The sequence below is a fragment of the Odocoileus virginianus genome, chromosome 29 (genome assembly GCF_023699985.2).
Source record: "Odocoileus virginianus isolate 20LAN1187 ecotype Illinois chromosome 29, Ovbor_1.2, whole genome shotgun sequence".
Classification (NCBI taxonomy): domain Eukaryota; kingdom Metazoa; phylum Chordata; class Mammalia; order Artiodactyla; family Cervidae; genus Odocoileus; species Odocoileus virginianus.
The window spans coordinates 7,616,536-7,688,624 of NC_069702.1; positions in this window are offsets into that span (position 1 = coordinate 7,616,536).

The following is a 72,089-nucleotide window of genomic DNA, read 5'->3' on the forward strand; positions in this document are numbered from 1 at the left end:
GTGGTGAGATGACTGCAATTGTGTGATAGTTTGAACGTTCTTTGGCATTGCCTTTCTTTGGGATTGAAATGAATGGAATGAAAACTGACCTTTTCTGGTCCTGTGGCCAATGCTGAGTTCTCCAAATGTGCTGGCATATTGAGTGCAGCACTTTCACAACATCATCTTTTAGAATTTGAAATAGCTCAACTGGAATTCCATCACCTCCACTAGCTTTGTTTGTAGTGATGCTTCCTAAGGCCCTCTTGACTTCACATTTCAGGATGTCTGGCTCTAGGTGAGTGATCACACCATCGTGATTATCTGAGTCTTGAAGATCTTTTTTGTGTAGTTCTTCTGTATATCTTGCATCTCTTCTTAATATCTTCTGCTTCTCTTAGGTCCATACCATTTCTGTTCTTTATTGTGCTGATCTTTTCATGAAAACTTCCTTTGATGTCTCTAATCTTCTTTAAGAGATCTCTAGTCTTTCCCATTCTATTGTTTTCCTCTATTTTTTGCATTAATCACTGAAGAAGGCTTTCTTATCTCTCCTTGCTATTCTCTGAAACTCTGCATTCAAATGGGTATATCTTTCCTTTTCTCCTTTGCCTTTCACTTCTCTTCTTTTTATAGCTGTTTGTAAGACCTCCTCAGACAACCATTTTGCCTTTTTACATTTCTTTTTCTTGGAGATGGTCTTGATCACTACTTCATGTACAGTGTCACGAATCTCTGTCCACAATTCTTCAGGCACTCTATCCATCAGATCTAATCCCTTGAATCTATTTATCACTTCCACTGTATAGTTGTAAGGGATTAATTTAGGTATACCTGAATGGTCTAGTGGTTTTCCCTACTTTCTTCAATTTAAGTCTGAATTTGGCAATAAGAAGTTCATGATCACAAGCTCCCAGGCTTGTTTTTGCTGACTGTATAGAGCTTCTCCATCTTTGACTGCAAAGAATATAATCAATCTGATTTCAGTGTTGACCATCTAGTGATGTCCATGTGTAGTCTTCTCTTGTGCTGTTGGAAAAGGGCATTTGCTATGACCAGTGCTCACTGAATAAACCTGAAGAAATCTAGTTGGCTCTTGATATCTTGGTTTCTTCATATGTAAATGTTGAGATAGAACAATGAAGATCTCTGAATAGAATGTTGTCAGCTACTTGATCATTGTTTGAAGAAGTGAAATATATCCTTATAGAATCTCTTTGTTTCTCCAGCCTGTGCATTTTCAGGGAGCTAAATCCCCCATCTGAAGTCCCCAAGTTGTGAGAATCACAGGAAAGAATAGTTGTCAATCACATGTCAATAATTGGATAAAAGCTTTGATTCTAGTGTCTAGCTCACCTGGGTTGGATCACACTGTGAGAAATCAATATCATGGTCTGTCCAAGCCTCAGCCCCCTCATCCTCATAAAAGAGTATAATAGTAAATAAAGGGATTTTTAGTATTAAATGAGAAACTGCATTTCAAGCACTTAGCACATGTACTCAGTGTATGTTAGCTATTATTAGCATGCATAATTTTAGGCCAAGTAAACAAAGAACTCCAGGAAACCATATAGCTATATTTATGCAAAGGTCAATAGCTGTAAGGATTAAGTATCAGTGATTTAGTTTCCTAATAAAGATAAGTGAAAATAAATAATATTGAACTTAGTAAATACCAAAGATGGAAAGACATTAACTACAAATGATAATTAGGGAAGTAGTATAATTATCACTTAAGGGAAAATGAAGGCTGAGGGAGCTATTGCAATGGCTTGCTAACAGTTTACCCATGTCCAATAATATGCCCTCCAGCCCAGGTTCCACAGTACACATAAAACAGTCTTCCTAGAATTCAAATTGACCATATCACTCTCCTACTTGAATCCTTCAGATAATTCCCTTGCCCGATAAAGTCCAAATTCTCTGGCATGCCTAATAAGATACCTTTGATCTGCTTACTTCCGTAGACTTTCTCCTCTTCCCCTCCTATTTTACATCCTCGTTATACTTACCCCATTTCAGGACATTAGACAGAAAACACTCCCTCTTGTTTATGGTCTTTGCACCTGTTCTTTCTGCTACCTAGGAGACTTCTTCTTTACTGCCCCCAAGCTAAGCCCCCTCCCTCTTTCGCATATCTAACCTCAATTATCACTCAAGTCTTAGTTCAAATAGTTTGATTCCCCTCTTCAACATTGCGTGCTTCCACATCTAAATGGCTAGTAAGCATTTTGTTATAAAAAGTATTCCCCATTATTTGAATTTAATTTGTTCCTGAAATTTTGTTGGATGATACATTTTGGGACAGCTTTGTTTTCTTTAAATTAAGAGAAAAATCATGTTTTCCCAACTTATGGGAAACACTGTTGGCATCCAGACCATCACTTACTGATAGCTTTCAGTGACCCATGTCAGATTCATGACCTCTGAAGAAGATTTAACTTAGGACCAGGGACCAGGCTTGATCACTCAAGAGCTTTTGTATAGCAGAGTTTTATTAAAGTGAAAAGGGACAGGGAAAGTTTCTGACACAGACATCAGAAGGGGGATGGAGAATGCCCCCTTTTGCTAGTTTTAGCAAGCTACCTTATGTCTGTTAGAAGGCTATTAATCCGATTAGAGAGACCTCAAGGCTGAGGCTGTCCCACAATATACATTTTTGAGATAGGATAGCATGAGGTGTGTCATCCCCTAGCCATAGAACAACTGGTATGAATACTGGTTTGCTGAGCTACTATCAGCCCAAGGTTTGAGAAAAGAAAAAAAGTTAGTCTTAGGTGGAACCATTTTGAAGAAAGGCAAATTCCAAAGCAAATACATAGTTTCATTAACATAGCTTAAGAAAAACATTTCCATAGAGGTTTATTTCTTCCTGCCACTTACGGGAGAGATAAAAAAAATATCTGACATTTGAAGCTTATTTCCTCTCTTTGGAGACCCCTGGCCTTCCTGCCTGTTACCCGGTCATTACTATCACTGCTGTGGTGTATATTAATACTTAGTGAATCAGGTACATATTACCTTTTCCTCCTCCATTGCAACCAATGCATACTATAATAAAAACAAACAATAAGGTATGGTTTTTCCAGTAGTCATGTATGGATGTGAGAGTTGAACTACAAAGAAAGCTGAGCACAGAAGAATCGATGCTTTTGAACTGTGGTGTTGGAGAAGACTCTTGAGAGTCCCTTGGACTAAAAGGAGATCCAATAAGTCCATCCTAAAGGAGATCAGTCTTGGGTGTTCATTGGAAGGACTGATGCTGAAGCTGAAACTCCAATACTTTGGCCACCTGATGAGAAGAAGTGACTCATTTGAAAAGATCCTGATGCTGGCAAAGACTGAAGGCAGGAGGAGAAGGGGACAACAAAGGATGAGGTGGTTGGATGGCATCACCGACTCAATGGATATGAGTTTGGGCAAACTCCGGGAGTTGGTGATGGACAGGGAGGCCTGGCATGCTGAGGTTCATGGGGTCGCAAAGAGTACGACACGACTGAGTGACTGAACTAAACTGAACGGAAACTAGGTTAAAATGTATGATGGTAATTTTCTAGTGGTCCAGTGGTTAAAAATGCACCTTGCAATGCAGAGGACACAAGCTCAATCCCGGTCAGAGAACTAAGACCTCACGTGCCACAGAGCAACTAAGCGTATGCCTCAACTAGAGAGTCCCCATGCCTCAGTGAAAGATCTCTCATGATGAAATAATGACCCCAAATGCTGCAACTAAGACTCGATGTGGCCAAGTAAATACACGTTGTTTTAAAAGGATAAAATGTATAATGAATGAAAGTGGAGCTTAGAAAAGTAAAACCAATAAAAACACAGTTAAAACGTTGTTATCCATCCATTCAAGAGTTGCCTGAGTGAGGTTTGGTGATGAGAAATGGTAGATAGACCCTGTAGTCACTGTGGTTGTAAGATTATGGTAAAAAAACACAAAAGAGAGGGAAGGGAGTTAGTAAAATATTGAGAAAAATGGTAGATGCCTCTGATTGTCTCATATCCAAATTTGAGGAGCTGACATCATTTTTTCTTGGAGTTTGTGATTCAATAAATAGCTGTCTATGAATTAACATCCGAAGTCATAGATCAAGCAATAAATAATGAAGAAAGCTAAATATAAGCTTCTATTTTTTTTCCTTTCCTTATAGTTATATAGCTAGCAGCAAGATATTGAACTTACAATTGCATTCTTAATATGGTACCTCTGCCTACGTCAGAGTCATGTTAATTTACAACAATCATTTTGTCCGGATGATCCATAATCTCTTTTAAAGCTGTGGCATTGGGTATTTCTTTGTGCTTTTTCCTCTTCCACCATCTTATAAAATATTTTCACTAAGTATTAGAAAGATGGTAGCAATAATTCATATCATGCTTAAATAACTTGGGAACTAAATTATATTCTTAGAACACTTGAGGTATTACGGCAATGTGATCCACATTCTGTTGCCAGGATTTCCATATAACTTAAATGCTTTCACCAGAACAAACATGCAGGTTTTGCTTGCTGTTTTATATCAAACAGTGAAATTCACATAAAAAGTCTGCAAGCTGTCATGGCAGATATCTGGATAGTGAGAATATGAGAATTTAGTTAGGCATAGCTCTACATTTCATGATCTGCTTAATTCCCTGGATCGTTCATTAGGTTCTATGTTATTCTCAATGAAACCAATGACTTTGTCTCCATTATGGTGCCATAGTGGTGCTACTAACAACTCCGAACCACTACTGGACGTCTCTACACTCTCCTGCACCATCAGGGCTAGAAGACTGGAAGCTCCCCTTCCCAGGCTGTTTTGCCATCATGGTTCTGTTTTGGCACTGCTAATGGTAAGGCAAGGACATTTTATAAGATGGAAGGGAGGCACACGTTTTCTCTTTGGGGAAGACCAATGGCTACAGGCTTGCACATGGCGGTTTCTACAGCAATAGGCCTGGTTGTTTGGGGGTAGCCCCAGAATGCCATCAGCATCGACAGTGAGTATGAAGCTGTGTGGCCTCTTGCAGTGCTGTAGCCACGCGTTCCCAGAAACAAACTCACTCAGAAGGACCGTGCAGATAGTGGGGTGCAGTTTATTACACTGGTGGGCCCAAGGCCGAGTCTCCTCTCAGCCAAGGACCCTGCCAGTTTTTGTGAAAACTATATATACCATGAGTGCACATGCTCAAACACGCCTCCCCAAATTCCCTGAAACTAGTCTGAACAAAGGAAAAGAACAATACAATCAAAGTTAATCTAACTCTAACTCTTGGTATTAAATATTTCTTGCTTGAAATACCTACAGTCATTTTTATTTTCCTGGACAAAGGTCAACTTATACAATCATTCAGTGCAAAGTCCCTGAGATCTTGAACATAAAACCATGTTCAATTAGTACTTTAAAATCCATATGGGAAAGAAGAAATATTCCATAGCTAGTAAGCCATCTAGTTAAGACCTAAACTCAGGTCTTAAAGAAGTCCATGCTTCCATGCTGATTTTCAAGATGAATGAAAGTTTGCAGGAGCACTGTAAGGGAAGTGTCAGACTGAGAAATGCAGTTGACTCTACAAAGATTTACGTTTACGTGTTGAGTTGAATTTCGGTCTTGTTCATGCCAATATCTATTTTATTGAAGCCTGTTTTCTGTAATTCCACTAATCACATAGCTATTTAATTGCAGAGAATTGTGAATACACACACACACACACACACACACATATATATATGTAAAATTTAATTTTACAAATCTTGAAAATAGAAGTCCTCTTTCAGTTTTGATTGGCATATTTTGATTAAGTGGCAGTGATGTAATCACTCCAAATGAGGTCAGAAAGCAGACTATAAAACAGAGATGAAGATTTAGGGGAAAGAAAATGTATTTAACTTAATCAATTTGAATTGTGGTGCAGGAATAGGATGTAAACACATGCGTATTTATTATACATAAATGAAATTGTATGCAGCTCTATTTCATTCTATACTATTCAAATCAACACACATTTATTGGGAAATCCATATTGATGGTAATATACCAGGACTAGACTGAGAGGAGGAATGCTTCTTATGCTGTGAGGAGAGAGTGTTCAGAAGGGAAGACAGACAGGAGCAGTGTGCCCATGAGAGTATTTTGAGGCATCAGCTAGAATATAGGCTGCAAGGGTAATTGGAGGAGCCCTTTCAGCATCCTGAATTTTCAGTTGAATGAGGCCCAGCAGATGCACACACCATGAGCCCAGCGACTGATTCAGGCAAGACCTGGGTGCCCCAGAGACGTCTGGTTTAATCACGCCAACTCACTCCTTGTAGTCTCTGCATGCTCTTATTTGGATTCATTTAATCCCCAGCTTTTGTTTCAAATCTTTCTTGTATTTACATGCCTCTTTTTAAGCCTTTGGTCTTGGGATTTGCCCTCTCTTCAGCTCCTGATTTGGCTCCCACTCAGAGTTGGCTTGGATTATCTTGGGTTTAAGGACCATGCAAGCAGGCACTGTAGTCTCTAATGCTGAGCCAATTTCTGTCCAGCCAGCCTCATCTCTCAATATTGAGGAAGAAATCGAGAGGGAGTTTAGACAAGTGGAAGGAAAGATAGAGTGGAATATATTAAAATTATGCAGAACTTTATGGCTAAGGAACATAGTATAAAATGTAAGAAATTGTTCATTCTTTTTGTTTTGGCTCTGAATATTGATAAAAGGCTTTACCAAGAATATGAAGAATGCTACATCCTCTGTAAGGAAGGGACAATTGGTGCCCTGCTTTTTACTTGCTGGCCACACTTCACCAGTCTCCACCAACCCAAAGCTGAACTCTGACTGTCATAGAAGATTAATAATATTCTTCCCAGAGGCTGGCAATTTCTAGCATGCACAATTATCTTCAATGGAAAAAAGAAAGACCTGAAGGTTTACATGGAAAGGCTTAAATTCTTAGCTCTCCCATTATAAGGGGCCACAATTCTACTTCACAGTGTATGTGAGCAGAGATAATGCAGGAGACTACCCTACAAAATATTCAGCTTAATTACTTGACAAAAAGAACACTCTTGTTTTTCTATTCAGCTACAGAACAATTTAAGAAATGCAAAGTCTTACTAAATCATCTCTTAATTTAAATTTAAGTTAACCATGTAGGCTCTTAACTTATGCTCAGTTGAAAAAACAACAACAACAACAACAACCAAACAACACCAAAAAAATGGTACCCAAGCCGGGGGGCAGGGATGGGGGGGAATGAGGGGAGTGGTATAAGAGAGAAGGAAGTTTATGAAATGAAAGGAAAAATTCCTAGTAAAATAAAAATGTCTCTATGTTTCCTGAATAACACAAAATTTTTAGTGGGTGAACCCATGCATGAGATGACTGATTTAACCCAGAATAGCTAACTAGGAGAATAAAACCCATTAGAGAATATATACATTTAGGCATTAATCATTAAACATGTATTGAGGACCTAATGCATAGCATGAACTCTGTTCATGAGAGCCCATTACCCACGGTGTAGACAAAATAACCTTTTAAAAATATTTAAATGAGATCATGCTATCTCCTTTCCATGGATTGAAATAAGGTCTAAATCCCTTTCCTGGCCCGCCAGACCCTATAGAACTTCAAAGTCATCCATGCGTTCAGCTCCATACCCTGCCTCTTGTCTTTTCTTTCGCTGTGCTCCCCCCAGGCTGATTTTCTGTCACAGTTCCAGTCCTTGGAAAAGAGTCAGGTCAAACCTCATGCAGTGATATTTCATCAGAGTGTGCCTTCTCGGGGAGGCACGAGTGAAGTGGGACATGAAGCGGAGAAAGAAGGACATCAACTCAAGGTGGTCTGTGGCCAAGTTGGCCATGGAGCCACAAGAAATGCTGCTTCTTGCCCAGGCTCTTGGACAGCTTATGGAGACCATAGGGGAAACACAGCCTGTTTTAGAGTTTGTCAGGGAAGGAAGGATAAAAGATTTATCAGCTTCTCCCCTCCTATCCCTTGTCTCAAATTGGCCAGTCTTCCCTGAAGTTAACTTCTGTTAGCTTCTGAACAATGGAATCCAGATGGCTTGGACACCTAATGAAGAAACCCAAGTCTCTGTGGGCCCAACTTGCTGCTGGAGCTGATACAATTGTGTCTCAGCTGGCTCAGAGGAGACCTCACCTGGGGAGACCCCACAACTGGTGGGGTAAAGAAAGTAGGTGTGTTGGCAGTGGTGAACAACCACAGGGCTTTGAGGCTTTGAGGACCACAGGAGGCATTGTGGAGCCTGGGAAGCAAGCTGCAGCTGAAGCCTTGTATGAATTGGAATTCTCTGAAGCCAGGTGGTGCTAGTAGTAAAGAACCTGCCTACTAATGCAGAAGACATAAGAGACACAGGTTTGATTCCTGGGCCAGGAAGATGCCCTGGAAGAGGGAAGGTACTTTAGTACCCACTCCAGTATTCTTGCCTAGAGAATCCCACCGACAGAGAAGCCTGGCGGGCTACCATCCATGGGGTTGCAAAGAGTCGGACATGACTGAAGTGACTTAGCACGCACAGAGAAATGGAACCAATAGGAAGAGTTTTCATATACAGGATTGGCTCACACTATTATGAAGCCTGAGAAGTTTTACAATCTGCCAGCAGCAAGCTGGAGACCCAGAAGCCTGAGGGTACATTCAAAGGCCTGAAAGCCAGAGACATGATGGTGAAGAACTCAACCTGGGTCTATAGCCCAGAGAACCAGGAGCATCAAGGGCAGGAAAAGATTGAGGTTCCAGAGCAAATTCAGTCTTCCTCGCCTTTTTGTTCTGTTCAGGTCTAAGATGGATTGGGTGGTGTCCATCCACACTGGGGAAGGTCATCTGCTGTGCTCACTCCACCTAGTTAAGTGCTAATCTCTTCTGGAAAGTTCTTCACACACATACTTGGATATAACATTTAATCAGATGTTTTAGTATCCTGTGTCCCAGTAAAGTTGATGTACACAATTAACCATTGTACCTGGGGACAAGTGACATCAGGTTCAGAGCATCTCATAACCTGGGTAGAAGATACCTCTGTTCTGCTCTTGGCACATGCCTAACTCCATTTCAGCTTTGGGCTTCTATACTGGCTTCCCTTTTGGCTTAGACAGTAAAGAATCTGCCCCTGTGATGAAAGAGACCCATGTTTGATCCCTGGGTTGGGGGGATCCCCTGGTGGAGGGAAGGGCAACCCACTCCAGTATTCTTGCCTGAAGAATCCCATGGACAGAGAAGCCTGGTGGGCTACTGTCCATGGGGTTGCAGAGTTGGGCATGACTGAAAGCTAACAGTTTGCTTCGCTACTTCACTGTGTCTTACACCTGGGACACCAATTGTATCCTCTTGTGAGATAAATTTCCCCCCCAAATCATCCTTGCATCTTGACTCAAAGGTCACATCCTCAGAGAAACCATCTCTTACCACCCTGTCTATGGTAGTACCCACTCCCGAGAGTCTCCTGTCTCCATTTTCCTGTATTTTTCATTTCATAAATATTACTACTACTGAAAATTATTTTATTTGCTAAATGATTTTCAAGACTAGTGCCTGCCTCCCTTTGCCATGAATTATAAGCTACATAAGGTCGGGGACTTACCCATCTTGTTCATTATCATATTCCCAGTTTCTAAAATAAAGTTGAGGTAGAATGTATGCTCAATATTTTTATTGTATTCTTAGGAGGATTAGAAGGAGCCCCTGTTTGCTCAAACAGTAAAGAGTCTGCCTGCAGTGTGGGAGACCCAGGTGTGATCCCTGTGTTGGGAAGACCCCCTGGAGAAGGGAATGGCAACCCACTCCAGTAGTCTTGCCTGGAGATTCCCATGGATGGAGGAGCATAGCAGGCTTCAGTCCCTGGGGTCGGAAACAGTTGGACACAACTGAGTGACTTCAGTTTCACTTTTCAGGAGGAATAGAGGGGAAAGATAATAAAACAGGGAGTCTTCCCCAAGGAGGAATTCTAAATTTGTGAGGAGACAGGTATTCAATATTAAAATAGTGTGACAAATGTTGCTTGTAATGAATTCAGGGTGACATCATTTCAAACTGAATATAAGAGTCTCACTGAGTAAGTGATGTTTGAGCAAAATTTCGACAGCCCCACGGGAGTCAGCCAATCAGATGTGGCCAAGATCCTTGCATTCACTGGTTCAATACCAAGGTAAAGCTTAAAATTCTGAACTCTACCTGAGTTTGAATCCTTCTGGGGTAGCAATAGCTCTGTGGCCTCAGATTCAACAGGCAAATACTCTTTGCCTCTGACTCCTCATCAAAATCAGGTATGATATTAGCAGTCATCATAGGCTTGGTGTGGGTTTCCCTGATAGCTCAAGCAGCAAAGAATCTGCCTGCAATGCAGGAGATGCGGGTTCAATCTCTGGCTTGGGAAGATCCCCTGGAGGAGGAAATGGCAACCCACTCCAGTATTCTTGCCTGGAGAATCCCATGGACCAAAGAGCCTGGCAGGCTGCCCTCTATGGGGTTGCAAAAGAGTCAGACATGACTGGGCATGGACCCATAAATTGGTTGAGGAATAAATGAGAGCATCCATACACAGTGCTTTGCTTAGAGCCTGGCTCACTGAAAATGTTCAACGCATGTTAACATAGCAATAGGGCTAATACTTATTAATTTGTGAATTACCGAAGAGATACTGGGGATTGAAATACTTGGGGTGTAGGCTGGCAAGCAAAGCAGACTGAGTTCCTTTTTCATAAGCATGTAACAACCACAGAGATAATTTAAAAGTCTTTCTTTAAAATGGGAGTGCTGTGAGGCAAGCAATGAAGCAGGGAAGAAGGATACCCAGGAGGACAGTCGACTAAGGCTTGCTAGAGGGGGTGACATTTAAGCTGAGATCTGAAGGATGAGCAGGAGACAGTCACACATAGAGACAGAGCGGAGCATTCCAGGACTAGGGAGCGGTGAGAAAAAAGGCTGCAAGTTTCTGAAGGTAGAAAGAGAGTTGCGTCTGAAGCTCTGAAAGAATGATCGATGTCTGGAGGGCAGAGATAAGGGTGGGGAGGTCTGAGAAGAGGACAGAGAGAGGACCAGAGATGGGTCGTGCTGGGTCTTGAAAGCCAGCTTAAAGGATTTGGATTTCCTTTAAAGCACAGCGGAAGTTCATCACACGGCTTCAAGCAAATGAATAACAAGACCCAGTCAGATTTTTGAAAGACCCCTCGGCTGCTATGTAGAGAATGGCTTGGAAGTGGCCAAAAGTGGCCACAAGGAGGCCGGCTGGTGGGCAGTAAATAGCAGACCATGGGGCTGGCGTGGGGCATCACAAGACGTTTGTCACTCAGATGGTTTCTCTGGGATTGTTGGGGCTTGGCCTCTCCTCTCCGGTGGCTGCTTCCTGCAGCACAAGAATGGCAGGTGACGGACGACTGTCCTCCAGAACTGTGGGGGCAGCCCGGGCTCAGAGCTAAGTGAGTCTTCTTTGGGACATTCACAGACACCGGTTTTTATGAGCCTGCTGACTTTAAGTCGTGAATTGCAAAGTCTTAATGTTCTGTCGTCACGGTGGTCAACTGCTTTGGTGGTCAGAGTGATTCATCTGTTTAATTATCAAATGACACTTGTTAGATTTTATTGCAGCCCTCTATGCCATCCCGTCCCATAAAACTTCACCTGGATCCAATGACAGAGAAGACCTGGTTAAAAATCATAAACTATTCATCAACTTGTAGTACTTCTTTGGGGAGAAGCTAATTGTTCAGTGTCAAGAATGTCAAACATCAGTTGAAATAAATTGAAAACACATGATCTCCTGTGCTATTATAAATTTTATTTATGACATATGTTTTTTTTTAATCCTTGACAATTGCCAAAATATATTAACTGCTGAAACATCATTATCCAAAGATTAAGTTAAAGTAGCATCATCATTATCACCATCATCATCATTATCAACATAGCACAGCAACAAAAATAATAATTAGCATACACTAAGTTTTCTTCATATGCCCTAGATGATACTAAGTATTCTGCCTATTGATGTCTATAATTCCTCACAGTATCACTATTAAATAGATCCTATTATTGCCCATTTTACTTTATAAGTGTGAAAACCGACACTCACTGAGGTCATAAAGTTTCTGCAGTGTCCCCCAACTAGGACATGGTGCTCAGACCCACATAAGTGTGAGGACTCAAAAAGCCGTTATTAACTACTGGCCAAATGACTTCACTGCACCTTGTTTCAGGTGTAAAGTACAGTATCATAATTGAAAAAAAAAAAAGTTCCAGGAATTTGGGCTTAGGAAATATCTCCAAGTGAAATTATTGTTTTGACCCCCATTTTCCTCCATTGTATAAAAAAGAAGGTTGAATGAGATCTCAAGTGTTCCAGTGCCGTGTTGGACTGATATATCTTCCCTTTTCCTCCTTACCCCCAGAGGTCCCATCATCAACAACATTTTGGGGGATGCACTTGGCAAACCATGTCTTTACCAGTTTAGCAGAAACCACTGTGACATACACAGATATTCTTCACTGAGACACCAGAAGAGTAAGAATGTACATCTATGGAGCCATGTGTCTGTGAATGGCTGCAAGTCAGCGATTAGTCTCTGGGTGTGGTTTTCAGAGTAGCTTACCTAAAGACCTAGAAAACAAGGGAACTTTTTCCCTGCATCTTCTTAGCTCACAAGGTTCTGAGCAGCATCAAATCACTTTGTTGCTCCTAGATCTGAAACATTACACTTCCAAACTTAGTCTTCATGTTTCTTTTCTCAAAAGTAATGTTTCTTCAGAAGAATTTGAGTCAGAATCCAATAGCTATATCTGCGCCCCATATTCATTGCAGGAACATTAACAATAGCCACAACATGGAAACAACCCAAATAGCCACTGATGGATGAATAGATAAAACATGGTATTTGCACATAACAGAATATTTTTCAACCTTAAAAAAGAAGAGGGGCTTCCGAGGTGGTGCTAAACCTGGGAAGAACCTGCCTGCCAGTGCAGGAGAGGTGAGAGACGCAGTTTTGAACGCTGGGTCGGGAAGATCCCCTGGAGGAGGGCATGGCAACCCACTCCAGTATTTTTGACTACAGAATCCTATGAACAGAGGAGTCTGGCTGGCTACAGTCCATAGCATCGCAAAGAGTCGGACACAACTGAAGCGACTTAGCACTTGAAATCTTTGTCACTCGAGACAACATGGATGAACCCGGAGAACATTATGCTAAATTAATAGTCACAGAAGGACAAGTACTGCATAACTCCATTACGAAGTAACTTAAACAGTCAAAAGCATGAAAACAGAACAGAATGGCAGTTGCCAGGGCCTGGAGAAAGGAAGAAATGGTTTTTACTTCATGAGTATAATGTTCCATATATGCAAGGTGAACAAGTTCTAAAGATCTGCTATGCAATATAGTACTTATAGATAACATGGTATTGTGTATTTTAAAACATGTTAATAGAATAGATCTGATGTTAAATATTTAAACACATATATACACACACAACACAAAGAAACATAAGGACATTTTTGGAAGTGATGGAAAATTTTAGAAACTTGATTGTGGTGATGGCTTCCTGGGTATATTCACATGTCCAAGTTCACCAAGATATGTACACAAATGTGTGCAGCTAAAAATGTTAACACAATGAGTTCAGAAACAGGCTCATACCTGAGAGCATCATTATGAAGCAGAGACTTCTTACTTCATCTCCTGTCTCTTCATCTTTGCTAGTCTAAGATACTGGACTAGAGTTGGGTATAACTCTTTCAGATCTGTTGCAAAACCCTTGGTCTTATCTGCTGACAATGTTTGTGTGCACTCTGCTCTCAAGTCATTTTCAAATTGTTTATAATTCTTCTGATTCCTTATGTTCTTCATTCATCTGAACCAAACTGACTTTCTCCTGAAAGATCTTCTTACCCTCTATTTCTAGGTATGCATTCTCCTATGTATTTCTCAAAACTCAGTTTTTTCTCCTGAAAACGTACTCTTGAAGATTCCCTTTTTATTCTTATAAATCTCTTCTTCCTTTTCCGACCATTTATTCAATAGACATGTGTTACACCAAGCTTTGTTCTAGGTGTAGGGATTTAGAGAGACTACTGTATTGGGAAACACTGACATGCATTGAGGTACTGGTAAATGCTTAACTATTAGAGCTCAAAGGAGAAGGCAATGACACCCTACTCTAGTACTGTTGCCTGGAAATCCCATGGACAGAGGAGCCTGGTAGGCTGCAGTCCGTGGGGTTACTAGGAGTCAGACACAATTGAGTTACTTCACTTTCCCTTTTCACTTTCATGCATTGGAGAAGGAAATGGCAATCCACTCCAGTGTTCTTGCCTGGAGAATCCCAGGGATGGCAGAGCCTGGTAGGCTGCTGTCTATGGGGTCGCACAGAGTCAGACACGACTGAAGTGACTTGGCAGCATTAGTGCTCAAAATAAGGCCCTGAGATTTTAATGGTGAAATACTTCCACTATGACCAACTTCAAACTACCAAGCTAACTTCACCTAGCATGGACTTGGGAAGAAACATACACGCAGGGTTCCTGGCAGAGCAGTCAGGCTCCAGCCCTCTACTGTTAACATGCAAGTCATGACATTCCACTTAAAACCAAATATATTTAAAACAATATTAAGGCTGTGCAAGTATGAAAATAACAGTTCCCTTAAATTTACATGTCTCATCATCAGTTCAGTTGCTCAGTCGTATTTGACTCTGCGACCCCATGGACTGCAGTATGCCAGGCTTCCCTGTCCATCACCAAGTCCCGGAGTTTGCTCAAACTCATGTCCATTGAGTCAGTGATACCATCCAGCCATCTCATTCTCTGTTGTCTCCTTCTCCTCCTGCCTTCAGTCTTTCCAGCATCAGGGTCTTTTAATACGTTAATACTGCACATGTGTGACACATACTACCAACCTCTCCTCATCCAGGCATTGGAGACATCAGCCAAGAGTCTCAGGAGTAACTACTTTGTCTGAGACCTCTTCTTTTCTTAGACAGGTTCTAAGTCATGCAGTAATTAGAGTTCTTCCTGTCCCTTTCTACCACTTCACAGGTGTCTCTCTTTGAAGTACAGCGATTAACTTGGGGCTTCCCATGTGGCTTAGTGGTAAAGAACACGCCTGCCAATGCAGGAGAAGTAGGTTTTGATCCCTGGGTTGGGAAGATCCTCTGGAGAAAAAATTAACAACCCATTCCAGTATTCTTGCCTGGAAAATTCCATGGACAGAGGAGTCTGGAGGGCTACAGACCATGGGGTCGCAAGAGTTGGACATGACTTAACGACTAAACAACAACAACACCTTGTTAACTTTATTACACAAACATAAGCATCTGTTGTTTTATCTGTATCCCTCATGGTTACTACACAAACCGGTGCAAAAGAAAGGTTTGGGATGTAGAAATCTTCTGATCTAAATCGCTCTCAATATTCTTATCCTGGATAGTGAGTGTGACATTAACGTCCATTCTTGTTGCATGCAGACTGAAGTTGTATTCAGGCAGAATGCTGAAGAGCGGCTTCTATAATACTTTATTATTCAGGAGGCATACTATCTGTTTCCTGTATTCTTAATAAAACATCTCTGTGATCCAGTGTCTGAAGTTAAAAGGTGAGGTCACCTGTTAACTTGACGAGAATTTTCATGCCAACCATTGTCTCCATGATCCTTTAATGTGATTTTCACTTTTTCCTGTATTCAAGCTCTTCTACTTCACAAGGTTACGGTGTGTATGTAGCTGATCTTGAGAAAATGCATCTAATGACATTCCAGAATTCTCAAGGAGAACATTTTCCTCAACACACTGATGGGATGCCCTCCATCTTTAGAATAATAAGCAGTCTTGGTCAAATGTAAGGAAAAAAAAAACAAAATAACTCTTTGAACCTAGTTTGGAAATCTAAGTTCACAATGCATCATTGTTCTCTTCCATTTACAGGTTTATCAAATATACGCACCTAATTTTCAGTCTCGCAGGCCGTTATCCTAGGAAGCAGCATACTCAAGTCCCGGGACACTTAACAGTCAGAGAGTTTCTCATGCTTCCACAGTGTCAGGCTCACACACTTGTGTGTGATGCCTGCTCTACTTCATCCCCTAGCTCAGTCTACAAATGAACCCCTCACCTCTACAGCTCCCATCTAGACCTGAGATAGGGCCTCAGGATTCCTGTCTCATGCCCGATCCCCCTGACTCCCATAACATCGCCTCTGTAGTTCAGGACCCTGCCAGCTGACAAAATGATCTTTATATGGTTCACATTTGATCAGTTTCCTCCTCTGTTAAAGTTCCATTTATAAAACCTCCCAGGATAAATTCCAGATGCCATAGCTGCAATTCTGATAATATCTGCCTCCTATCATTCACCTGTACAACACACTGTGACCACGTGTGAGTCACAGTCACAGCGAGTCTGTCATGAAGAAAAGACTGGAAGAGAAGGAAACACCGAAAAAAAAAAAGGGGGGGAAAGGAATTGGAGAGACAAGCTTTCAGAAGAGAGGCAGGAAGAGCAATGTGCACAGTTCTTTATGTATTGCACCAAGGCAAAGAAAGGAAAAGGGTAGCAGGTAGCAGAGTGTTTGAGAGTAAGTTCACATGTATGAGAATATGTTAGAGTGCATTCTTTCAGGAGCAGGACTGGGCAGTGCAGAGAGAGGAAGACAGAGAGACAGAGAGATGGATACAGGGAGGGCGGGAGAGAGAGAATGCCTGAGTGTTGCGCACGTGTGTGCATGTGCATGCTCGGTGAAAAGTTGAATGAAATTACTTCAGTTGAACTGCAGGTGGAGAAGAGGGTAGAAGAATGATTTTGTGCAATTCTCTCTAGTGTTCTACAAAGAAAGTTTAGAAAATCATTGTGCTTCATTTTTTCCAAATAATCCTAAATGTAAATTTCCCTCCCTTTTATCCTTCATTTCCTTTACTTTTGGGCTTCTCTTTGCTTCTCTTTGTTCTCCCTATTTTATCTCCTAATCCTTGCTGTTGCTATTTAGTCACTAAGTCATGTCCAACTCCTTTGAACTCATGGATTCCTTTGAAAAGGAATCTGAAAGAAGGGGATCCTGCTCTGTCCACTTCAACTAACTTAAGATAATCTTCCCATGTCAAGCTCAACTTTTTACTTGTAAATCCTAAAGGAAATCAACCTTGAATGTTCATATAGCTCCAGTACTTTGTTGGCATCTGATGCAAAGAACTGACTCATTGAAAAAGACCCTGATGCTGGGAAAGATTGAGGGTAAGAGGAGGAGGGGGTGATAGAGGATGAGAAGGTTGGATGGCATCACTGATTTAATGGACAAGAGTTTGAGAAAATTCAGGGAGATAGTGAAGGACAGGGAAGCCCGGTACGCTGCAGTCCCCTGGGTCTCAAAGAGTTGAACACAACTTAGTGAATGAACAATAACAAGCCCAACTAACTATTCAGCAGCCTGAATTCCGTCTGCAATCATATTCTTTTTGCCATGTGAGGTAACAGTCACAGATTCTGGGGCTAAGGAGGTGAATATCTTTGAGGGCCATTGATCTGTCCATGACAGAGAGTTTCAGGCTGGGGGAAGTCACTAGGCCATAACAGGACACTTAAACCACCAGCAAAACCAGCAGATGCCTGGAAATAAATATAAAGATTAGAGATCTGCATCTGTGTTGCCATGAAAACTTCCTACTGGGCCCAGATAACACTCTGAAAGAAGGGAAAGAGAAGAAAAGTAGGAAAATGTCATGAATGGACAAAATTAACCTGAAAAGAGTCTATGATTTAAACTGGAAGAGACAGATAACATTAAAACTATAAGATTAAATTTTTTTGCTGACATCAGTGGAACCAGAGGGCTTATTACAAAGTTGCTTGAGTTATAGAAAATACAGAAAATTACATGCATGCATATGATAATAGTACTGTATAAATTTCAGTGCTACTACATATCCTTATTTTTAAATCTCCTTTCTATAACCACTTCTTTTACATATTTTTTCTCCTCTATTTCTTCTCAATTATTTTTCTGTTCAGCCTTTCCAAACCCATTTAATTCTTTTCTTATTCTTTCATCATCCCATTCCTGTTCTTTTGCTTATAACTGTACAACTTTTTATTTTTATAATTGTATAACTCTTTTTCTTCCTTTTATTCTTTCCTCTCTGTTTCTTGCATCTAACCTGGTTGTGAGACGAGAGAAGAAAGCTGAGACCATGTCTTGTTCATATTTTTGTCCCTAAGGCTTAACATGGGGCTTGGTTGATAGCAGATGCTCAGTAACTGTTTATTGAATAAATGAATAAATGCATTGATCCCTCTGTATACAGTAAGGAAGGGATGCTGAAAAATGTCAAAGAACATTGTTAGTGTTCTGCAAACACAGAGAATAGCTAGATTGCATTAAAAATAACTATTTCTCGCTTTAATGATCCTAGTTTCTCCAGCTGTCAAGTGAATTATCACCTTTTAAACATGCCATCATTAAAAAAAAAAAGAAACTTTAAATTATAACCAGAAGATGGCAAAGGAGACAGGGTAATTGGAATTAAATTTATACAGAGGAGTTTTCCTTTTTTACTGTTGTTTAAATAGTTTCAAATAAATTGAAAAAGCTAGAAACTTCCGAGTGGATAAAAACAACCGAATGTGATAGCTTCACCCAAAGCTAAGAGTAGGAGACAAACTGATCAGGAATGAATTATTCTCAAAAATAGCAAGTCAGAGTGCTCTTAAATTGTGGGAATAAGCAGGTTTCTCCCTCTGAAAATAGCCTGTTCTGAAAATAGTTCACCATTCCCTGAAGGGCAAGCGACTGTTCCAAATTATAGGAGTGTCCAAATTATGGGCTAAACACCTCCTGGTAATCATATTCCTGAAAATGTCACTTAAAAGAAAGGCATTTTCAATTTCATGACGTGTTTGCAGGAAAATTGCTGTCCAAATGAGTCTCCAGACCTGAGAAAGCAAAGTGGGACTAAAGAATAAAGAAAGCAACCAGCGTGAGGTGGAAAGCCAGAAGAGCAAGGAAAAGCCCTGCCTTGCAGTTCAGAACAGCACCTGGTGTTACATGGCCACAGGTGAGTACGTAGAAGCATTGAAGCAACTCAGCAAGAGGATAAAAATGAGATTTCTTTCCGTTGTTGAAGAGAGTGATATATCAGATGCATTGCTTTATATAATCCTCAGGAAACAAAAAATTGACAAATTTTTCGTAACTTGACCACATGTCATGCAAGTTAATGATGGACTTGGATTTGAACTCGAATCTGTGTTAATAAGCCTCTATATTTAATTGTTATACTTATTTGGGCTTTCCAAATGGCATTAGTGGTAAAGAACCCACCCGCCAATGCCAACACAGGAGACCTAGAGGGACACAGATTCAATCCTTGGGTTGGAAAGCTACCGTGGAGGAGGGCATGGCAACCCACTCCAGTATTCTTGCCTGGAGAACCTGTGAACAGAGGAGCCTGGCAGACTACAACCTACAGGGTTGCAAAAAGTTAAACACAATGGAAGAGACTTAGGACGCACGCATAAGAAACTCTGCCAGCCCTCTGTACAGTTTTTGCTGCTGTTGTTTATTCATTTGTTGTTACCTTTATCTATACAAATAGTATTTTGGCCCATGTAGGACCTATGTGCATTTACTGGAAACATAAGTTGAAGAATGGATCACCCCAGTCACAAAGCAGGGGTCAGAAAACCCCAGTTAGTCATCACCATGATCACCATTACAACCGCCTTCTTACATCCAGCAAGTTGATCTTGAGCATCAGATTGTGGAGTCTGGCTATTACCCCTTGCAAATTTTTCTTGCTAACTCCAGAGCAGGATGGTGAAACCACAGAGGGAGAAAAATGTCTCCAGAAAACCTAGAGCAGCACAATAAAAGGCTTCAACTTACTCCTGTCTTCCAAATGTTGAGTGTGTGCCTGTGATTGGAAAAGCATCAATTTGCATTTAGAACTAGATGTGATGGAATCTTGGAAATGCAGACTTTACTTTTCAGTCTATGGAATTTAAAAAAAAAATGACTTAATAGAAGGAGCGGAGAATGGATGCCAACTGCCAGTTTTGCATATCCAACATATGCAGGAAATTAAGAATTATGTTTTCTAGACTATGCTGAACAGGGCTCCCCAGTGGCTCATCAGTAAAGAATATGCCTGAAATGCAGGAGATACAGGAGATGTGAGTTCGATCTCTAGGTAGGGAAGATACCCTGGAGAAGGAAATGGAAACTCACTCCAGGATTCTTGCCTGGGAAATCCCATGGACAGAAGAGCTTGGTGGGTTACAATCCATGGAGTTGCAAAGACTTGAACACGACTCAGTGACTGAGCACTTTGGAGGAAGGTAAAGACTGCGGATGAGACATAGGCTGATATGCTGGTAGAATGCTAGTAGGACATGATATACATCACCCAAAGAGAATTAATATCAGGTTCTTCACAGAAGCAACCTGAGAAGTCTCACCATTTCCCACTCACCGGGTTTGAACTTAGAAGCACATGGCTCTAAACGGACCTCAAAAAGAAATAAAGCTAAGAAATAGAGAAAGCATACACATTCAGAATTACATCATTGTAATTGGACATGACTGAGTGACTAAACAGCAACAGATAACTGTCAATAGATTTGTACATGAAGCAAGGCTATGTTTTTAGTATTCCTGCCCTGGGAAGAAAGAGAAACCATGACTGAAAAGGAAGCCAGTAGGCAGTTTAATGTTCCCCCTTGGAATAGTCAGTCCAGTTAAAGTCCCAGTCCTTAAGAACTAATGAAGTAGACTTATAACAGAATAAAAAAATATTATCTTTACTAGAGGAACCTGAGACACTGCCTTAGTTCAGTCACTCAGTCATATCCAACTCTTTGTGACCCCATGGACTGCAGCACGCCAGTCTTCCCTGTCCATCACCAACTCCCAGAACTTGCTCAAACTCATGTCCATCCAGTTGGTGATGCCATCCAACCATCTCATTCTCTGTCATCCCCTTCTCCTCCTGCCTTCAATCTTTCCCAGTATCAGGGTCTTTTCAAATGAGTCAGTTCTTCACATCAGATGGCCAAAGTATTGGAGCTTCAGCTCAGCATCAGTACTTCCAACGAATATTCAGGACTGATTTCCTTTAGGATGAACTGGTTGGATGTCCTTTTATTCCAAGGGACTCTCAAGAGTCTTCTCCAACACCAACGTTCAAAAGCATCAATTCTTCAACACTCAGCTTTCTTTATGTTCCAATTCTCACACCCATACATGACTCCTGGAAAACCCATAGCTTTGACTAGATGGACTTTGTCAGTAAAGTAATGTCTCTGCTTTTGAATACACTGTCTAGGTTTGTCATAGCTTTTCTTCCAAGGAGCAAACATCTTTTAATTTCATGGCTGCAGTCACCATCTGCAGTGATTTTGGAGCCCAAGAAAATAAAGTCTCTCACTGTTTCCATTGTTTCTCCATCTGTTTGCCATGAGGTGATGGGACTGGATGCCATGATCTTAGTTTTTGGAATGTTGAGTTTGAAGCCAGCTTTTTCAGTCTCCTCTTTCACTGTCATCTTCAGTTTCTCTTTGCTTTCTGCCATTAGGGTGGTGTCATCTGCATATCTGAGGTTATTGATATTTCTCCCAGCAATCTTGATTCCCACTTGTGCTTCATTCGGTCTGGCATTTCGCATGAGGTACTCTGCATAGAAGTTAAATAAGCAGGGTGACAATATACAGACTTTACACTGCCTTAACCAAATAACATATCTATGGCTTCTTAGGAAAATAATAAGAAAATACTATTTTTTGTTGTGTTTCATAATTTTTGAAGGGTAAGCATAACTAATCAATATTCACAAAATATTTATTTTTTCCCTTCTAAGCACACAGAGGATGGTATTTCTCAGCTATTCCACAGCTGGTTAGAACATGAGAACAGCTTTAATCAATAAAATATGATCACAAATGACACGTCTCTTCTAAGCAGAGAAGCACTTGCATCATTCTTTAGTGTCTTTCACTGGTTGGAAAAGCCATGGATTCTACATGGGGCAATTAAAAGATGGTGAAACTTTTGTAATTCTTTGAATCAGAAATCATCATTAACCCATGTGAATCATGTAATATGAGCAAAAAATTAATTTCTGTAGTATTAAGGCACAGAGATTATTGGGGAGGAGCTAAATGTTTCTATTGCATTATTTAGCCTATACTGTCTAATATTGCAGTACTGTGCTTAGTCGCTCAGTCGTGTCTGACTCTGCAACCTTATTGGAATATTGCCTGCCAGGCTTCTGTGTCCACAGGATTCTCCAGGCAAGAATACTGGAATGGGTTGCCATGCCCTCCTCAAGGGAATCTTCCCAACCCAGGGATTGAATCCAGGTCTCCCACATTGCAGGTGGATTCTATACCGATTGAACCACCAGGGAAGATTGGGGTACTAGTGAAATGAAAAATCTCTTATCCTATTACCTTTTGTGCAGGAGCAGTAGTTCCAAAGCCTGGCCATTTGTGCTGACCATGGAACAAGTTCCAAGCCTGATAAGACTAAATCAGACATAGCAGGATCTTTGGAAAATCGTAAACCAACTAAGAAGTATCAGGGAGGTGAAATGAACAGTAGAGAAACATCAGAGCCAGATCAAATCTGTTTCCAAATACCAGCTTTGATGCTTATTAAGTGAGTGCTAGCCTATTAAATTTTAAGTATTTCTGAGCCTCAATTTATTTATAAGGCAGAAATAAAACTGCTATTCTTATATGAGTAGTGTGAAAATTTATTTAGAACACATGTGAAATACTATTAGCATTCAATAAATGCCTCTTTGCAGGTAAAGGACTCAGTGTTCTCAGAAGCTGGAATTAATAAAAATCAGTGATTTACTGAAGAACTCAGTTTCCTCCATTCCCAACCCCAGAATGGTTACCTTTCTCTCTAAGCCTCTTCATATAACTATAGAGTCCATATACAAAAGGATGTGAACCATTCATTCTTATTTATGTATCATTAGAATCCAATGCAGTTAATGAAAGGGTGCTGAAAAACTGACCATACGTGAATATGTAAAAAATTGTGTCTTCACCTCTAATAACCACTGATTTCGGGGTTAACATACCCCATATTCAGCTTACGGGCTTCCCTGATAGCTCAGATGGTAAAGAATCTCCCTACAAGGCAGGAGACTTGAGTTTGATACCTGGCTCAAGAAGATTACCTGGAGAAGGAAATGGCAACCCACTCCAGTATTCTTGCCTGGAGAATCCCAGGGACAGAGGAGCCTGGCGGGCTATAGTCCCTGGGGTCACAAAGAGATAGACCGAGCGACTAACCCTTTCACTTTCATATTCAGCTTAGTGTTAGATTCTTAATATAGTGGGGATGGGGAGCACTTAAAGTCTTCCTTTTACTTTTATAAAGAAGAAGTAACACATATTTAATGTGGCTGATGTGAAGTTATGAACACGCTTTAGACTTAAGTATTCTCCAAGATGAATACAGTATGTCCAAGATGAATGAAATGTCCCCAGGCTCAAAGGATGAGAAACCCTTCACCTGTAATTCATTGGTTCAAATTCTTTCTGATGAGGTCAGTAACGAGCTATTAGCATCTGATAGCTGTTCACTGACCTATGTAAAATGATTTGGAGGTCTTATTTCCATGCATAGAAGACACTGTCTTAGATTAAATGAAAAATGACATTGACCAGTGTCACAGAAAAACTTGGTTTCATAGGACAAACTGAATCCTGAATCAGAAGAAAAGCATTAATGCTGCATTTGGAGGAGAGAAGAAGACCAAACGTTTTCTGGCCATCAGAGTTGGGTCATCTGAGAGAGAAAGGAAGTTGACATTATATCTGTTTCTTTTTAGCCTAGGGAGAAATTGTTCTCCTAATTCTTTAAAATATATTTTTATTATACACATAACAATAAAACATTTAAAAATAATTATCCCCAACTTTGATAAGTTGATAAGTTGGGGATGACTAAGATATCAATTGACTATGGTACATTTCCTCTATGGTACAATCTACTATGTGATACATTTCCCGTTGTGCACACCTTGTGTAATTCCCTCCCACATTGACCCAGCACTTGGCCACATGATTTGTTTCAGCCCATGTGAAAAGCAGCCATTGTGAAACAAATTGTTGTTATTGTTCAACCACTCAGTTGTGTCTGAGGCTGTGCAACCCCATGGACTGCAGCAAGCGAGGCTTCCCTGTACTTCATGATCTCCCAGAGTTTGCTCAAACTCATGTACATTGAGTCAGTGATGCCATCCAACCATCTTGTCCTATGGCATCCCCTTCTCCTCCTGTCTTCAGTCTTTCCCAGCATCAGGGTCTTTTCCAATGAGTCAATTCTTTGCATGAGGTGGCCAAAGTACTGGAGTTTCAGCTTCAGCATCAGTCCTTCCAATGAACACCCAAGACTGATCTCCTTTAGGATGGACTGGTTGGATCTCCTTGCAGTCCAGGGGACTCTTAAGAGTCTTCTCCAACACCACAGTTCAAAAGCATCAATTCTTCGGCATTCAGCCTTCTTAATGGTTCAACTCTTACATCCATAAAAGACTACTGGAAAAATCATAGCTTTGACTATCGGACCTTTGTTGGCAAAGTAATCTCTGCTTTTGATAAATGCTTGTGAGTTGGGATTTGCCTTTTGGGAATGTAGTTGCATATAACAAAGTTCTGTTTTGTTGGGGAGGTTATGTGGATGCCCTCCAGTGATAGCCCCAGCCATGCAAGTAAGGACACCGAGCAGAAACTAATGCTCAGGAAACCTCGCATCTGATGACAGACTCACAAAGGATTCCATCAAAAAGCACATGAGCTGAAATAAACCGTCCCAGCTAGTGTGTGTGCACAGTCCTGTCCAACTCTGTGACCCTTTGGACTGTAGCCCGCCAGGCTCCTCTGTCCATGGAATTTTCCAGGCAAGAATACTGGAGTGGGTTGCCAGATCTCCTCCAGAAGATCTTCCTGACCCAGGGATCAAACCCGCAGCTCCTGTGTCTCCTGCATTGCAGGCAGATTCTTCACCTGCTGAGCCACTGGGGAAGCCATACCTAATTTGCCATCCCACAGAACTGAGAACAGATAATTGTTGCTGTTTAGTGGCTAAATTGTGTCCAACCATTTTGTGACCCCATGGAATATAGCCCACAAGGCTTCTCTGCTCATGGAATTTCCCAGGCAAGAATACTGGAGAGATCATACAAAGATCAGGTGGATTCTTTACCACTGAACCACCTGGGAAGTCTCAAATAAATAACGAGCTATCGTGTCTTGTTATATGGAAAATACTAACTCCTATAGGAATTAATATTTTGAATTCTTTAAAGAAACTTTAGTATTCCTTCACAATGATAATTCATTTGTTTATTAATTCAAACAATATTTTTTGAGCATCTTGTTGTTGTACTCACGGTGATAATTGTAATGATTCAGCAAGAAAAGTTATACAGACAAAACACAAGATGAGACACTTTTCCTCATGAGCTTCCACAGATGCCTTAATCAGTGGTCCATGGTGCAAGTCTAGCCTATGAATATGTAATTTTGGCCCCTAATGTACTTTTAAAAAATAGTGATTTAAATATTGGAAGCTTTTTCATTACAACTAGAAGATAGAGACACTTTCTCACACTCAGAAGTGGAATCATTGGGTCTGGACTTCCATAAATGCAATTGGCTGAAATAAATAGCAGCTGCCATTTCCCTCCCAGCATGGCTCATGAACTCTCCAGACTCACAATTTCCATCATTGTCTGTGTTCTTCATGAGTCTCCAGACTAGGGTTATTTATCTTTGTAGAGTCATTTCATTTTGCTTTGTTTTGTTTTTTTTGCTTGTGTGATATCTGTAGGCCTCTAAGTCTAAGACTCCACATATAGGATCTAGTAGAGTTGAAAAACATGGTCATCCAGAAAGATGAAAAATTTAAATAAAGAAATAACATTAGATGCCAAGTTTAACAGTGAATAAATTAAGGTAACCAATTCAGCTTTTTCAAAACCCAGCAACTTATTCTCAACTTAGCATTGAAGAGATTTAGGACACTCACTGTTTCCATTTTTCCCCCATCTATTTGTCATGAAGTGTTGGGACTGGATGCCATGACCTTAGTTTTCTGAATGTTGAATTCCAAACTGTGGCACTGGAGAAGACTCTTGAAAGTCCCTTGAACAGCAAGGAGATCAAACCAGTCAGCCCTAAAGGAAATCAACCCTGAATATTCATTGGAATATTCACTGATAGTAAAACTGAAGCTCCAGTATTTTGGGCACCTTATTCAACTCATTGTAAAAGACCCTGATGCTGGGAAAGATTGAGGGCAGGAGGAGATGGGGGCAGTAGAGAATGAGATGGTTGGATGGCATCATTGACTCAATGGAGAAGAATTTGAGCAAACTCCAGGAGATGGTGAAGGACAGGGAAGTCTGGCATGCTGCAATCCATGGGGTCACAAAGAATTGAACAGGACTGAGCAACTGAACTACAACAGGACATTCAACATAGCATCCTAAGAATTAGGTATGTCTGATTACAGAATCAGTTTTTAGGAAAAAAATATCTTTATATGTCCATGGATAAACTGCATCACAAATCCTTATGACCTAGGAAAGTCCCTTAGGAAATCACAGCCTGAGTTGTAGGGCGTTCAAACCTGAATCTAGAGGGTGTAGTCAGGTAACATGAAGAGGAGACCAAATATCAAAATCCTCCGGTTCATGAAACTGCAGGAGGAACTCAATTGGAAAATATCTCACACTGACCTTATGTTGCTGGTGTATTCAACCTATAACAGGCCCTTAATCTGAAAATATTTCAAGATTGGAAATTGAAGAAAACAAATGTATATCTTATTAAAATTAATTCATAGTGTATAGAGCTCCCGTTCTGTAAAAATAAACTGTGTATAGTCCCTCAAAATCTGGGTTTCCTAGTTGCTCAAAAGACATTTTCAGGTTTCCTTGGGGGCTGGCAATGCTCCTGCAATCATGTCACTTTCAGATAATACTTTGGCTTGATCTTCAAACCTTATGGAAAATAAATTAGAAACTGCAATACTGGAAGGATGGTGGATAAGAAATAATGTCATCATTATCCTATTATTTATATTGTTGCTCAGCAGAAAATATCCATTATCAGTGATGCCTTTGACTCTCTGCTTATAACTCTTTAGATTTTATGTAGAAAAAAATTTATTTTAAAGAAGTGACTTGTCATCAGTTGGCATTGGGAAAGGTTTGCAGTTTTTGCTTTCTCCTGTTAGGATTTTGTCATTTTTGTTGTGACACATAGAAAAATATGTCTCTTGCCATTTAAATGGGTGCTACTACATGCTAGACTATCTCAGGAAGTGGAAAACTTTAGTCTGAGGGCCAAAGTCAGCCATCTACAAGTTTTGTATGCAAAATGTTTTTGGAACAGAGCCACACCTATACACATGTATATTGTCTATAGCCACCTTTGAGCTACAGATGCTGAATTGAGAAGCTGTAACAGAGGCCTTGTGGCTCACCCAGTCTAACGTAGGTGCTCTCTATTTGGCCCTTTACAAAATAAGTTAACTGACCTGTGGACCAGAAGTGGCTTTTTGTTGCTGTTGTTTTGTCTTTTTTTATAAGATGGGGAAAGGGCAGATAATTTATACAAGATCAAATAAAGATATGAATAAAAATGAACAGTCTTATAATCCTCTAAGTGATTTAAACAACTATTAGAACAAGAAAAGATAATACCAGATCGTGGATAATATAAGTAGCTAGGGGGAAGCTGCCACATAGCAGAGGGAGCTCAACTTGTGGCTCTGTGATGATGCGGAGGGGTAGGGTGGGGTGGGCTGGGAGAGAGGCTGGAGAGGGAAGGGATGTAAGCATACTTACTGCTGATTCATGTTGTTGTACGGTAGGAACCAACACATTGTAAAGCAATCGGCCTCCAATTTAAATAATAATAATAATAGCAATATCCGACCATCTCATACAATTCATCAGTTATAGAAGATGAAACTGTGGCTAGAAAATTCATGCCTCTCAACAGTCACACCTTTCTGTGGCCTTCTCCCCTAGAATCAAGCTAGTCCTGTGACTATTATTTGAAAAATAAAATGCAGGTCACTGTGGCCATGTGTGACAGCCAAGGCTACATCCGAGGAAACCCTGAAAACAATTGTGACCCAAGATGATGTATTGGAGAAGAAGCGTGTAAAGTACAGTGGGATCTTGGCCAGCTTCCCAAAAAGTCAGGGAAGGTTTTGCAGTAGAGGTGAGCAAAATTAAATCTTCAAAGAAAAGTAGCAATTTGCCAGACAGACAGATGAAAGATGGTTGTGTTCAGAAAAGAGGATGGTTGTGAATCTTCTAGACAAACAGAAGAAAGTTATGAGGGAACGGCAAACTTTCTTTCATGAAGCCATCTCATTTTCTGTATCTTCTACTCGTTAGTCCTGGTTCCACTCATTAAAATGAAGCAGACAAACAAAATTTGCTACGCTCTACAACTTTTAGAGGGCAAAGACTCTCATTCAAATCTATATAAATGTGTGTGCCTGCGTGTGTGTGTATATATGCATATGTTTGAATGGAATGTGAATTTTCAAATGTAATTTGAATTTCAAATGACAGATTCTACACTTAGTGAAATACATGTGACATTGTGTTGCTGTTGTTTGATCACTAAGTCATGTTCGACTCTTCTGTGACCCCATGGACTGTAGCCTGCCAGGTTCTTCTGTCCAGGGGAATTCCCAGGCAAGACTACTGGAATGGATTGTCATTTCCTCCTTCCAGAGATCTTCCCAACCCAGGGAATGAACTTGCATCTTTTGTGTTGGCACACAGATTCTTTACCACTGAGCCACCAGGGATGCCTACATATGACATTATAAAGAAATATGTATGTGTGTATATATGTATATATATATATTATATATTTGAATTAAATATAAATGTGTTTATGTATGTGAAATGTATGTATATATGTGTATATATTTCATCACACAGTGTTTATCATATAAAGACCTTGCTGTAAAACATTTCTTGAATGCTGACTCACGTGTGTGTGTGTGTGTGTGTGTGTGTGTGTTAGTAGCTCAGTCGTGTCCGATTCTTTGCAACCCCATGGACCATAGCCCACCAGGCTCCTCTGTCCCTAGGATTTCCTAGGCAGGAACAGTGGAGTGGGTTGCCATTTCCTTCTCCAGCTGACTCACATAAATAACCCCTTTTCCAAAGGACAGCGCTTTGGCCATTTAAAGGCCATCACCATGTTCTCTCTGAATCTTCTCTTACCAAAGACAGCTTTATTAACACATGTGATTCCTCCCACATAAACAGACTTCAAGTGTTTTCATCTGCTGGTTTTTATCTATTGAGTGCCTGTTATGAGCTTGACAATGTGCTAGACTCAAGGAATGCAACACTAGACAGACAGACAGAGCCCCCGATTTCGAATCTCTTTGAAATCTTACTTGATTTTCTCTGAATGGTCTCTGGTTTGTCTGTATCCCATTTAAAGTTGTACAACCTAAGGCTAGATCCCAGACCTGGTCTAAATTATTTTGTCTGATTAATTGGGTATCTCATCATTCACAAGATAAATTAGCATCCAGTTTGGGGGATTTGGACATCAAGGTTGCTCCTTACGTTCATTTACCTACTAATAAACTCACACACATTATGTCCCGGGTCCATACAAACTGAATATGAGGAATAGCCTCACATTCCCAATGACATTAATGAGCACATTTAATTCCTACAGTTAATAAAAGAAATTGTCTGAAAGAGGTATTTTTATACCATTAATGAGGACTCATTAGCAAGGAGGTTGGATTGTGAAAGGACAATAAGAAATTGCTTTCTGTGACAACTTAACTCTTCTCTGGGAAAGAGAGGATGTAGTTATTATTTAATTGAAGGGTCCTCTATTATATCCTCCTTTTTACTTTATTCATCAAAAGAGTGGATATTAATTGCTTGTTCTTGGCAAGAATCGTGTTGAAGAAACTAGGCATATTTAGCCTAGATAAGATGTTAGAAGACATAATGGCTTTTGTTTGTTTTCAAAATCTGATGGATAGTCGTATGGTAAGGCAGCTTTTATGTCACGGTCAAAGGGAAAAAAAATGGGCCAATATATTTAAATGACAAGATGAAATGTCTCAACAAGTTTTAAGAGAAACGAAAGGTCACAGCTACAAAAGAAGCAGTCTTGTGCTTCCAAGGGTACAGATGTTTCCAAGTAAATTCAAATATTGTTTAAATATTATTGAACTAGATAAAGTTTAAGTCTATTTATATCTTAATAGTTTAAGTTCACACCCATTAGATATCTATGTATGCTTACATATGCAAGTATATTCATATATTTTTTCATTGTTTAGTAGCTAAATCCTGTTCAGCTCTGCGATCCCATGGACTGTAGCCTGTCAGGCTCCTCTGTCCAGGGGATGTTTTAGGCAGGAATACTGGAGCAGATTGCCATTTCCTTCACTAGAGATCCTCCCAACTCAGGGATTGAACCCATATCTCCCTTGTTTTCTGCAGTTCAGAAGGATTCTTCACCTCTGAGCCACCAGGGAATCTCCCATTTATTATAGAGATATATTTACTGAAATTGGAGGACATGTATGAAGAACTATAAAATGGACATGCATACATTCACACTTACAATTATGAAAATTAAGATCCTAAAATATAATTTTATAAGGAATTATTATTTCACCTTTCTTTCACTCTTTCTTGGTCATAAAATAGTAGCATCTGCTCTTCTGGAAATATTAGTAAAATGATAACTATTCTTCTTTCCACTCCCAGACAAATTATCTGGTTGGTGAAACTGGGAAAATAGGATATCCTGAGACTTGATGGATTTACCTCTGGTTCTGGACCACTTGCCAGGGTGAGAACCAGGACTTCCTTTCCCAATCTCTGGCAGAGACCATGCTTAAGTGGGATGTTCCAAATACACTGTGGGTAAGGAATTAGAAAATGTGATTCTGTCCACGACTCAATTTACATTCTCAAAGACAAATATACTAGAAATGAAGACAGCATTTTGATTATAATTTTTCTGTGGTTATTTCCCAGTGGATTCATAATTTCAATCTCATCAGCAGATAATAGTGACCCTAGAATGCAGGCCATCAGGATGTGAGAAAATGTTCAAAATTGCTTGATGTTTTTAGATTTTTCTTAATAGACATAAACCACAAAGATAAATTCGTACACCCTAGGGTGTCACTTATTTGTGAAACCTAAAAAGAAAAAATATCAGCTTATAGAAAGAGTACAGTAGTTGTTGCAGGGGCTGGGAGTGGGGAGCATAGCAAGAGGTTGGTAAAAGGGTACAAGTTTCATCTCTAAAATGAATAAGATTTGAGAATCTAATGTGAAACAGGATGATTATAGTTGATAATGTATTGAATACTTAAAATTTACCAAGAGAGTAAAACTTAAATGTTCTCACCTCCCCCCAAAATAAAATACAAATATGATGTGGTGGATGTGTTAATTAACTAGATGAGGGGGTCCTTTCACATTGCAGGTTCAGTTTTAGTCATGTCCAACTCACTGCAACCATATGGATTGTAGCCCACCAGGCTTCTCCGTCCATGGGATTCTCCAGGCATGAATACTGGTGTGGACAGCAGTGACCTCCTCCAGGGGATCCTCCCAACCTAGGGATTGAACCCTCGTCTTCTGCACTGCCGGCAGATTCTTTATTGTTGAGCCACCTGGAAAGACTCTTCACATTGTATACGTGTATCTAATTACCACAACATACACTTTAAGTGTCTTATAATTTTGTGTATCAATTATGCCTCAATAAACCTGAATTTAAAAAGAAATGTATAGAAAATATGTATTTTAAATGGTTCTATGTTTCTACAAACCTTATGTCTGTAACATTTTCTGGTACGAAAGACATAAGTCTAGGGACAAGAAAGATGTCCCTTCTCTGCACTCTTCTCAGTGGTTTAACCTCTTATTTATCTTTTAATACTGTTCGCATCATACATGAGGCTGGCCATGCCCAAGAATGTGTGTGTATTGGTAGCGCAGTCATATTTGACTCTTTGAGACCCCATGGACTGTAGCCCGCCAGGCTCCTCTGTGCATGGGATTCTCTAGGCAAGAATACTGGAGTGGGTTGCCATGTCCTTCTCCAGGGGATCTTCCCAACCCAAGAATGTGGAGCAGAGTAATGTGAGTGAGTGGAAATCACCCAACCCCCACCACAGAAATATGAGCTACCTAAGACTGTTCTCTCATTTCAGTGCCTCAACCTTCCCAATAGTCAGAATCATCCAAATGGGGGTGGGGAACAGTGTTGTGTAAAGGCAAGAACATTAAATTTCCAACCAGAAGATAAGTACTCTAAAATTACTGTGTTTTTGTTTGTTTGGGTGATTGCTTGGGTTTTGTTGATTTCCTTCTTTAAAAAAGAAGAATAAGACAGAGAGAACTTAAATTTACTGAGCACTTTTCTAGTAGACTGGGCTCCTCATTAATATTCTAACCTCTGTCCTGCTGTTCTTTCCCTTGTTAACCACAGTGACCTTCCTGCTCCTTCTGGAATCCTGTCAGCTGGTTTTCTCTGCCCTTGTCCCCTCCTCAGGAGCTGCATGGAGCCCCTCTCTACCATCCTTCAGAACCCAGCTGAAATGCTGCCTTCTCGGTGAGGTGCTGACACCTTGGCATTCTGAGGGAAATAATTACCTAGACCATGTCACGGTCTTTGGGGATTCTATTTTCCCCTCGTCGGCACACTGGGAAAAGAAGAAAAGCGCAATTGTTACAGAGATATCTGACCATACTGGAATGATGATACATCTGGGTGCCACTAATTAGCTGGCACATACTATACCCACAAAACGCAAGTATTCAATTTTGTTTGTTTACTCGTTTTCTATTTCTGCATCAGAATACGTTTCATGAAAGCAGGGACTTTTGTCACTTTTGTTTCCTGCTTTATCTCCAGTGCCCATGACAGCACTTGGCATGTAATCAGATTCTGATATAACTTTATTGAAGGAAGGAAAGAAGGTGGCAATTATATGCCAAGTTTGTCTAGCTACAAAACTGACACACTTTTACCCACCATACTATACTAATCTTCCTGTATTCTAGTCAGATAAAGAGCCATTTTCTTCACCACTTGTTTTAAAAACCTGATATGAACCCCATTAACACAGTGTTTTAGTGTGAAAGTGTTCACTATTTTGTGGGGAGTTCAGAAGTTCCCCCAAAAGGATAAAAAATAGATTTAAAGTCATACTTGTGTTCTGGACACAGAATGTGTACATTCTAATGTGCATTCTATTCAAAATTAGGTTCCAGGAAATGAGCCCAGACAAAGCAGAAACACAGACGCAGCAGTGTAGTAGAGATGAGGGAATAATGAAGGTGGAGATTATTTTGAGTTACAAAACACACTTCTAATTTTGATATCAAGGACTACTGTCAACATGGAAGAACATTATCTTTTTTCACCATTACAGGGTCAAGTAGGAAAGACAGCTTCAGAATGCCAATTTTATTGGACATGAGAAATTTTACAGACCCAGCTGGGAGGTGGAGCTTTCTCTGTGGTTTAAGGAAGTACACTTAGAAAAAAAAATAAGACCTTGAGATGGATTTTCTCATCCTTAGTAGCCAACACTGATGCCAGTTTCCTCACTCAAAATATTTTCCTAATGATCTGTTGTTGATAGGGGAAAGACCTAGGCAAAATGTTGCTTTTTGAATGAAGCAAACCAAAGATTGAAATAGATCTGTCCCATTTAGTCAAAGATGTTGATGTTGTTTTAGTTGCTAAGTCATGTAGACTCTTTGCAACCCCATGGACAGTAGCTCACCAGGCTCCTCTGTCCGTGGGATTTCTTAGGCAAGAATACAGGAGTGGGCAGCCATTCCTTTCTCCAGGGGATCTTCCCGACCCAGGGATCGAACCTGCGTCTCTTGCTTGGTAGGTGGATTCTTCACCACTGCGCCACCAGGGAAGCCCCACTAGTCAAACATAGGAGAAGTATTTAACCTCACTGACTTTACTACCCTTCTTTCTGAAATGATATACTGGTATTCAAGCAGCTTGCCTCAAGAGTACCTGATCTTAACAACTAACAGAGTGCTTGGTGCACTCTGGTCCTTTTGCTCAGAATGTATCCCACTTTCTCTCTTCTACTTATAATTTGTATCCCTCAAATGCTGCTTCTTCGGGATACCTTTCCTGACCCCTTGGCCTAAAGTCAGGGCTGTGTTATCTACTCTCATGACATCAAATGACTTTCCTTATATGTTTTGTAAGATCTTCCCTGATAGCGCAGCAGGAAAAGAATTCACTTGCAATTCAGGAGACACAGATTTGATTCCTGGGTCTGGAAGATCCCCTGGAGAGGAAAATGACAACCTACTCCAGTATTCTTGCTCGGAGAATCCCGTGGACAGCGGAGCTTGGTGGGCTACAGTCCAAAGTGTTACAAAGAGTTGGACACCACTGAGCCATAATACTGGGATTTTTTTTGGTTATTTTATAATTGTTCTACTTTCTGTAATCTAATAGGCCTAATAGACCATAGACTTTATGAAAGCAAGACTTCTATGGGTCTTTGCTGAGAATCATACACTCAGTATTCAGCATACTTCCTGGATGGGAGCAATCTCTAACCAAATGTGTGTTGAATAAATAAATGCATATACACATGTGAAAGTGTGTGAGTGACTGGATTATGAATTTAGAGGTAATTCCTCTATGGCCTCTTTTAAGTTCCCTTCATTCTCTGTTTCTGCCTGGTCCCAGGGTGGAAACTGGTTCCAACCTGTGCTTCTGAGTGCTACTCACAAGAAAACCTGTCAGGGCGCACCACGTCTGCTCTCAAAGTCAATGCATAGGCAGACAATTAGCATGGCTGGTACACGGAACCTCAGCCTTAGGCAGGTTTAAGTGCTGAGCTAACAGTCGTTGTAATTCAATTACAAGGGGACCTGAAGACTTGGAAATTACTTTCTTATTTTCATACTTTCTTCCCATTTCCCAGGTCCCTGCATTAGAGCACAAAAGCAAGATCTTGTCCTCTGGCCCTGAACTCCTTCTAGAGCAAACCTCCAAAAGATTATAAGCCTTAAACAAATCTCCTTATGGCTGCAGGAGTTAATTTATAACTTGGTTACAGCTTATGAGGCTGCATAATTCAGTTCACCACAGTGAATGTAGGGAGAGATCAATCATGACTGTTATGTTTTTACTGTTTTCTCCAAATGCAAAAAGAACTGTATTTTCTGCCTTTCTTTTGATGGAGAGTAGGCACCCTGCTATCTGAGCTGTCTGAGAGCTCAAGAAATGATATAATCCATTGTCCTAAAACTCAGAGTGTTTCAAAATAAAAGCACAAGGGAAAGTTCATCCTCTTTTTCCCCTCTTTTCTACTTTTCTCTCCAACTGCAAAACTTAAGGACTGAAACAGGTTTATTTTTTGTTTTTATTTATTTATTTGTTTTGAGACTTGGTTTAAACCCAACAGGATTACTTAGAGGCAGAATCCATACATTCATCATGGAAAGAGGATTTAGTGGCAGGACCAAGACTAGGGTTAAGGAAAACATTCATCTTGGACACAAAATGCAAAAAGATGCTAAAATTCAGTAATCAAGATAAATAATGTTTCATGAAATACTTTTAAAAAATCAAATGAAGTCCAAGCAAGGATCCATGGTGAACAAAACGTCATCGTCTTAATAAGAACAACATTAACATTGCTGATAGTTTTTCTTTTGCTTCAGGCTACAGTATTGCTAAGTGTATCAAGCCTTTGTTTAGATTTTTGATGTGTTGCTCATCATGAGACAGTTTACATAATTTTTTGACTTTAAAAAAGTACTGCATATGATATTATTTATCTTGATTACTGAGTTATTTTGGTGTTCTTTTAAACTTTGTGCCCAAGATGAATGTGCATTAACCTCATCTTAGGCTAATCCTGGCTCTGCTTAGTGGAAGGAGAATTTAGAAGATAGAAATGGACCCAGATGCACCTCGTGCAAGCAGGGACCTTAGGAAAATCCCAAACCTCTGAGTTACCTTAACTTTCCTCTCAGCAGCATTCCTAGAAGTTTGTAACCTACAGTTGCAGCCTCAGTCAGCCTCTGAGCTAGTTTTCATCAAACCTGGGGAGTCTAAGACTGATTCAGCACAAATGAGATCTAAAATACCATTCATAATGGCTGGGATTTATTTGTCAGGGAGCTTTAAATGGGCAATAACGATAACACCTGAAAAAAAATCAAGCTAATTCATTTTCACTTTTTTGGTTTCGCTTTAAACTTTTATTTTCCCCAGAGAGGAGATGACTGAGAGCACCAATGAGTGTAATCCACTGGAGCTAGTCTTCCATCTCCAAGTACTGTCTTTGTGGTGCCTTTGTTGAGCATATATTGCCCATCAGCCAGTTTCCCCTGAGATCTGGATCTCTGCCCATTTCTCCCCTAGGTCTCTGTGTTGGCTTCCCATCTGAATCTTCGCTAGACAGCTACCATCTTGAAGCAAGTTCACTCTTGCCATTCCCCTGATCTGATGGCAAATTTTGGTCAGGACTTCCAGAAATATTGGTAGGTGATGTTAAACCTCTCAGTTGGCTCTGCAACATATATGCTGAGAAGCAAATGTCCCATATTCACTCCTCATTGGACGGATACTGTTAATAAGAAGCTACTGACATTAACTGTTACAAAGGATGATGTTCAACATTTCACTGAAGCTTCGTCATGGCACAGTTCTAAAGAGCCTGCGATAAGCAACGGGGAACCCCTAGCATGGCTGGGAGTCCCCCTTGCACCTCTGGTCACTCTTCTGCCTTCAAAGAATACTCATTCCCAAATCCACAGCTTCTTCCTCTGACCTCAGCTGCTCAACAGCAAGCACCATCTTTCCTGCTAGTCCATATACTTTATCTGTTCTTCACTGGCCTAAATGATTTCTTCTTGAGTTTATTAAATGTAGTAGTTAAATGAAAAAATGTCATCTTTGTCATTGAATTAGTATACCCATATTAAATCCAAATAAACTTATTGAAACTTCAGTCTCAAAAAAAAAAAAAAAAAAGACTCTCTTAATACCTCAGTAATGGACTGCATGGAGAAGGCAATAGCACCCCACTCCAGTACTCTTGCCTGGAAAATCCCATGGATGGAGGAGCCTGGTGGGCTGCAGTCCATGGGGTTGCTAAGAGTCGGACACGACTGAGCGACTTCACTTTCACTTTTCACTTTCTTGCGTTGAAGGCAATGGCAACCCACTCCAGTGTTCTTGCCTGGAGAATCCCAGGGACGGGGGAGCCTGGTGGGCTGCCGTCTATGGGGTCACACAGAGTGAGACACAACTGAAGTGACTTAGCAGCAGCAGCAGCAGCAACGGACTGCATCCTCAATCAGAAAGAAGTCATCTAGAATCTTTGTCTCAGCAGTTACAGCTGTTCCTTAATATCTGTAAAGGGTGGGTTCCAGAAACCTCCAAATACCAAGAGTGCAAGTTCTCAGGTCTTTTGTGTGAAATGGCATAGTATATATCTCTTTAGATCTTTATTGATTTCAAAGGGATTCTTAACACCGCATTTCACATCCAACCTACTTCATGGGCTTTTTGGTGCTTGGATAATTGATGAACTATATCATAAGAGGCAAGAGTCAATAGAATGCAGCTTATAAAACACCCATCATAAAAATCCAATGGTATTATGCAATCACACTGTAGAATTTGAGAATGAACTCTGGCATACCCCGACCAAATGACAATGAGAAACTGTGAATACTGATATTTACAGAAATTGCCCAGAAATCTCCTTCCTTGGGCTCTGTCTTCCCTCCATTCAATTTCATCCCTCTATTCAACTCTTTGCAACCTCATAGGCTATAGCCCACCAGACTCCTCTGTCCATGGAATTTCCCAGGCAAGAATACTGGAGTGTGTTGCCATTTTTTACTCCAGATTCAAAATTGATGAGACTGATTTTGGATAACATTTTATTCCTAGCACACTATTCTCAAAATGTGTTTCAGAGAATGTTTGATCCATGAATTTCCCTGGGGTAAGGTGGTAAAATATCTCTGGGCATCGCTACCTACTATAACCTCTTCTTGGAGATTCAAAATGTTCATTGGCATATTAAAGGTTCTGAGAAGGCCACAGTAGAGAAGATGTTTAACTTTGTTGAACTCAGCAATTGCTGGTTGTTTTTTTTTTTGCTCATAGGATCTTTCTTTTTTCATAAAATCTATTTGTATCCTCTCATGACACGATTTCATTGGCGAGGGGTGGGGAGGACTAGCTTGATCACTTCTGCTCACACTTACACACTTGTGTGCTCTCTTGGGAGGAAATGTGCTCAGACATCTTCTTATGCAGCCCATCGGTAACCAAGGCCATGCAAGCTATTCACCTCTCCCTCCTCTTCTACCCAATAGCATCCTCATACTCCCTTCAGGAAGGACCTGGCTCTACTGTTTGCCATGACAGGTAATAACTCCTCTGTGACAAAGGAGCGCTGTTAAATCCTTTGGTGGAAACATCCTGTCCTTCACTGGAGGACATCTCAGAACCCTTTCTTCAGGGGGGCACCACAGCACTTCCTGTCTAGTTTAACTTCAACCATCTCTATGCTCCCTACTTCCAACTATAGCTCAGAAAGTCACTTCTTAAACTTTTGAGGTTTAAGAGTTATTGACATAGTTATGATTGTCAACCTTCAGATGGTCCCAGAATCCCCTGGAGGGCTTATTAATACACCAGTTTGGAGGCATACCCTGGAGTTTCTGATTCAGCAAGTCTAGGGTGGAAGGCAGAAATTTGGATTTCTAACAAATTCTCAGGTGATGCTAATTCCAAGAGCATATTTTGAGATCCACTGGTATATAGAAACAATTACATGTACAGAGTAGCTCTCCTTTCAAGATGATTGCAGTTACCCTATGTTGACAAGGCCAATATATACAATATGAAAATGTAAAAGCAGATAAGCAAAAAAATAAAAATAAAAAACTCCATACAACTGTCCAAGTAATCAGAGGTCTACTAGAATGCCAGCATCCTAATGAAGTAGTAAACTGGGGTACAGAAAGAAAAAAAAAGAATTCCTGTTATGTTTTTAATTTAAAAAGTATAAAAGTAAGCTCTGTTAATATTACTGATGTGATTGACAAGGTTTCCTGCGGTTGGGGGGAATACTGAGTTACAACACAAAGGGACCCATGGGCACCCACACTGATTCATTCACTTTTAGTATGCTGTGTTAGTTAGGGTATGGAAATGGGTTTTCTTCCTGTGACAAAGACCAAAATGTCAATGACTTTTTTAAAAAGTTCATTTCTAACAGCCCAAAGTAGGCCTGAAATTTTCAGGGCTGAATAGCAGTCCAGTGGTGTGGAAGACCCTTGACCTTAAAACGGTGTTGTTCTGTCATTCTAAGCATGAGATTCCCTAGTGTGAACAAGGATGGATGCTTTAGCTTCTGCAGAAGGTGAGACAGAAAGAAAAGGAGAGAGAATATTCCTTTTCTACTTAAGGTTCACTCTCAATTTGTTTGTGCCCTATTAGCCAGAACCTAGTCAAAGGGTTGAATTAGCTGCAACTGAGACCAGGATACATAATCTTCCTACCCAGCTAAAATGTCTACATTTTATAGAACATAGATACCAAAGGGGTCAACCAACATTCTCTACAGGGCATATTATAATGTCCTGGGGTTTAGATGCCCCTGGTTAATTATATTTATAGATTGTGTGATCTCATGTCAACTATGCTAACACTCAGAGAGTAAACAAGTGGTTTGGCAAGCTTTCTACAAAAAATGACTGGTTGAAAATAATGCCAGTGACACAAGCAAAGCACATGTGAACAAGAAAATGGCAGGACTGACTGTTCTTCTGCTCCAAGGTCTTTGTTGTTCATATTCACCTAGGATGCCCGCTGTATAATGAATTAGAATAATGCCAATCTAAACATCCTGACAAAAACAAACAGAAAAGCAAAACCAAGTAAAGCCCAGAATCACTATAAATAGATTCATATCCACTGTTATCAGCACCACCTAATATCTTGCAGGTAAATGGCAAGGTTAAAAATAGTGTGGTTCACACTTTCTCATATATATACACACACACATATATATATATAATTTCATATATGTTGTGTTATAAAATTCTATGTGCACAGATTATAGATATCTCATAAATTACATCCATATCCTATAAAATGAATATATATAGTAACTACTTATTATAATCCCACTTTAGTAATGAGAAAAAAAAATGTTATGTAAGATGTCTGAGTTTTACATGGTTCTATAATATCACAATTAGAAAGAATTTTAATATATTATGTCATCTTTATTGGTCTTCTCAGGTGGTGCTAGTAGTAAAGAACCCGCCTACCAATACAGGAATCATGAGAGATGCGGGTTCCATCCCTGGGTTGGGAAGACCCTCTGGAGAAGGGAATGGTAACCCACTCCAGTATTCTTGCCTGGAGAATCCCATAGACAGAGGAGCCCAGCGGGCTATAGTCCATAGGGTTGCAAAGAGTCCAACCTATGGAGTCCAATTGAAACAACTTAGCACACTTGCATGCACATCATGTTTATTACCTCCTTTCAATGTCCACTTTTGTATCATACAAAACACAATATTTTATAACATATGCACAAAAAAATTTCCAAATAAATAAGCATGCTTATATTGGTGATGTATATCGAAAGCATTTAACTACTCAGGATGCTTAATTCTCAATAAGCATAAGAATCCTTAATTTTCAAAAATAGTGAAGGAATTGATCAATATGCTTAACAAAACTGAAAAGAAAGGAAAGCTTGACCAAGAAGCAAAGTGGGTGCTTTTTCTTTTTTTGACATTTTGGTATCCTCATTTCATCTCAAACTTCCTCTTTTTTTAAGGATACCACAGAACATTACAGTCTGACATTCAGGGATTGACACTATAGGTCTTCTAATGTCTCATGAAACCCCAAATCGGTGAAGATTGACAGTTAATACCACTGAACCTCGCCATAGAAAATAGTGAGCAGCTCTGAGAAAGCCCCTCTTCATAGAAAGGGAGACGTATGTGAAGAGCTGGAGCCACAAGGACAGGGGTGCTTGCAAAGAGATCTGTAAAGATAGCAAAGAAGTCAAGCCTGTGAAGTCTCTTCAGTCATGTTCAACTCCCTGCAAATCTATGGAAAGTAGCCAGCCAGACTCCTCTGCCCATGGGATTCTGCAGGCAAGAACACTGGAGCAGACTGCCATTTCCTTCTCCAGGGGACCTTTCCAACCCAGGGGTCAAACCCCTGTCTCCTGCATTGGCAGGTGAGTTCTTTACCACTAACACCACCTGGGAAGCCCGAAAGAAGTCAAGCAAGTATATCCAAATGCATCATTTGTTCGAAGGAGGTGAGCCTTGAGAAAGGAGGAGTTTTGATTCATAAAGTCTTGACTTCGTAGTTAGAACTGAAGCTTAGGGTTTTATCGCTCTGCAGAGTCTTTTATCTGCCCTGGCCTCAAAGTTCCTATTTATCTTCTGAGAGGAGGAGGAGGCAATGACTCTGTCAACTACCTCACTGGGTGGAAACAGATCAAACAGCACCAGGTATACACAAACCAGGCTTCCCTTGTGGCCTAATGGTAAAGAATCCACCTGCAATGCAGGAGGAGCTGCAGGAGACAGGGTTTTGAGCCCTTGGTCTGGAAGATCCCCTGGAAGAGGGCATGGCAACCCATTCCAGTATTCTTGCTTGGAGAATCCCATGGACAGTGGAGCCTGTTGGACTACAGCCCATAGGGTCACAAAGAGTTGGACACAACTGAAGCTTCTTAGCATGCATGTATGCATACAAAAGCCACTTTGGGAACTACAGACACTTCTCTGTCTGCACTTTTATAGAAGGATGGTAAAATAGTAAGCAATTACGGGATTGCTCCACCTAAAATATTTCAGGCGAAGTTGAAGAATTTGTGTGTGAGAGCATTTGCTTGTAGGAAGAGACGCCATACTGTTCTTTTTTTTTTTTTACCACAATTCATCAGACACTTTGCATTCAGTATCTCATGTAACCCTCACCTCAACTCCACAGGTACCACTGAATTTCTATTTGACATTTTGTAGATGAAAAGACTGAGATTACTGAGATCTCCTAACCTCTCCAAGGTTACATGATTAGAATGGGGCAGAGCATAGTCAAACCATGGCCAGTCTAAGTGCCCAAATCTGGTTGGAAGCACGGCCCTGGAGAAGCTACAGGCCTCTTACTGAGTGTGTCTGTTCTAGAAAACACTTCAGAACTGGATAGAAGGAGGAAATAATAGGTCTCAAATTAGGATAAAGGACTTGCACCTGAAGTATGGGAAATCAACATTTTGTGTAGGGTCCTTAGCGGTACACATCTATCTTTATCAGGAGGATAATCTGGTGGGAGTAGTTGTGACTTCAGACTGGCAGAGAGAAGCTCTGGGCAAGTTGGTTGGAACTTGCTTTTAATGTTGATGTCTGCTTCAGTCAGCTTTGGATCATCTGGCTTTGGGCATAAGGAGAATGTGTCTCAGTACATATATTCTAAAATAGCTGCTTGGCAGGTAAGTTTGCCAGGAGCTGAAGATGATGTAGGCATAAAAGCACACTCAGCTCAATCGTCTTAAGTGCTCAAGTCAGGCTTCCCCGGTGGCTCAGAATATAAAGAATCCACCTGCAATGCAGGAGACCCAGGTTCAATCCCTGGGTCAGGAAGATCCCCTGGAGAAGGGGATGGCTACCCACTTCAATATTCTTGCCTGGTGAATCCCATTGACAGAGAAGCCTGGGGAGCTGTAGTCCATGGGTCACCCAGAGTCAAACATGACTGAGCAACTAACCCACACACACTGAGGTCGTGCACTGATGCTGAGTTATTTACAGAACACCCTCAATATGGAAGGTGCTATTCCAGATTCTGAAGATTAAAACAAACAGTAAAAGCCTAGCTGGGGAGACTGCTAATAAAATGACAATTTCAATGCACTCTGAAATGCTACAGCGAAGGAAAACCCAGCACATTATTGAAACAAAGCAAGGTATATCTTTTCTTCTCCTGGTATTAACATTCAAGTGGTGTTGGGAAATTGCTTGGCCTGCTTCAAACCCTCAGTTCACTGTGTGAAGACAGGTCATCTCTATTCCCATACATGCCTGAGAGCAGGATGATTCCCACATATGAGCTATGGTGTGCATGTACTGACACGCACAGAGTAATTGTCCGTTGTAATTGAAAATGTGGCCACTGACAGTTTTATGTTCCTGACAGTCAACCAATGTCAATGGGATTTTATGGTGAATTTATGGTAGTAGTTTCTGGGTCCTGGGTTAATAGGCTTCTGCCCCTGTAATAAGGGCCCATTAAAGAAGAAGAGGAGGGAGGCCCTTCTAAACACAGCCTGATGTTTGAGCTCAGCTGCTGTGAGCTCCAAGGTATTAAATGGTTTCCTGACTCAGGAGTCACCAAACAGATGATATTTCCTTGAAGAGCCATGGTAATCTTACCTTTCTAAGTTATCTGGCCCAGAACCTGCAGCTATGAATCACTGTACCAGGAGCAACCACTCATAGATCTTTGGGCAAGAGTCTTCAGTGATGCTTGGCCAACTACTGAAAAATAAAACAAGAAGTTCAGAACTTACAGTCTAAGAAGTTTTGAAAATCAGGGTTGTCAGATTTCCAGCCACAGTGAATAAAATAACTTAATGAGCAAGAGATGGAAATAGACTTCCTTGAGGGTCAGGACTGTCCCAAACAGCATGTGGCAGCAAAACTTCACAGTAAACATTATATCAGCATGTTCATTTCATTAAAACAATGTCTATTTTTGCAGGTAGTTAAAATGCCAGACACTGTGCTAAAACTCATTTATTCTATTTAATCCTTATGAGCAATATATTGCTACTTGCCACTTAACAGCTAAGGAAACAAATTTAGACATGCGAACTTTTTTTCTTTTGCTTAAGGACAAAGAGCAGACAATGAGATTTTGAATCCAAATCTCATGTTAAAGTCTAGGCTGTTCAATCACTGCTGTTTCCCACGTTAAACCTCTGTTTTGGTTAGTTTGTGCTCTTCAGCTCCAGCATCTTTGATTTCATATGTTCTCTTGCCCAATTGCCCTGAAGATAGTTGTAGGCATGTAGAGCTACTGAAAAACATTTTTCAAACCACCTATTTGAAGATATAGTCAAGCGTGCCTCTCTCCCATCTCTGCCTTTAGAGGAAAAGAGTATTCTTTGGCTACTAAGCACAGAGCATTCACTGAACAAGCTCCTGTTTAATCACCATCACAGTTTTAATAAATAAAGAGTAAAATTTGACCACATGGGCCTCTTAACAGGGAGAATAGACAGGGAGAAATAGAAATATCTGTGAATGCAATAGATGCCCACAATCCCTTATCTGAAACCAGCGGAGCCAAATTTGCATAAGGGTTTTCTGGATTTTTACGATCCCCAATATTATGCAGCTCTTGCTAATAGCCAGGGGCAGTGCCACATAAACAAACACATTAATATTTATGCAGTGAAACTCATGAAAATTCACACAGCATATCAAACCCAGAAGCTGTAAACTAACTCCCACTAGGTTCAGCTCAGGTCAGAGGTGCTACTTAATAAATTAACAAAAGTACAGACTTTTTTTTAACATTTTTATGTTCACCCTAAGACATCATCCTGGTTAATTTTCAAACACACTCTCTGGTAGAAATGAACTCATTCTTTCTGATGACTACCTGACATGCTTTTGGCATCAAAAGTTAAAATCTTTTGCCTGGCGTTTCTTTTCTCTAATCTATGCTAAGACTGGGGCTAGGCTCCGGAGGCTGTGACCCCTATTTTGAAAAGCAGCAAAGAGTGGAAAGTCAGAGTCACACAGATCTGCGTTCTCCTTCCCTTCTCGGCACCCTGGAAGGACCAAGCCCAGTCTCCACCCCAGCTCCCAGGTCTCAAGATGCACAGTCTCTGGGGGGTGGCGGTGTCTCAGGGTTCTGTAGTAGACCCTTAGAGTGCTGTCACTCACTCCACCTCACCTCTCTCTCAGCACCACTCCGCCTCCCTTCTCTGTGAATTCTCTGAGTCTGCAAATGCGTGAGTGCCAAATTCTGCCATGACAATCCAAGTAGACCTTTTAACGTTGACACAATTTCCTTTTCTTTCTCTTTTCCTGGCTCCTGGAAGTGAGAAGAATTAGTGGCATTGAGCCATGGATGCATTGGGAACCTAGAGTCTGTCTTTTGCTTCCACCACTGTCCAGAAACTGATCTCAAAAACCCACTGGCTGCAGCAGCCTTCTGGCATACCAGGTGTGGCTATCATGTGCCCTCCTCACCTTTCAAGGAAACAGCATGTCTCAAAGCATGAGATCAAAATATAAAAGCCAAAATAAATAAATAAAGAAAAGCCTCCACTGAAATATGATACATACTCCACTCATTTACTCATTAATAAATGGTCTTCTGCATGGACATTTCAGCCCAAGGAACTATAAAATTATTATACTGAACTTTATATTATGGAGGGACTTCTCTCATAGCTCAGTTGGTAAAGAATCTGCTTGCAATGCAGGTTTGATTCCTGGGTCAGGAAGATCATCTGGAGAAGGGATACACTACCCACTCCAGTAAGGATGGGCTTCCCTTGTGGCTCAGCTGGTAAAGAATCTGCCTGTAATGTGGGAGACTTGGGTTCCGTCCCTGGCTTAAGAAGAGACTATAAATTTATTATATTGAAAGTTATACTATGGAGGTAATGTGATACTACAAAAATATCTTGATTGTAGACCAAAAATAAAAAAAAAAAATAAATACTTCTATTCCTATTCCTGTTTCTTTTTGATGTCATCTTTCTACTTTTCCCTATGCATGCTTTTAATCAATTTTTTAATCAGGGAGGATATAGAATGCTGTGGTCTTTTACATTTCTTTTAAAACCATTTTCCAGGTTGGTGTTGTGGTATATTTTTCATTAAAGAGTACAGTTGTTAAGAGTGTGCTCTGAAGATAGACTGTTATGCTCTGAGGGTTTGTAACCCCCTCAAATTCATCTGTTGTAGCCCTAACCCCCAGTGTGAGAGGTAATTGACTGAAGGTAGGGCCCCATAATGAGATTTATGTTCTTATAAGAACAGGAAGAGAAACCAGAGCTATTTTCCTCTTTCTGCCCTACAAGGACACAGTGAGAAAACGGATGTCTGCAAGCCAGGAAGAAGGCTCTCATGAGGAACCCAGTTGTCTGGCACCATGATCTTGGGCTTTACAGCATCCAGAACTGTGAGAAATAAATGCCTATTGTTTAAGCCACCTGGCCTGTAGTATTTTTTACGGAATCTTGAGCTAAGACCCGGGCTTCCAATATATTCGTAGGGTAAATTTGGCTAAGTCACATAACATTTTTGTGCTTTGTTACCCTCAGTTATAAAGTGGAGATCATAACAACACACTTATTGTGAAGATGAAACGAGATATTACACATAAAGTGCTTACAAAGTATATGACACATCTTAAGTCCTCAATAAATAATAACCATTGGCTCTTGATGGTCATTTCCCTGTCTTTTAATCTGAATAATCACACCCATCTCATGAGCTGTTTGTCAGGATAAAGTTCATATGTCTTAGAACCTAGTACAGTGCCTGATAGACAGTAAGTAGGTTGGGAATTAACAAAATCATGAACCAAAAATTTGAAAAAAATACTTGAAAACTGTTCAAACTGCAACATCTATTTGAAATGCTCAAAGTAACACAGACATTTAGTGTCAGATCTGAAGATCAATGAAGGACTTTTCATTGCTTTGGCCCAGGACAATTTTACCATTTTTCCACTCCAACTTCTCTAAGGAGATATTTTACACCATGTGATGAGAAGAGTGGTGTTCTTGCTACTTTCTTCTATGTAGTAGATGACTCCAAAACTGAGCTGCTTATAACATCATTTTAACATGTCCTTTGATTTCATGGTCAGAAATATGGACAAGGCATAGAAGATATGGTTAGCTTCTGCTCAGTAATAACTCAGACCCTAGCTGGAAGAATTATTGTCTGAAGAGAACTCAGCAGCTGTTGTTGGATTCATCTAAAGGTGTCTTTATTCATGAGACTCGTGTTGGCTGAGACCTCAGTTGAGGCTAGGGACAGAAGCTTGATAGCCTCTCCCCATAGCTTGAGCTTCCTCATAGCATGGTAGTCTCAGAGTAATGACATTCCTTACCTTGTGGCTTTGGGTGTCAAAAGCAATGTCTGTATGAACCAGACAGAAATGTATTACATTTTATGACCTAACCTTGGACATTTCACTATGTCATTTCTGCTGCATCCAATTGGCTATGAATCAGTCACTGAAGTTGGCCCAGAAAAAAAAAAGTAAAATGCACAGTCCTCCCTTTGATAGAAGTCATGTCAATGACATGGCTAAAACTGCCACAGTAGTTTAGTCCTGAGTATTGCATGGAACTGTTTACTGAGCCATGAAATTATAGGTCTTCTCTTGCTCAAAGGTGACTCACTGACTACAGTAAAGCCTTTGAGTGTGTGGATCACAGCAAACTGTGGAAAATCCTTAATGAGATGGGAATACCACACCACCTTACCTGCCTCCTGAGAAATCTGTATGCAGGTCAAGAAGAAACAAAACCAGACACAGAAAAATAATTGGTTCCAAATTAGGAAAGGAGAACGTCAGGGCTGTGTATTGTCACCTTGTTTATTCAACTTATATGCAGAGTACATCATGTGAAATGCCGGACTGAATGAAGCACAAGTTGGAATTAAGATTGCCAGGAGAAATGTCAATAACCTCAGATATGCAGATGACACCACCCTTATGGCAGAAAGTGAAGAGGAACTAAAGAGCTTCTTGATGAGAGTGAAAGAGGAAAATGAAAATGTTAGCTTAAAGCTTGACATTCAAAAAGCAAAGATCATGGCATCCGGTCCCATCACTTCATGGCAAATAGATGGGGAAACAATGGAAACAGTGACAGACTTTATTTTCTTGGGCTTCAAAATCATTGCAGATGGTGACTGCAGCCATGAAATTAAAAGACTTTTGCTCCTTGGAAGAAAAGCTATGACCAACCTAGCCAGCATATTAAAAAGCAGAGACATTACTTTGCCAACAAAGGTTGGTCTAGTCAAAGCTATGGCTTTTCCAGTAGTCATGTATGGATGTAAGAGTTGGACCATAAAGAAAGCCTAGTGCCGAAAAATTGATGCTTTTGAACTGTGACGCTGGAGAAGACTCTTGAGAGTCCCTTGGACAGCAAGATCAAACCAGTCAATTCTAAAGGAAATCAACCCTGAATATTCATTGAAAGGACGGATGCTGAAGCTCAAGCTCCAATACTTTGGACATGTGATGCAAAGAACTGACTCATTGGAAAAGACCCTGATGCTGGGAAAGATTGAAGGCAGGAGAAGGGGATGACAGAGGATGAGACGGTTGGATGGCATCACCGACTCAATGGACTTGAGTTTGAGCAGACTCCTGGAGCTGGTGTTGGACAGGGAAGCCTGGTGTGCTGCAGTCCATGGAGTTGCAAAGAGTCGGGCACAACTGAGCCACTGAACTGACTGCTTAAATATTCAGTTGGTTTATAAACAGTTCCTTAAGCCAAAGGATCTTATCTTAGTTACTTCTACATCCCTTATCCTTCCCAGGCCAGAGTGCTTGCAGTGTTGGTAATGAGTGTTTTCTCCCATCCAAGTACTAACAACATTCAACTTGCGTAGCTTCCAAGATCAGATGAGATCCAGTGCACTCAGGGTGGTATGGCCATAGGCGAATGTTTTCTAGTTTACATCAAGCATAACTGCCTTTATTATTTACTAATTGTGTTCTAGATTTTCATTATAATAAATCTCATGGCACATATTATATTCAACTTGCTTATATTTGCTGAATTTTCTACTTAGTTTATCTCCCTTCAAAATCATGTAATTTTATTTTTATGAGTTGGTATAATTTTCTTACATAAAAATTTGCACTTAACAACACCAATAGTGATGATAATAATAACAAATCTTGGTCAAACAAATATCCTAATTTGGTCTTAGGAAGTATGGCCCCTTCTAGGCTACAAGGGTTGAAAAAATTGAGCATGACTTCCTAAGTTCAAGGTGGTACATGTGAAGGAAGTATTCCCAATACAACCAAGGGAGCTATAGACATATGACACTTAGGATCTGCCTGAAGCTCTGAGGCATTCTACCCTGGACTTGCCTAGAAAATTAAAGTTCCCTATGTGTGATTGAAACACCCCATTGAAATGCTGTAGACATTTCAGTATTTGGGCAACTAAATTATAGCTTCTATAATCTCTTCCCCAACTAGTTAGGAAAAAAGAATGATCAGAAATATTTGGCAAATATGACTTCATTTAATCATTTCAGCACTATGTGATCTAGCAGTTACCACTCCCATGTTATATGAATATATAAACCATAGTTTTAGATGGCCTGCCTAAAGGGTGTTAGGTCATATTACATGTAAAATGAAGAGGAAGTGGGGACTTCCCTGGAGTTCCAGTAGTTAAGATTAGGCACTCCCATTGTAGGGAATTATTTTCTTGGGCTTCAAAATCACTGCAGATGGTGACTGCAGCCATGAAATTGCTCCTTGAAAGAAGAGCTATGACAAACTTAGACAGCATATTGAGAAGCAGAGACAATACTTTGCTGACAATGGTCCATGTAGTCAAAGCTATGGTTTTTCCAGTAGCCATGCATGAATGTGAAAGCTGGACTATACAGAAGGCTGAGCACTGAAGAAATTGATGCTTTTGGACTGTGGTGTTGGAGAAGACTCTTGAGAGTTGCTTGGATGTCAAGACAATCAAACCAGTCAATCCTAAAGGAAATCAATCCTGAATATTCATTAGAAGGACTGAGGACAAAGCTGAAGCATGAAAAATTTGGCCACTTGATGGGAAGAGCCAACTCTTTAGAAAAGACCCTGATGCTTGGAAAGATTGAAAGCAGGAGAAGCGGACGACAGAAGACAAGATGGTTGGATTGGATTACCAACTAAATGGACGTGAGTTTGAGAAAACTCAGGCCAAGGGTGAAGGTCAGGGAAACCTGGCATCCTGCAGTCCACAGGGTCACAAAGAGTCGGACATGACTGAGGGATTGAGCAAAGACAAAAACTGCAGGGGATGCAGATCCAATCTCTGCTCTGGAGCTAAGATTTTGCATGTCGCACAGAATGGCCAAAAAAACTAATTATTTCATTAATTAAAAGAAGTAGTATTCATATTAAGAAGTACTTTTCAGTGGATAAATAGTTGGATGGATGACTGGGTGGCTTAATCAGTTCTCGGTTATTAGTTTTATTTGGGTCTTTCAGTACCCATGATGCTTTCTTTTGCCTCTGCTGAAGAAGGGATAAAAGAACAGCAAAGTTGTGTTTAAAACAAATCCTGGAACCCAGTGTAATTTTTAGAAATGTACTGTCAAATGTATAGCTAAACTGGCCAGCAATATGAAGGAGAGAGTATGACAATATAGATATTGGAATGAAACTATTTCTGTGAGTAGCAAGTGACCATATAACTCACGAGTAATGCTGAAGTCTGTATAGTCCAGGAGATTCATATTTTATTGTATCAGGGAGAATGGCTCATAATTCATTTGCTGGATTTGCTGGGCTTTTGTGGATATGCTTACCCTGAACATTTCAGCATAAAATTTCCTTTTTATATTCTTATTTTTTGCAGAAATGGAAATGCAACTGGGGTATTTTGGCAGCAGATTTGTCTGTGTGGAATAACAGTGTTTCAAAAAGTGTTTGGATATTTGACTGTTTGACAAATGTCAGTAGTGACAGGTGGGCAACAGGGGCACCTACACTGGCACATGTGAGGCAGAATTTCTTCTGTGCAATGTCAGCCTATGGGCTTCCCAGGTGGCGCTAGTGGTAAAGAACCCACCTGCCAATGTGAAAGACATTAAGAGACTCCAGTTTGATCCCTGGGTGCAGAAGATCCTTTGGAGAAAGGAATGGCAACCCACTCCAGTATTTTTGCCTGGGAAATCCCATGGACAGAGGAGCCTGGCATGCTACAGTCCATAGGGTCGCCAAGAGTCAGACATGATCGAAGAGACTTCACTGCACATGCGCTCACTGGCATCACCCTATCACTCCATTACTCCATCATGTGGCCAGTTTTTGCCAGAATCCAGTGTTCACCCCAGTGACTAAAATAGCACATCTTGGTACTTCTCAAAATGCTGAAGTAAATCATTATTATCCAAAGACTAAGTAATATAGAGCTGATGGAAGAAAAGTAATACAATTCTCAGAGCCCACTGCCAAAGAAGAATTATTTTTAATAAGTTGATAAATGATATATGTGTCTATAAACTGGGGCTGCATAAACTATTCCAGCTCCATACTCACAAATTTGCTTAGTTTGGGGCCTTTTGCCCCTGGGCCACATGCTCAAGGATAACCACAGGAGCGTGCATGCTCACCACACCAGGCATAAGGCTGCTGCGGAGTTGACAGATGCTCGGGTGCAGTGAGGCAGAGTCTGCATGGAACAGGCGATCAGGACTGAGCGTGATCCCGTGACACAGCTGACCACTGCTCCTGCTTGGCTATGAGTTAAGGCAACTTGGAAGAAGGCCACAGTAACACATTTCCTATATATCCAAAGGCACTCCATTCCACAAATATGCCATAAGTTATTTATTTTAATAATAATAATACAGATGTTCCTCTTTTAAAACATTTTATTTTGTGTTGGGGTATATTTGATTGACAGTGTTGTGATAGTTCCAGGTGAACAGAGACAGGACTCAACCTTACGTAGACACGTATCCATTCTCCCCCAGACTCCCCTTCCCTCTGTGTTACCGCCTAACATTGAGCAGAGTTCCCTGTGCTATACGGTAGGTCCTCGTCAGTTATCCATTTGAAATATAGCAGTGTGTACATGTCCATCCCAAACTCCCTAACTATCCCTTCCTCCCATTCTGTCCCCCCACAACCATAAGTTCATTCTCTAAGTCTGTGAGTCTCTTCCTGTTTTGTAAGTTCATTGATATCATTTCTCTTTAGATTCCACGATAAGGCATGTCATACAGTATTTCTCCTCTATCTGACTTACCTCACTCAGTATGGCAATCTCTAGGTCCATGCATGTTGCTGCAAATAGAATTTTTGTTCATTTACCCTATTTTTTCTAACTGTCAAGATATATTTTACATTTGAAAATTATCAGTTCTCAGCTGGAGTGACCCACCCTATAGGATCTTTAAAAAGTGATTTGCCTAAGAAACCCCATTTCATAACCTGTGGAAAGTCTATAGTCCCTCCCCCCTACAAGGAATAACTATGAATTTATAGTATGTTGCGGTTCTCTGGGTTTATATTCTTGCTGATAGCCTTCACTTCTGTGCTTTTCTCATCATCTTGAATGTGTTAAAACAACAATGTGGACCATTTTCACTTTTGTACACATACTTCCAATTATGTAGGTAGGCATATAGACTTTATAATCATAGAAGAGTGATTTTTTTTTTTTAAGGTCTAAAAAGTTACAAAGCCCTCTCTGTCATATTTTTTCTCTGATGTCCCTGACTTTGGGGATGATCAGTAACATCTATTTGAACTCCTATTTTCCTTTGCTGTCTCTCAGAGTAGAGTTCATCTTACATGTCTCCTTTATTTTTAAAGCTTATAGCTTTCCTTCAAACGTCCCTCTTTCTAGAACTGAACGCCAGACAACCAGACAGCACAGTAGTTGTCTCTCACCTCTGAGTGTGCAGAGTTTGGCAATGAAAAGGGAACAGATTTAAATCATAGTAAAAATGATGGCATCTATCAGAATGTTTAACCACAATCACCTTTTTTTCTTATGGTATAATAATGACCATAGAAATTAAAGAACAGACAATATTTTTGATGTTTAGATATTCTTAATAAATCTCGGCATTGTAGAAGAGAAATGCCTGGCTTCCTTATAGCTTTGTTTTGAATTATGTGACCCTGAGCAAATTACATAATTTCTCTTAAGGCTCAGCTTTTCACCCTTCAGTTGGGAATAAGACTAATCGCACTCATGAATATGCATGGACATCAGGTGAAGTGTCCTGTCCTTAGCTATTCAGCTGAAATTTGCTTGAACTCCCTGTCGTGCACTCTGAGACACCCATCTGTGTGTGATTCAACCACACTGGGACTTTCGTGGCTGCAGTGGGGTGGCAATGCCAATGTTTCCCTCCCTGGTCACTTCTCTTCCCCATTCAATGAGTTCTGCCCACCCATGATCTCACTGTCACTTTCATGTCCGCACACTTCTCACTGTAAATACCCGCCCTTTTCCTCTGACCCAACCCCTTGACAACTCCGTGAGCAGGCTCCAGGAGATGGTGAGGGACAGGGGAGCCTGCATGCTGCAGTCAGTCCACGGGGTTGCAAAGAGTTGGGCATGACTGAGCAACAGTAGAACAACAACAAACCCTTGACAAATCCTAACTTTATAAGGTTTGTGGGTATGTGGCTGACCTCACTGACGTTTCAGAGAAGCCTAGGAGGGATCACATAGAACTTTAGTGCCCTGTGTTCTGTCTATTAAAGGCATCTGGCCTCCCAGTTTCAATGCATGTCTCCTCCAGTGCCCGTGGTCTCCAGGAAATGTAACTCTTTCTCTCCTTATTGGGCTTGGGATGTGATGGGTCACCTTGCCCTGGACTTGTCCCTCAGAGACACCATAGATCTGGCAGAAATCCCTTTTCTCCCCCACATTTTTCTGGACCTCTTGTCTCTGCCAAGTTGGTAAGATCTGTGTCTTCACTCTTTGTCAGCCCCCGGCTGGGCAGACATCTCTGTTGCTGGCTTTGCTTTGAAACATCACCTCCTTCTTAGCCCTGCTTTCCTTCATGTGTGTGCTCAGTCACTCGGTTATGTCCAGAAACATTTTAAACATAGTAGGCTCTTAATGAGGGTTGGGGGCTTCCCTGGTGACTCAGTGGTAAAGAATTTGCCTGTCAATGTAGGAGACCAGAGTTCAATCCCTGGGTCTGGAAGATCCCTGGAGTAGGAAATGGAAACTCACTTCAGGATGCTGGCCTGGGAAATCCCGTGGGCAGAGGAACCTAGCAGGCTACAGTCTACGGGGTTGAAAATAGTTGGACTTGACTTAGTGACTAAACAACAATGACAACAAATGAGGGTTCGAGGGGAGGGATGAGATTGAAGATGGGATGATGTAGATGGAGAGTGTGATCAGGGCAGAAGAAAAATGAATGACATTGATGAAAAAGGATACAGCTGATGTGACAAAAGTATGGTCCCCAGGCCAGGTGTTCAAATTTCAAACACTCCTAATATCTAATAGCAAAGTACTCTTGATACTGAAAGTATGACATGCATAAAACCTCTATTCTCTCAGCCTAGGTAGCTGTCTCCTGTGGTGTTCACTGCAGATACATAAGTCTTCGTGGGTCTCCTTCCACACACCCCACGACAAATGAGATGGGGAACATCTTTCTCTCTTTTCTAGGTAAAACAGATGAGAGAAGGCAACAATTTCAGTGGGTTTATTTTAGAAACAGAAAACAGCTTCCTAATGACAGGCTGGTTGGAGGGGGATGCATCTCATTGGTTTTGCTGGCAGATCACCCTCTGCTGAACTGTTCTGTCATTTGTTGTCTGCTGAGGAGACAACAAAATGTTGGTGAGCAGCTGGTGGCAGAATTATGTTTTATGCACATAATGTTGGAGAAAATTCTGGCCCAGTGTTATAATTGCCTAATTGGATAGGGTGGGAAAAGGAGCAGTGTCTTTATCTGAATTAAATGTGTTTTCTCTCCCTCCGATTCAGCATGTCCAACTATGGTTGCTAGGAATCAGTGAGGGGCTCACTTCATGCGATTCAGAGGGGATTCTGTTAAAACAACAACAACAACAAAAACTCTCCCGAGGTCTGTGGAAAGTCAGAATCATCCTAAAGTCTACAATGACTGTGGCAAGGTGATGTCTTGGTTTATCTGTGGGGAGTTATGGCTCCCCAGAGATGTGGGTCAAGAAAGTGGGGATATTAATAGAGAAAGGCACATGAAAGACTGGGGAGGATTCCCAGCAATAAGACCTAAGAGGAGACACAGGTGCAAGAAACCCTACAGTATAGCGAAACTTTAAAATCCAGATCTTAATCCCCTTTGTTCAATTCAGTTCAGTCGCTCAGTCATGTCTGAATCTTTGCAACCTCACAGACTGCAGCATGCCAGGCTTCCCTATCCATCACCAACTCCCAGAGCTTGCTCAAACTCATGTCTATCAAGTCACTGATGCCATCCAACTATCTCATTCTCTATTGTCCCCTTCTTCTCCTGCCCTCAATCTTTCCCAGCATCAGGGTCTTTTCCAAAAAGTTAGTTTCTTCACATCAGGTGGCCAAATATTGAAGCTTCAGCTTCAGTATCAATACGTCCAATGAATATTCAGGACTGATTTCCTTTGTAAACCATGATATCTAAAATTCATGGCACGATAGTTTTTTGGAGCGATTAGACAACTATCAAACACAGTATTTTATTTGGCTTCAATCATTTGAGTTGGATGCTTGTTAAAAGATATATTTGCTTGTTTCCTAAACAGTTTATGACAACTGTGTGTGCATGGGTGCTAAGTCGCTCAGTCCTGTCCTCGTCTTTGCTACTCCTGTGGACTGTAGCCCACCAGGCTCTTCTGTCCACAGGAGTCTTCAGGCAAGAATACCAGAGTGGGTTGCTATGCCTTCCTCCAGGAGATCTTCCTGACCTAGGAATCGAACCTACATCTCTTGTCTCCTGCATTAGCAGGTGAGTTCTTTACCACTAGCACCACCTGGGAAACTCCTGACAATTGTAATTCTATGCTAATTACATCATATAATCAATATTACATAAACTAGGAGCTGACTCATTGGGAAAAAAAAAAACCTTGATGCTGGGAAAGACTGAGGGCAGGAGGAGAAGAGGGTGATAGAGATGGTTAAATAGCACCACTGACTCAATGGACTTGAATTTGAGCAAACTCGGGGAGATAGTGGAGGACAGAGGAGCTTGGTGTGCTGCAGTCCCTGGGGTCATAAAGAGTCAGACACAATTTAGCAACTGAACAACAACATACTATTATAAATGATTATAAAAAGAAAATCATAGTTTCTTTGAAATTCACTTGAAATAGATGGCTGACTAAAAATTTTTATATTGAAAGTGCTGTGAGCAAGTTAACCTAAAGGTTGGAAGAAAATCACAAAACCCAAGATATCTACTCTCAGTTTGATTTGCAGGTGTGTACAAGATACTGCTCCACCTGAAAAGAATAGAAGTTAGAAATTGAAAATGAATCATTATGAGTGTGGTTTTTTTTCCAAGACAGAATAAGTAGAACACCAATCACAATATTTGTGTTCAAAGAAAAGACAGTGACCTTAAACCAAAAGATGGACAAATATGCAATTAAAACACATGTGACATACATACATACATACACATGCACATGCATGTCAGTTTTATGATTTCCTTCTGAGTCTTGTTTTTGGTTAACTCAGCAGTCTTAGGTCTGGATCGGAAAGGATCAGATGTCTTCAACCTTGATGGGAGTGTAAAAAATCATTCTGGACAGATAACTGGATAATGTTGGAGGGACCAAAAGTGGAGGAGATGGAATAGGCATTTGGAAGGAGGCGAGAGGCGCATGGAAAGACAATAATGGGGAGGACTGTCAGCAGGAAGCACAGCCAAAATCTCAAAGCAGGTTTGGGGCTATGACGTCAGCCAGTGTGAAATGCAAGAGTGGCTAGAGAAAGTCCTGCTTAGTTCTAAAGCTGGTGAATAGCACTGAGGCTTAGGGACAGGGAATAACAGAAGAACCTGTACAAGTGCAGAGGGGGATGGTTCAGCAGAAAGGTCTTGACTTCCAAGTCCAGCATAGCAGCCACAATGTGCTTCTGTCATGACACTTCCTCACCTATAAACTGCGGACCATGCCTCTCTCATAGCGTAATGAAAGGCTTACACTTGTCATGTATTCAGAACACCTAATAAACATTAGTTTTTATTAGTCGCATAGTGCGTGCATGCTAAGTCACTTCAGTCGTGATCGACTCTTTGTGACCCTAAGGACTGTAGCTCACAAGGCTCCTCTGTCCATGGGATTCTCCAGGCAAGAATATTGGAGTGGGTTACCGTGCCCTCTTCTAGGGGCTCTTCCTGACCCAGGGACTGAACTCACGTCTCAGGTCCCTGCACTGACAGGCGGGTTCTTTACTAGCTGAGTCAGCTGGAAGATCTAGTTGCATAGTAGGTTTCTTCTTTCTTGTCTTTCATTAAGTCATTCAAACATATTTATTGAATATCTTCCTGTGCCAGGAACTCCTCTAGTTTTAAAAACTTTTGGGAACTTGTTATAAAGCTTTCTACAGTAAATAAAAGAGTTGGAATCCTTCTTTGATGAAACTTACTTTCCAGGGGAGAGACAGACACTAAGTTAGAATATAACACAAATGCAGTGACATGTGTCTTGAAACAAACAGAGCAAAGGAATGGAAAACCTTCATGATCTTATAAAGAAAAGTGTGTGTGAAGTGGGTATTAATCTACACACTGTCTCAATTTTTATTCTAACTGGAAAGAAAGTGATTCTATGGCAGCATAGTTGTTGCTGTAATTATTGATGACTCCTCAGCTGTTGCAGCTCAAAGCAGAAATGACTCATGGCCAGTAAGCTTCAGAGGGTTCTTAATTTTTAATGAAAATAGCTTTATTGTTTTTGTTCTGATTCTAAGCATTATATATACTTACTTGTCTTACAGAAAACTCAAAACAATATAATGAATTATGAAAAAAACAGAAAAAGGGAAAAAGAAGTAAAAAATCACCTAAAATCCCAACATTAAACTATAGCAATTTTTTTTGTTTTTATGAATTTTCTTAAAGCCATCTCTCAATGTATAGTAATAGTACAAAATAGCATTCAAGAGAACTCATGAATATATGTAGATACATATATATATGGTACATGCACACAATACAAACATATCATTCATTTTATATATATATATATATATATATATATACACACACTCATATGAATGCCATATGCATATATATTCTCCTGTGCAAGCCATATATATAAAAATATATTCTCATATACCTGCCATATATATATATATATAAATGTGTGTGTGTGTGTGTGTGTGTGTGTGTGTGTATGAGAGATATACATCCAGAGTGTGGGGAAAGGAAAGTGAGGTGGTAAACAAATGTCAGCTGGCCCCCCTTCAAGAAAACATAACCAGTACTCAGCACTAGGAACGCTTGCAGACAGGCATGCAGGCGCCCTATGCCTCTCCTGTTCATAGGAGCCAGGAATCAAACAGAAAGTAATCTCCAGCCCCCTCCTGTTTCCTGCCCACGCTGGTAAAGCCTGACTCCCACTAGCACTAATACGTTGCATCTTCTGACACCTCTGGGCAGTTTCAGGGATGCCAGATTCTCAGCTCTGCCCTGAGACATGTTCCAGTTGAGGCCAGATGCAGTGTGAGGAGCACTGGCCATGGGCTCCAGTGGGGTCACTGTCTATGAGCCCTCCCAGAGTCGGTTAAGACGACTCCTGCAGAGGAGAAAGTGATAGGCTCTGGAGACAAGTGTGGTCCAGATAACGTGGGGCGGCATTCAGGAGATGACCGACGTAAGAAAGATAAATGGCATTGGGGAAATATTTTACAGTGGATAACATCTCCCATCTGCATTCTCTCCTTTGATCCTCATGAATCTCCATGGAGTCAGTGCAGAGGATGAGATGGTTGTCTAGCATCACCGACTCAGTAAGCATGAGTTTGAGCAAACTCGGGGAGATGGTGGAGGACAGAGGAGCCTGGCGTGCTGCAGCCCGTGGGGTTGCGAAGAGTTGGACGCGACTTAGTGACTGAACAACAACAACAATCCCAGAGGGGCACCCCAGGCTGCCTGTAAGTCATTTCCTAAACCCCTAGAGCTTCATTTGAAATACCCCTAGTTGTTTACATGTCTTTGAAAGTCAGTATGAAATCGATCAATTGAGGATGCAAGTCTCACTGAAAAGACTCAGAGGGCAAAATACGTGATGGACAGGGCACTCCAACTATATGATCTGTAACAGATCATTTCTTTAAAGATCACCTGAAGTAAATATGACCACATTAACATTTATTGGTCAAATACAAACCCCACAAAAGCAAGAATATTTGCGCATTTGGTTTTCAGCCATCACCCCAGTTGCCAGCTTATTCACAACGGATACTTGTTGAGTCAATTAATATGCTAAATCTGGATGCTGAGAACATAGGTGTCTATGGCATTTCCTTTTTCTTTTCTGAATACTTTAAGTAATTTATTATTGTTTTTCTTGCTGTTGTTTTGAAATGAAATCTATTATCATAAAGGAGACGGTCAACACAGAACCTTAGCAAAAGGGAAGGATATTACAGAATAAAATGGGGTAGATTTATCAATAATTCCATGGAGAAAATAGACATTTTCCTCCTACTGTCTCTATTTACATTTAAACAACGTGATTCAACAAGATTGTGATACTTGTAAAAGTTAGACAGTGAAAACTGGTTCTGGGATTCAAACCCAGCATCTACAGGTGGAAAAAACTTTATCTTTGGAGCCAAATGGAGTTTGGCTGAGTTGTGATCTCACATATTTTCATGTGTGTCAGGATGAGAGATGAAGGAGATCAAAGGATTTAATAATATTCAGGCAATTAAAAAATGAGTGCTTATGCAAGCTATTTATTACTGTGTGCCAAATGCTGTATTAAACATTATTCTTTTTAATCCTCATGTATTCTCTGGTATTAACAGATTTGAAAAATAGTACCTCCAAGATTTTCGGTAACTTGACCAAGATGACGCAACTAATACATCACTAACCAAGGACTCTATGGTGGCCTGCTGCTGCTGCTGCTAAGTCGCTTCAGTCGTGTCCGACCCAGTGTGAACCCACAGTCGACAGCCCGCCAGGCTCCTCCATCCCTGGGATTCTCCAGGCAAGAACACTGGAGTGGATTGCCATTTCCTTCTCCAATGCATGAAAGTGAAAAGTGAAAGCGAAGTCTCTCAGTCGTGTCCAACTCTTAGTGACTCCATGGACTGCAGCCTGCCAGGCTCCTCCATCCATGGGATTTTTCAGGCAAGAGTACTGGAGTGGGGTGCCATTGCCTTCTCCACTATGGTGGCCTGTGAAATGCCAAAGCTCCACAATGCCAGCAACAAGTTACCACCCAGAGCCAAACATGGAGAATAGATAGTGTCTTGGGTCCAAACTCATGTCTGTCTTACTTCACTTTTTCTTTCTATTACTCTCTTGTTTTCTCTTTTTCTATAGGATCTGGGCTGTTGATCTGAAGTCTTTATTTTTGTCTCATCCCTTTTTTCATCTTAGAATCCATATGGAAGTAAAAGTTATTTAATGAACACCATTGATTACTGTCTTTTATTATGCCTTAAAAGCTATGTACACTAGCTCACTAGACATTTGGCAGGTCAAATTCAGAAAGTCCTAAGAATCCCCAAAGAGTCTTCCCTAATGGTTTGCAAATAATCACACGTGGACATCAAACAACTCTTCTCCAACTTTCTTTTCTTTTGCTTTTGCTATATTAAAGTATAAAACTCAGATGACTACACATCAGTTCTTAAAGATATCTAGAAAAAAATGACTATAAGGTTGTGGATAACAGCATTCAGTTCAGTTCAGTCGCTCAGTCGTGTCCAACTCTTTGCGACCCCATGAACCGCAGCATTAAAAGTTTGTTTGTTTTTCCCCTTTGCGGGGCGGGTTGCGGGGCGTTGTTTGTTTTTGTTTTGCTGTGATCAGTCTTTTACCTCCAAATGCTGGTGAAAGAATAACCTGGGAAAGCGCTGAATCCAACCTTGAATATTTAATCTCATCTTCAAATCTCAGAGGCCAGGAAAGGTTTGGGGTGTCTCCATGCATGAGTTCAGCAACCAAAAAAGTCCCAAACCTTGTCCTCCTTTTCTCCTTTATATGTCATTGGACTTTCACTTGCAATTTATCTCTCATCTCTGATTCTTTCTACAAGAACTAAAACCCCATTTGTCTTAAACGGTCTGGTTTGCTGTCACCATAGCACTGAAATCATTATGATTCTCCAGGGCAATTTTCTTCCTGGACTAATAATGCTCTATTAGCATCTTTCAAAGCCAGGGGAAAATCTGTTCTAGGAAAAGGGGGAGAGGTAGGTAACGGTGAAATGCAGAATAAAATGTGTCCCACTGGCTTTATGTAATCCTTTGCTGACACACGATTTCTCAGTTAGACAACCCCAGCCTCCCTATTTACTGCTGGAAAGGAGAGAGGCTTGTCAAACTGGCAGATGGGTTTGTTCCTCTCTTTGGCTCTGTTAACAAACACACAGAAATGACCCTCAGAGCTTTCCAACCCTTGAACAACCCAGATGTGATGGAGAAAATTGGTGAAACTGTATGTGGTTTCAACAAACTTGGAGTTCACTCTGGTTTTGTTGGCGTTGTCTAGTCATTAAATTGTGTCCAACTCTTTGCAACCCCATGGACTATAGCCTGCCAGGCTCCTCTGTCCATGGGATATCCCAGGCAAGAATACTGGAGTGGGTAGCCATTTCCTTCTCCAGGGGATCTTCCCGATGCAGGAATCAAACCTGCATCTCCTGCATTGGCAGGTGGATTCTTCACCACTGAGCCACCTAGGAAGCCAGTTTCACTCTGGCTATGTAATACTGAATATCATAAAATCTTGCTTTTTTCAAAAAATATTTGTGACATCTATAGTTTTAACATCTTACAAATTGTTTATTTATATGTATTTGCTCCTCTGTGTATATAAATTGTGCATATATATAAATTTGAAGAGCAGGAAAAGGCAACCTGGAGCAGGAAAAGGCAACCCACTCAAGTATTCTGGTGGGCTACAGTCCACAGGGCCACAAAGAGTCGGACACAACTGAGCAACTAAGCACATATGTATATGTACGTGTACACACACACACACATTTACATACATCAGAGCTAAATATTTCCCTGCATTTTCACATTTTTTTTTTATTACCATCTCTTGCTCTTGTTTATTTCTGCTTTGCCGATTGTTCAGCAGCTGCTGTGTTGCTGAGGATACCAGGTAGAGAATATGAAGAGCTAAGATAAATTTGTACTTTTAAGGGTTAGGGGGTACAAGCTGAAGAAGCAGAATATTTCTTGGAAAGTGTGAAGAGAGAGTTAGAAAGAAGAATGCTCTAGCTACCTAGGTTCTTACTGTTTCAGAGCTTTTGGGAGCTTGTGAATGCGAGCCCGTGGCAGTAATGGCTAACATCACTAATTATTTTTGGAACTTGGACTCAAATGTCTTCTGATTGCTGCATCCTTCAGAGAAGCATCATTAAGCACCAGTCCAGCTTCATGGGAGAACACATAGATTAATAAATAGATGCATAAGTACACAGACGCAGGTTATAGACTTAATTTAAGAATATAGCTGCTAATGATGGCAAGTTAGCAATCTCTATACTAATGGTACTGATTTTATCAACAGAATTCATTTGAATAATGTATTTGTTGTCTTCAGAAACAATGAAGAAATAATAGTGATATTGTATTTTATGACTCAGTGTCAAGTTAAGACAGCATCTATGAGCTGAAGGGATAAGTTTTTGGAACCAAGTCAATATTTTGTCGTACAGTATTATGTGCAAGACTCCAGGCACTGGTGTCAGACTGCAGATGAGTGCATGCTAAGTTGCTTCAGTCATATCCACTGTTTGTGACTCTATGGACTGTAGCCTGCCAGGCTCCTCTGTCTATAGGATTCTTCAGGCAAGAATACAGGAGTGGGTTGCCATGCCCTCCTCCAAGGGATCTTCCCAACCCAGGAATCAAACCTGCATTGCAGGTAGATTCTTTACCGCTGAGACACCAGAGAAGCTATTGATATCAGACTGCTTTAGTTCTAATCTTATTTTATCACTTACTAGCTATATAACCTTGGAAAAGTGACTGACTGCCTCTGTATCTCAGTTTCCCAATCTGTAGAATGAAGATAACTATATTTTTATGTTGTATGGTTAATAAAATCATTAAATGAAGCAATGGGTCTAAAATGTTGGGAACAGGGACAAGGGTACAGTAAGTGTGGAATCCAAGTTGTTGTTGTTCAGTTGCCCAGTTGTGTCCATCTCTTTGTGATCCCATGGACTGCAGCACGCCACCAGGCCTCTCTGTCCATCACCATTTCCCCAAGTTTGCCCAAGTTCATGTCCATTGCATCAGTAATACCCTTCACAGACTACTGCCTTGTCATGGTGAAAGGCTTTGCATAACTCAGTGAAGCTATGAGCCATGCCATGTAGGGCCACCCAAGATGGACAGGTCATAGCAGAGAGTTCTGAGAAAATGTGTTCCACTGGATGAGGGAGGGGCAAATCACTTTAATATACCTGCTGTGAGAACCTCATGAATGGTATAAAAGGAATCCATGTTAGCTTCTATCTAACCTAGAACTGATGACCCAGTTCCACTATCCTCCCAATAAAAATGATCTTCCATCCTGCACAAAGTGGCTGCAATGATTAGAGAGCACATAATTGTAAACGTCCTAGTACAGTGTCTACCATATAATAGATCTCTGTCCACAGAGTACTTTTCTGTTCTTTATTGACATAAGTTATATAAACTAACATGTGTAATAGACTTCACTGGTGGCTCAGATGGCAAAAAATCTGCCTGCAATGCGGGAGGCCTGGGTTCAATCCTTGGGTCAGGAGAATCCCCTGGAGAAGGGAAAGCCTATCCACTCCAGTATTCTTGCCTGGAGAATTCCATGGACAGACGACCCTGGTGGGCAACAGCCTGTGGAGTCATAAAGTGTCAGATATGATAGAGCAACTAACACACAGGCAACATGTGTAACAGATATGTGTATAGAGCACCTTGAAGGTTACAGGCAAACTAACATGTTAGCTTATTTAATACTTTGACATGTCTTGATGTGTGTACAGGTTTCAGCCCTGTTTTAAAGGTAAAACTCAACCTGTTTAAATGACTTTCCTGAAGTTATAAGCAATAAATGAATATTAGAAGTGAAAGAGGTTATTTGAGCACCTGTTTGTACCCCTGCTTCATTTTGCACCTAATCTTTGTGATGTTGTTTAATCTTTCAAGGATCCCAGAGTTAGGGATTGCTATCCACTAGGGTGCAGAAAGCCTAATTCAACATCCACAGTTGAGCAAAGTGTCCAAATCAGGCTTTGCAACTAGGTCTGTCTGTCAATTCAAGGAGTTAATTCCTTTCACAAACTACATATCAACTTTATTTTATATGAGCATTTTGTTTTTATGATTACCCATGTTAAAATATGGGGGAGGCGGAGGATGAGATAGTTAGATATCATCACTGACTCAATGGATATGAATTTGAGCAAACTCTGGGAGATAGTAGAGAAGACAGAGGAACTTAGTGTGCTGCAAAGCGTGGGGTCGCAAAGAGTCGGACACAACTTAGTGAGTGAAGAATAGCAACACATGTTTAAATAAAGGAGAAAAGGCAAGCCCTGATAGCTACACACCTCGTGCACTTGAAATAATAACTACATCTGTGAGATCTGAGTCGACATCTTTTCCTGTCTCCCGTATCCTTTTTTTGCCCCCGATTCACCTGAGTTTTACTAAGGAAATTAAAAAAAAAAAAAAAAAAGGAAAGAAAGCAAGAAGAGAAGGAGGGAGGAAGGAAAGAAGTAGAGAAGGAAAAGATAAAAAGAAAAGACAAGAAAGGCTAGCAGCCATGAAAGCCGCAGGGTGCGTGCAGGCGCCTGGACTACGGTCTCTGGGGTCCTGATCAGGGACTCTGTCCCTTTCATCTTCCAGAGCCTTAAGCTGCTGTGATGTGTTCTGCCTTCTGTGGCTACATATGTCTCCAAGCAGAGCCATGGTTCCTAACAGCAGGCATTCTGCATTATCACCGCCCAGCTCCCCCCCAACACCACCAGCTTTTGAATTGCTCTATATTAAGCAGTGACTGTGTGCACCCCCAGGAGGAAAGCTGCCCTGTCCAGCTAGCCCAAAGTTTATGGTGTTTAAAGATCTTCCCAACAAGAAATAAAGAAAAAAAGAAGAGAAGTAATCTAGCTCTCTTCTTTAAAAATAGCATAAATGATTCTGTTTTCTTCACACAAACTTTAGTAACAGGAGAATAGAGTTCATAAGAAAGAAATAAAAATTATGTGTTAAACCCTGCCCTGTTAGATGGGCTGCCAATAGAGGGAGAGATGTGAGATAGATTCTCCATAGGATGAGAAGGAGTTCAGCTGGGCCCTCGGGTTTAGACCCAGAAGTAAATGATAATATCCAAAAATAAGAGCTAGCGGACAAAGAAGAAAATACAAAGAAGTGAAGGGCATTTGCTGGGATTTGTGGATAAATCATGCTGAGGGAAAGGTGAGAACCATCCAGCCCCAGTTTTCTGTGCTGACAATCACTGTGCTGATGTTAGCTCTGTCTCCAGTAAACTGCAGGACCCTGCAGAAGCTCTTCTCATCAGGTCAGAGCAGCTGTGGTCACCCAGAATGCAGGCATTCTGACCTGTGTGTCAGCTAAGGTGGACAGTTTCCCAAGACTGGAAAAATGCAAATTCTACCATGCTACTCTCTTTGTGTGAAACCTTTTAGCTATACAACTTCCACGTTTTTCTCTTTAAGATAAGCCCCAAACATTTTTAACAGGGTATATAAGAACTGTAATAATTTGGTCCCTGTGTTATCTTCCACCTCAAAAATTCCGTGGACAGAGGAGCCTGGCAGGCTACAGTCCATGAGAGTCACAAAGAGTCAGACATGGCTAAGTGACTAACTTTTAACTTTTTCTGTGCAAGTTATACCTGGTCACACAAAAACTGAGTTTTGACTTTGCAGCTTGATATCAGCTATAGACAACACTAAACAAACACGTTTGGTGTGTAGTGATGAAATTTTGTTTTCAAAAACAGGAAGTTTCCAGATTTAGCTTTCAGGCACACGTTTTCCACACTAGAGTGCAAACGTCTATATTCATATCCACCTAGACGCTAGGTGATAACCTCCTTGAAGGAAAGGATTCTGCCTGACCTTTACCGGTCCTCAGGGAATGCTTGTTGGGGAGAGGGAATAGCTGAGTGAATAAATATAAGGAAGGAGAGGGAGTAAGCAACACTTAAGAGTAAGTAATGCTTAAATCCTGTTATAAGCCTGAGTTCTTATCAGAAAGTGATTTTGCGGTTAAGGGACACCTAGGCTGCCCCAGTGGTAAAGAATTCACCTGCCAGTGCTGGAGACGTGGGTTTGATCTCTCGGTCAGGAAGATCCAGTGGAGTAGGAAATGGCAACCCACTTCAGTATTTTTTCCTCGTAAATCTCATGTCGGGCTACACTCCGTAGGACTGTGATGAGTCAGACACAACAGCACACACACGCACGCACAGGTAAAGTGGAGAAAGGCCATTTAAAAACCCCATCTCACAATTAGGATTGATGATGGGACTTCTCCATTTTCTAGTCTTTCCAAATTCTGACATTCTCTGACAAATGGATCAACTCCTAGAAAAATTTTCTTGACAAATGTTTGCTTGGACAAAGAGAATTCTATCCCGGCTTCCTTCCCTCCATTCTTTAATGACTGACCTGAAAGTATGCAGTCAAAGAATCATGCAAAGGATCCCAATGCTGTTTAAGGTTCTCGAAAGTATGCTCTTATTTACATACACCCCCCTCCCCATACACACACACACACACACACGCAGTGATCTTAGGTACAGACACCTTATTGATCTTACGTAAGTGGTACTTTGAATTATATCCCTCCTCCCCAAATCCTTCCACAGTTAACAGTTAACTCAGGCTTAAGTCTAAAAGCATCAACTTAGCCTCACAGACCTTCCACATTCTTTCCTGATTCATTTATTTTGAGAAGAGATAGCCTGAACAGTTTCTAAATGTGCTTCAGGTCAGCCAGAATCTAGGATCCAGGGTGAAGGTCAGGTTCGCAGCAGCGAATATAAGTCATCTTTAGCATTGATAGAGGGAGTTCTCTCTCTCTGTCTCACACACAAACCCCAATTATAATCTACTTAAGAATTAACATATTTCCCATAAGATTATCTATGTAATATTGCACACATTATTTAACCTCTCTTAGCTAGTTTCTAAATCCTCAACATTAGAGTCATCACGCTGACATGAACCTTGAAAGGTGATGCATGTCGAGCATTTAGGATTCTATCTGGCATATAGACATTCCCCCATCTGTCACCACTAACACATTATTATTTTTGTCTCTTCTGACCATCTCCAAAATGCTGTGAGACGGACAAGCTAGGTATAATTCTTTTCTGTAGATGAGAAAACAAAAGCTCAGAGAAGTAAGGCCATTTACTCAAGATCACAGAACTACTATAGCATTAAACCATAATTTGACCTCAGTCTTCTGATTCCTAGGGATTTTCCTAGCATGCTCTGCTCCTTTTGAGACTATACCTGTTTGGGGAATATCATGGTAAAGTAACTCATGATTTTTTTTTTTTAATGAAATTGCACTGTTACTGACATGGGATTAGGAAAACATTTGTTTTCCGTATAACTACAATTAGAAGAGAGTGAATATCTGGAGGTCACCTGCTGAGCCGTTATCAAGCTGCATGCCTTTGCGTAGACAAATAATCCTCACAGGTCCTCAATTTCCTCGTCTTTGAATAGAGAAGTTTGGGTAAAATTATCCTTCAGATCTCACCCCTTCCAGCAAGTTTTCCAGTTTTCCAGGCTCTGGAGTCTCAATGCTTATAATAAGAAGTACTAGGGTTATGAAGAAAATGCAGGAGGAACGTTGGGCTGTTATTGCTAAGATGGATAGGAAACAAAAACTAAAGGAAGCAGAAAAGCTGTTTGTTTAATTTCAGAAAATCAGTGTGATTAAGGAGCCTGTAACATAAAATTTATAGTTAAGTTTTTAATTCTTATTTTCTAAAGAGCCAAGCATATTCTGAAATTAAGACTTTTGATTTGTAAATAATTTGTTTCTTTATATTTTACTATATCAGCCTACATGGGAAATAACCACACTGTTACTTAAAAATTTGTAATTCTGTTCAGATAATTAGATGACTGTTTTGGTTTCACCTTTTCTTGAATTGATGAAAACTATTTTGGCTAAGTTTTCATACTTATAAAGTTGTCCATTGAACACTAGGAACACGTTGTTGAGATATACTGTTTATTCTCTACTATTAAAATATTTTGGATTCACATTAAAAAAAAAAAAAAGAAGTACTAGGGTAATGGAAATTTACAGATCATCTCTCAAGTTGTCTCTGAATCCTTGACCACCATGCCTTATCTTTTCATCTCAGTTACTGTCAAGTACATGTAATTGACTGATCTGAGCTAGACCTTCCTTCTGATCTTATTTATCTTCAGGAGGAAAGGACTAATGAGCAGAAAAGTTACTAAACTGGGGAAGGGAGATGTGAAAACAAAGGCATGGTTTATAAGCTGGTTGTTTCTTTCTTGAGCTATTGAAAGTGTCTCTAGTTTTGCCTCTTGCTTTGAAAAGATATGTTCCTAAAGGACACTTTGCAAACCAGTTTTCTGAAAACTAAGTCACATGTTCCATGCAGTGGTAAATTGATGAGGTGAATTAAAACAAAACAAAACAAAACAAACAAAAATCCCTGTTTCCCTCCAATCTTTCTGTGGTTTTATAAAATCACATGAGCATCAGTTTCCTTTTCTGTCAAATGAGAGCACATTGATAGTAGAGGGAAGGTAAACACGTAAGGCAGCACTCAGAATTCACTTAAATTTGATGCCTTTGCCTTTGAGGGTTCAGTTTGCAATTTATATATCTTGGGGAACGATAGATTTAAAAGTACATGGTTCCCTTAAAAGGGAAGAAATTGTCCTGAGTGTGAAAGTTGGGATATATAGATGGGGAGGAAGGTGGGAGGGGGAAACAGGATGGGGAACACATGTAAATCCACAGCTGATTAATGTCAGTGTATCAGTACATTGTATCAATACAATCAGTACAATCAACACAATCAATACAATGTAGTGTATTGTACACTACACTATTGTAAAGTAATTAGCCTCCAACTAATAAAAATAAATGAAAAAAATGAAAAAAAAAGATGGGATATATTATAGCAAGAATAAGATATCTATCAGTATACAAAGATCTGCTTCCTAGGTAACACTAGTGGTAAAGAACATACCTGCTAGTGCAGGAGACATGAGACATGGCTTTGATCCCTGGATTGGGAAGATTCTCTGAAGGAGGGCATGGCAACCCCCTCCAGTATTCTTGTCTGGAGAATCCCATAGACAGAGGAGCCTGGTAGACGACAATCTATAGGGTCACAAAGAGTCAGACAGGACTGAAGTGAATTAGCACACACATACGCATATACACAGAGAGGAGATGATAAAACATTTCCCAAGAAGTAGAAAGACATAATATTTCCAGTTATAGTTTCTGCAAAATATAACAAATGCAGATTTATGTTAGATAGGACCTAATTGCAGTTTGCTAAGCTGATTATGAAGCTATCATTATAATCCCAGCAAGTGAAGCATATAGCATACTGTTGAAGAATACAAAATCTCAGAATGGCACCAAATTCTAGTTTTGGTCCTCAGTAGCTCTGAGGCTTTGGGGAAATTAATCTGCCTCACTTTCCTCATCTGTAGACTAGAGAGAACAGAGTAAATACCTTATAGGGCATTTTTGTGAGCAATTAAGCAAGTTAATAGGGCATCCTTGATGGTTTAGCAGGTGAAGAATCTGCCTGCGATATAGGAGATGTGGGTTTGATCCTGGGTTGGAAAGACCCAATTGAGAAGAAAATGGCAACCTACTTCAACCTTCTTGCCTAAAAAAATCACATGGGCAGAAGAGCCTGGCGTGCTACAGTCCAGAGGATTGCAAAGAATCAGACACAACTGAGTTACTAAGCAAACAAGTGAACACACATAAAGCCCTTAGCTGTGGCTCCAAATACTTTGTGTTAAATAGTATTATTCATAAGATTATTCATATCTAAAAGTGTATGACATATGCATATCTTGTTTCTCTACTTTGTCATCTCTTAAACTTCAGTCATTGCTATGAAATAGAAACTTATTATTTCTCACTGAGAGGGCAGAAGTGGGTCCTCAATTCAGGTCTTTCTCTCTGAAAATATTCTCTTCATCCCCAATGTGTCTACCTCTTTATTGGGCCAAGATGGAAGTCACAGGTGACCGACTAGTCTGATTTCCATCCCCCTTCTAGAGGATAAGTGTTGCCTCGGTTTTTATTTTAATCTTGGCAACAACTGATTATAAATGTTGCTGTGATTCTTGCAATTTATTGATTCTTGATTCTTGTGATTCTTTGGTAATGTTTGGAAGCCAGTTCTCCAGGCTTGTTTCAAACTCAGATTTATTTGATTTTTTTTTAATAGAAAGAAACAATGTTTGGACAACAAACCAGGACTTATATATTATTCAAAAGAGTAGGGAATGCATCTGGTATGGAAGGATTAATTTTTTAAAAAGTCTGTTTCCAGGATCTTTTGATATAAACAGTTCACAGTATACACAGTAAAATTTAGATAGTCTGTTTGTTCATATCCTCTCAAGTTTTGGGTTCTATCATTTAACTTTGGCAAACCCCATGGGCTAAACAGTTTTTTATTGTGACTATAAGAGAGGTCAAGTAGCTTTTCATGTTTATTTATGATTTGCTTTATCTTCTGAGAAGTGTTTTTCTAAATATATTGTTTTTAGTAGATGATTTGTATACTTTTCATTGGTCTCAAGGTACTATTTTCAGATTAAGAATAACAGCCTTTTGTCATTTATTGCCAAATATTCTTTCTAGCCTATTACAATGTCTTTAACCTTTTAAAATCATAATTCAGTCATTTAGTCAAACATAATTCAATCAAATAGTCAAATTTGTTTGTGATACATTCCAAAATTTTTAACTGCTTAGGACTTTTCACTCACTGAAAAATTGATAAATAATCTCTAAACTTTTCTTCTAATACTTTAGACTTTTATAATATTGAAGCAGTAAATTATTTGAATTATTTTATATATTCTTGTGCTTCCTTCTAGATGAATAATTATTATTTTTGTACTAGTCATTAATAAAACAATATCTTTTCTTGGAATTGAAATATTATTTATCTGACTCTTTGCAACCCTATGGCCTGTAGCCCTCCAGGCTCCTCTGTCCACAGGATTCTCCAGGCAAGAGCACTGGAGTGGGTTGCCATGTCCTCCTCCAGGGGGTCTTCTGGCAGGGGGGTTCTTTACCACTAGTGCCACCTGAGAAGCCCATTTTTCTCAGTACTATATAGTAAATACAAGATTTCATCAGCTTCCAGACTTTATATATTCTTCTTCTTTGATTTGCATACTTTGAGGTGAAATCTATATGGTTTTAATTACATGACTTCATACCAAGCTCTAATACTTGGGACAGGTAAAAACAGACCCCTTCATTAATCTACTTTATTTTTTTGATTAAGGATATTTGTTGCTAAAGTAATTTTTAAAAGTTATGGTCAAGTTAAAATAGCATTATAATTAAAATTTCATACACATTAATTTTTGGAATGATTCATATTTATATAAGATTAGTTATAGTATCTCTCCATTAGTTCAGGTCTTATTTTATGTATAACAAAATTTTGATTGTTATACATATAACAATTGTATATTGTTATATGTATTGTTTTATTGTTATATTGATTGTTTTCATATAAATTTTGTGTTCTTCTTTGAAAATTCATTCTTTAGTGTTTCTAGATTATGTCTATTGCAAACTGAATTTTTTTTTTATTTTCTTTATTACTTTATTTTCTTTATTTTCTTTATTACTAGCATAGGGGAAAAACTTTGATTTTGTGTATTTATATTGAATCCAGGCATCTTATCAACTTATTTTATTAATTCTAACACTTTAATTTTTTCCCTAGGACTTTTCTTATTTTTCTACCTGCCTTCCTCCCTTCCTTCTTTGCACTTTTCACTTCTTTCTGAAGTTTTCAATCATACAGTAT